Genomic DNA, 72089 nt, shown 5'->3' on the forward strand with positions numbered 1-72089 from the left:
AGACCTCTGCCATCTTCGAAACAGATGTGCTGCTGGCACACTGGACTGCTCTGAGTGGCCAGGGCCAGCAGGTGACGTCAGAGACTCCTTCTGATAGGCACCTTCAGGTGTTGCTAGCCTATCCTCTCTCCTCAATAGCCAAACCCTCTTTTCTGGCTATTTAGGGTCTCTGCTTTGGGAAATTCCTTAGATAACGAATGCAAGAGCTCATCAGAGTTCCTCTGTATCTCTCTCTTCACCTTCTGCCAAGGAATCGACTGCTGACCGCGCTGGAAGCCTGCAAAACTGCAACAAAGTAGCAAAGACGACTACTGCGACCTTGTAACGCTGACCCTGCCGCCTTCTAGAATGTTTTCCTGGTGGTGCATGCTGTGGGGGTAGTCTGCCTCCTCTCTGCACTAGAAGCTCTGAAGAAATCTCCAGTGGGTCGACGGAATCTTCCCCCTGCAACCGCAGGCACCAAAGAACTGCTTCACCCGTCCTCTGGGTCTCCTCTCAGCACAACGAGCGAGGTCCCTTGAACTCAGCAACTCTGTCCAAGTGACTCCCATAGGCCAGTGACTCTTCAGTCTAAGTTTGGTGGAGGTAAGTCCTTGCCTTCCCACGCTAGACTGCATTGCTAGGAACCGCGTGTTTTGCAGCTACTCCGGCTCCTGTGCACTTTTCCAGGATTTCCTTTTTGCACAGCCAAGCCTGGGTCCACGGCACTCTAACCTGCATTGCACGACCTCCTGAGTTGTCCTCCGGCGGCGTGGGACTCTCTTGTGCAACTTCGGGTGAGTACCGTTTCACTCCACTTTGTAGTGCCTGTTCCGGCACTTCTGCGGGTGCTGCTTGCTTCTGAGCGGGCCCCTTGTCTTGCTGGGCGCCCCCTCTGTCCCCTCATGCAATTGGCGACATCCTGGTCCCTCCTGGGCCACAGCAGCATCCAAAAACCCTAACTGCGAGTTTTGCAGCTAGCAAGGCTTGTTTGCGGTCTTTCTGCCGGAAAATACTTCTGTACGACTCTTCACGACGTGGGACATCCATCCTCCAAAGGGGAAGTTTCTAGTCCTTGTCGTTCTTGCAGAATCCTCAGCTTCTACCATCCGGTGGCAGCTTCTTTGCACCAACAGCTGGTATTTCCTGGGCATATGCCCACTCTCGACTTGATTGTGACTTTTGGACTTGGTCCCCTTGTTCCACACGTTCTCTCGTCTGGAAATCCATTGTTGTTGCATTGCTGGTGTTGGTCTTTCCTGCAGAATTCCCCTATCACGACTTCTGTGCTCATTGGGGAACTTCAGTGCACTTTGCACTCACTTTTCAGGGTCTTGGGGTGGGCTATTTTTCTAACCCTCACTGTTTCCTTACAGTCCCAGCGACCCTCTACAAGGTCACATAGGGTTTGGGTCCATTCGTGGTTCGCATTCCACTTCTAGAGTATATGGTTTGTGTTGCCCCTATCCCTATGTGTCCCCATTGCATTCTATTGTGACTATACATTGTTTGTACTGTTTTCTATTGCTATTGCTGCCTATGTTGGTATTGTGTACATATATCTTGTGTATATTTTCTATCCTCATACTGAGGGTACTCACTGAGATACTTTGGCATATTGTCATAAAAATAAAGTACCTTTATTTTTAGTATATCTGTGTATTGTGTTTTCTTATGATATTGTGCAAGTGACACTAGTGGTACTGTAGGAGCTTCACTCGTCTCCTAGTTCAGCCTAAGCTGCTCTGCTAAGCTACCATTATCTATCAGCCTAAGCTGCTAGATACCCTATACACTAATAAGGAATACTTGGGCCTGGTGCAAGGTGTAAGTACCCCCTGGTACTCACTACAAGCCAGTCCAGCCTCCTAGAGGGACCCACATCTGTGAAATCGTAAGGGAAAGTGATAACTCAGCGACCATGCATTGGGTGAAAACGACAGACAGTAGAGAGGTAGTAGTGTTAAAGTACATGTAGTAGGTAGGTTTGTATTCTTACCTGTGTCTCACTGGAAATATTTCAGGATCACAGAGTTCCTGTTGTCGATGTCCTCTTCTTCGGCTGCCTCGTCTTCACTGTCCACAGGCTCCACAGCTGCAACAACACCGCCATCTGGACCATCCTCCTGCAGAAAAGCACCTGTCATCGCAAAGCCAAGTTGTGAGGCATACAGCAGGCCACGATTATTTGGCACACCTTCTTTGGTGAGTAGAATAGGGATCCACCTGTCATATGGAGGCACCTGAACCTGGCCTTCAGGAGGCCGAAGGTCCGCTCTATTATCTGCTGAGTTCACCCATGGGCCTCATTGTAGCGTTCCTCTGCCCTTGTCCTGGGATTCCTCACTGGGGTCAGTAGCCATGACAGGTTGGGGTAACCAGAGTCACCTGCAAATGGCGAGGGACAACTGTTAGACACACACTAAACTGCAGGGATATCCCCAGACCCAGACAACCGTTCCCACTGACTTGCTTCCAGGTACTCACCTAATAGCCACACACAGTGCCTCTGGAATTGACCCATCACATAAGGGATGCTGCTATTCTGCAGAATGTAAGCATCATGCACTGAGCCAGGGAATTTGTCATTAAAATGGGAGATGTACTGGTCTGCCAAACACACCATCCACACATTCATGGAATGATTACTCTTCTGGTTTCTGTACACCTGTTCACTCCTGCGGGGGAGGGTACCAAAAACACGTGTCCCATCAATGGCACATATGATGTTGGTGATATGTCCCAGCGCAGAGAAGTCACCTTTCACTGTAAGCAAATCCTCCACCTGAGGGAAAACGATGTAGCTCCGCATGTGTTTCAGCAGGGCAGACAACACTCTGGACAACACGTTGGAAAACATAGGCTGGGACATCCCTGATGCTATGGCCACAGTTGTTTGAAATGACCCACTTGCAAGGAAATGGAGTACTGACAGCACCTGAACTTGAGGAGGTATTCGTGTGGGATGGCGGACAGCTGACATCAGATCTGGCTCCACCTGGGCTCACAGTTCCAGGATTGTGGCACGATCAAGCCTGTAGGTGATGATCACATGTCTTTCTCCATTGTCGACAGGTCCACCAGCGGTCTGTACACCAGAGGATGCCGCCATCTCCTCACATGTCCCAGCGGACGGTGCCTATGAAGGACAACAGCGAGCACAGAGTCAACCAACCAGAGGTACGTAACCACAGCTTACACAGAACACAAATCCTAATCTGAAATTTGGCCTGTATGAGTGTTGAGGCTAGGCCTAGGTATGTGTGACGTAGTTAAAAATAAAGCCATGTGGGCCCCTGAAATGGCGGCAGCCTGACATGTAAAGTGGGACAATGGGATGTGAGGTAACTGCGCTGATGTTGTACACCGTCGCGGTAGGCGGTCGAAAACCGCAGCGCAATTCTGCATTGGTTAACATTGGACCCTATGGGTCCCAGGAGCCAATGATGATGTACGCCAGCATTGATGGTACGCACCGCCGCGGACGTGACCGCCATTTTCTATCTGTTCAATCACTCGATACCTGATCTTTGACAGGAGAGGACCTACACTGCAATTGCTGCTGTGACCTCGGTCTGAAAGAGACAATGGCTCATGCGTCTGGGGAAAGTGCCCCTGCCTTAACATCGGAGGAGTTGGAGAAACTCGTGGATGGGGTCCTCCCCCAGTACATGCTACTTTACGGTCCTGCAGACAAACAGGTAGGTACAATGGGAGCATGCTCTATGGGCTATACCTGTGTGGAGTGGGGTGGATGAAAGATTGGGGGGGAGGAGATTGAGGTGTGCATGAAACGACGGTGAGTGCATGTGCCACATGGCAAGGGTAGGGATGGGGGCCAATGACTGTGACGGTGCAGTTGGTAAAAACTTTTCTTTCCCCCCTGTACAAATCATGTAGGTCAGCGCCCACCAGAAAAAAGATATTTGGCGTGCCATCGCCAAGGACGTCAGGACCCTGGGGGTCTACCACAGACAGAGCACCCACTGCCCTAAGAGATGGGAGGACATTCACCGCTGGAGCAAGAAGATGGCGGAGGCCCATCTGGGGATGGCCTCCCAACGTGGGAGGGGTGCCTGTCGCACCATGACCCCCCTGATGTTCAGGATCCTGGCGGTGGGGTACCCGGAGTTGGATGGGCGCTTGAGGGCATCACAGCAGCCACAAGGGGGTGAGTACACTCTCATTCTGCTGATTTTGCGAGGAGTGGAGGTGTCTGGGTGGGGGAGGTGGGCTGTGGGTTTCCCTAGGCCAGGGTCAGTGTGCTAGTTTGGTCCCCTTGTTCTGGCAGACCCTGTGGCACCCCACCCCACCTGTGTACAGTCCCAAGTACACCTAGTCAGGCTCCTGTGTCATCCATGTGTGCAGATGTCAGCAATAGCCTTGTAGGCCATGTCCCAGGGATTGAACAGTGGACCCCAAGTGCGCGGTGTAGTGCAGGGGGCTTCTGTGTCTGTCGTGTCCGCCAACGGTAGTGGTAATGCATGCACTCAACATGTCTTTCTTCTGTCGTCCCCCCCCCCTTTTGTGGTCTCCCTGTTCTTGTGTGCATCAGCATCATCAGGCGGAGGAGCAGTGGCACCGGAGCAGGAGGGACCTGCATCCCACATGGCCCTGGAGGGCGAGACAATGGACTCGGAGTTCACCAGTGGGACAGAGGGCGAGGGGAGCTTCACGGCAGGGACAGGAGCTGACACCAGTGACACGGACTCGTCCTCTGATGGGAGCTCCCTTTTGGTGGCGGCAACATCTGTGCCCCCCACTTCTGCAGGTAGAGCCGCCACCCCCTCTACCAGCACCTCAGCCTTTGCCCTGTGCCCGCTCACCCAGGAGGGTGGGCATCACCTGCGCCCCAGGCACCTCAGCCCCTGTCGCAGTCACCCCTGCTGGTGGAGGCCATTGACCTCCTCAGGTCCCTCACTGTTGGGCAGTCTACCATTTTGAATGCCATCCAAGGTGTAGAAAGGCAGTTGCAACAAACAAATGCATTCCTGGAGGGAATTCATTCTGGTCAGACGGACCTTCACCGAGCCTTTCAGACTCTGGCCTAAGCACTGATGGCAGCCATTGTCCCTGTCTCTAGCCTCCCCCCTCCAACTTCCTCCACCCAGACCCAATCCCCTGTACCTCAGCCTATCCCAAGCACACCTTCAGACCAGCATGCACACATGTCAATACACAAGGGAAGCTCTGCCAAACATAAGCACCACACATCCCACAGGCACTCACACAAGCATCACACATATGCAGACACACCAACATCCACTGCCTGCACTGTGTCCCCCTCCTCCTCGTCTCCCTCCTCCCTCCCAGTCTCGTCTACACTCACACCTGCATGCACTACATCTACAGCCACTACTTCCATCACCAGCACACACACCACCACACCCCGCTCACGTGCAGTCACCACCCCCACTTCCATTCACACGTCCCCTGTGTCCTCTCCCAGTGTGGCTGTTACGCCACCTCCCAAGATACACAAACGCAGGCACACACCCACCCAACAGCCATCCACCTCCAGCGCATGCACCTTCACCCAAAGTCCCCAAACGAACGTCTGCTACAACCACAACCTCTTCCTCCACTCCCAAACCCCCTCCAGCTACCCGTCCCAGTGTTCCCAAGAAACTTTTCCTGTCCAACCTTGACCTCTTTCCCTCACCTCCCCCACCCCGTTCATCTCCTAGGGCCCGACTCTCCAGGTCCCTACCTAGCACCTCAGCCACAACATCTCTGGGACCAGTGGTGCCTGTAGTCACCGGAATCTGGAGTGCACCGGCCACCAGGGCAGCCAGTGTGGCATGGACCCACAGCACGGATAGCCCCCCACCTGTCAAGCATCAAAAGTTGGCCAGTATCCGGCGGGAGAGGGGGAAGACTCCAGCCACCAAAGCCGCTCCCAGGGGTACAGGTGGGAGTGTTAAGTCTGCTGCGACACCGTCCAAGGTGGTGAAGGGTCGCAAGAAAGTCAGCAAGTCTGGGAAGTGCAGCACGGCAGAGAAGACCGCCATCATCCCCACTGCCCAGGAGGCCACCGTCATCATCCCCGCTGCCCAGGAGGCCACTGCAAGCACCAGCCCCGCTGGGCCAGACAGAACCGCCAGCACCAGCCCCGCTGGGCCAGACAGGACCGCCAGCACCAGGACTGCCAGCACCAGCCCTGCTGGGCCAGACAGGACCGCCAGCACCAGCCCCGCTGGGCCAGACAGGACCACCAGCACCAGCCCCGCTGGGCCAGACAGGACCGCCAGCACCAGCCACGCTGGGGCATGAAGGACCACCAGCACCAGCCCCGCTGCCCATGAAGGACTGAATCACTGCAAAAGGCCCTGCCGCCACACGCACCGCTGAACAGGGCACCACCGCCACAAGCACCGCTGAACAGGACACCGCCACAACAAGCACCGCTGAACAGTTCACCGCCGCAACAAGCACCATTGGCCCCTGAGCGCCAAGGGCACTGACGCTACTGAGTCCGTCACGAGCAGGATGAAGCACTCTGGGCACCAAGCTCCCTCCAGAACCAGTGGAGAAAGGCATCCACTACCTCAGTCCTTAGCAGGATGAAGCACTCTGGGCACAAAGCCCCCTCCAGAACCAGTGGAGAAAGGCATCCACTACCTCAGTCCTTGGCAGGATGAAGCACTCTGGGCACAAAGCCCCCTCCAGAACCAGTGGAGACTGTTATCCACTTGAGAGACTGTAGCTTTGCACTCCCCAGGATGGAACAGTGGGCAAACCACCCACTGTAGAGACTTGAGAGACTGTGGCTTTGCACTCCCCAGGAGGGAACAGTGGGTAAACCACCCGCTGTAGAGACTTGAGAGACTGTGGCTTTGCACTCCCAGGATGGAACAGTGGGCATGTGGCCCCCTTCGTGGATTTGGCGTCATGTACTCAACCGGCTAAGGTGCCCCCCTTTCCCTTCCCCCTGAGGTGCCTGTTTTATTGCTATCTGATGCTCCTGCAGTGTTCTCTCCGTCATGTTCGGGGATTGAGTTTGGGCCTCGCCCATACCGTGTGGGCCCAGTGTTCCACGGACTTCAATGGAGCACTACCTGGACTACTATTCTTGGTGTATATTTTGTTTATAGTGTATATATATATTTTTGCGTACTGGATGTTAATATATTACAATGGTTACACTCATTTCCTTTTGTCCTTGAATTCTTCCGGGGGGGTGTAACTGTAATGTATCATGCTGTATTAGTGTGTGTGTTGTCGTGGGTGAGGGTGGGGGTGGGGGTGTTGCGTATTGCATGTGTGTGTCCCTGTTTTTTTCCTCCCCTCTCCTCTGTGTCGTAGGTGCAGTACTCACGTGGGCTTCGCCACCGGCGTTCGTGCTCCTGGTAGAGGAGCAAGAAGATAAGGGCTGGCAGGATCTGGAGTTCGGGTTCCATGGCATCCGGATCCCTCGTGGGGTGTGTAGAGGTGAGCATTTTCCCTTCGAAGTCCTGTTTACGCCGTGTTTTTGTTTGCGGTGAATCCGCCCTGGAAAAAGTGGCGGATTGGCAGGTTGTGATACTGTGGGCGGTACATTGTCCTCCGCCTGTCTGTTGGTGGTGACCGCCAAGCTGTTTGTTTGGACCGCCGTGGCGGTCGGAGTGTTAAAGTGGCTGTCTTTGTTGGTGGAAATGCTTCAGCCCATAGGGATCTCCTGGAAACCCAATACCCTGGGTACCTCAGTACCATATACTAGGGAATTATATGGGTGTGCCAGTATGCCAATGTGAATTGGTAAATTTAGTCACTAGCCTGTTAGTGATAAATTTAGAAAGCAGAGAGAGCATAACCACTGAGGTTCTAGTTTAGCCGAGTCTCAGTGAGACAGTTAGGCATCACACAGGGAACACATACAGGGCACATACTTAAGAGCACTGCGGCCCTGCCTGGCAGGGTCCCAGTGACACATAAACTAAAACAACATATATACAGTGAAATATGAGGGTAACATGCCAGGCAAGATGGTACTTTCCTACAGGTCGTAATTCCAATTTATTTTCAGCCGCCCTGTTGGCGGTCTTACCGCCGCTTTAACACCAACCGCCAGGGTTGTAATGACCACCTATGTCCCAAATTGGACCTCTTAACTTCAACCTACACCTATGGAATTCATCATCCGATACAGCACCACCACAGCCACACAAACCACAGACTGACCACCTGGAAACTCCTCTCCACCCAGGACACCACCTCCACCATGAAATCTATCCATTCAGGAGCCCCCACAGAACCTTGCCCTCACAACAATTTAAATCTCGGAAACCAAAGGATAGACCAGGAGCTCAACTCCCTGCTCAACACCTCCAACATTTATGCAACATTTCCCAACACCCGTAAACACGGCAAAATCAATGCATATATGACCCAACTAGCCAGCATCATCTGATCCCAAGGTCTCATCATAATTTCATATGCAGACAACACCTAGCTCAACCTCTCACTCACCGATGAAACCCACCATCACCAAAACCAACTTCCACATATTTATGACAGACGTCACAGACTTCATGAAGGACAACTGCCTGGACAACTCATTAGAGTAAGTAATGGGAGGAGGAAGGAAGAATCGAAGTAATGAAGATTACCAGTAAGTAATTCACACGTTACTGCCAGCAGGACACCCAACCCAATTATCATCATTTTGGAATCCAAGTAGGAACGGTGAGGGTGAGTCAGGCCTAATGACCTATAAGCAAACAAAGGCTTTACTAGAAGGAGTCAATGAAGAGACTTGAAGGTATGAGTTGCATTATCATACTTTTGGGTTCCAGCAACCCATCGGCTGCAGACTGACATACGTCTTTAGGGGCAAAAAGTCACAGTCTTAGAGGCCCCAATATAGAATTTACTGCATGTCCAATGCAATTAATGGACAACCACTAAGCAGGGTACTCCTGGGCAGAAACACTGAACTTTTGCCAAAACTTTAAACTGATCCATTTCAGCTTTTGTGCAACATGTAAACATAGGGAAAAAGCCCAAAAGAAAGCCAATCATTTTATGGAATCCTCCAAGGTCTGTAACAAAGGCAAGCTTTGACTCAGGGACAGATCAAGATTTTCTTGGAGAAATAAGTAGAAATTGAGTTTAGCATAGATACACTCTAATCAATCATCATATCTACTTGGCTTGGGTTTGGAGAGGCAAATCTTCAGCTGATGGTTGAAGTAAACTCAGCACACTTATGGGGTGCTTAAGAGGTTCCCCTGGGAATATGGCCCTCTTGGGTGACAACATTCTCCCTGTACCAGTGGCCCTTGAGGCAGGGAGACAGGAGACCATCAATTTCACACCCCATAGTGGGTCATCTGCACTTACTACTGCTGTATCATCTCATAAGGGGCCTCCTGCTGTGATCCACTAAATATGCAAATCTGCCCAGCTTTGTAACACAGCAAGAGCCTATAGGATATAGAAAAAACACACACTGCTGGTACTTGCTTCAGTTCACGCAAGAGTATAATGCCAGCTGTTGCATTTCATTTCAGGTGATTCCTTTGGCACCCAACTATATCTCTGCATAGGACTATATTTGATAGAGGGACACAGTATCCTCATGAATATAATGATAAAGTAGGAAAACTTGTTCAAACTCCCTCAGTGCCAGTTCTATTTCTTCTGCTCCCACTACACGTGAGGATGACTTGTTGGGCTCCAACTTTTCTTTGATTTGCAGGCCTACATGGTGTGTTCTAGGATTTATGCCTTTTACACCAGTGATGGATTCATAGGGCTGTGAGATACACTGCCAACCTATCTAAAACCTGCAGTAACATTTTAGGGTTTTCCAGGTCCAGACCTATCACTGAAACCACCTTTAGGAATAAAAGCTCAAACTGGTCTTTTCCGTTCTATGTTTCATTTCACTCCTGCAGTACACTCTGTCGCTTGAGTAGCAGTGGACCCTGAAGTTTTGAACATGCTCTTTTTTCATCCATGATGTCGGCTTCACCCAGACTTGCACTGATTATAGAAACTTACTTCTAAAGTTGTGCACCATGAAAGAAAATACTCATAGGCAACAATTCCGGATTCATTTTTTATTGATTTCAGTATATTTGAATATGATACAAAGCTTAATGACAGAGTAAACATGCCTTTAGACCTCTGCATAACCTGCTAGAAGCTTGTGGAATGGGATATTAGGTGGGCTGACTCAGGGAGGTTGTAAACCTCAGCAAGGCCCTGAAGTAGTGATTGGCAGTAGTGACTCTCTGTGAGTCTGTGGTCCATACCTCCTTGATAGGTGCTGATTTCAGTGAAACTATGCAAAGCTGATGTGAATAAGAACAGAAGAGAGTTCAGCAGATGTCAGTCCATCTCTGGTGTCTCATCCTTGGTGCAGCCTTAAGGATCCACTCAGAGCACTCGAGTAAAAACATTTGTCCCAACCCTGCAGGGCATAAATAAAACATACACATTAGGATTTCAGCAAAGACACTCTTAACATATTCATCATCTTGAGCAAAATTCAATCCACCATTTTCAAAATCTAATTACCTCCTCTTGTAACCACTCAGTCCGTATTCTCAATGATCAAACAATGAATGAACCTTATACCTATTACTCAGCCAAGGTCACATTCAGGTATTCATCTTCTCGAAAAACTCTCCCAGATAAAGACGGACATTGCTGAGTGTGAGTCCCTGCATTCCCTTTCATCTCATTCAGAAAACAAATCTCTACTCTTAATGTCAATCAATAAATAAATTATTTGTATTACAAGGATTTGTCCCTCCCTCTATCAAGTGTGGCCTATTGACCCCTGCCACAGGCCATTAAACAAGCACTGACAATGCCAAAACCTGTGGCTTATGAACAAAAGTGTATTTTGCGTCACTGATAGGTGTAGACACTCAGTAAATCATCAGGCACACGCTATGTCACTCCTCTTATTTCACACATGCATCCATTCATCAATTCATTGATTGATCCTTTGATACATGCTCTGACACAACCACATTAAAATACACACTAACTCTGCAACATATGCAAGATAAATGAAAAGGATTCATTTTTATAACAAAACTAAACATAGCAGTGTGTGTCCATCTTCCAAAGCGATTGTAAATAGTTGTTTTAAAGTTCAAGAATGGCGCCACATTCATAACCAATGTGTGGGTTATCTTTGAATGGTAAAACAATGATGCACTAAACAGCAGCATTCCATAATGCTCTTCTGGTTTAGAAGAAGTAGCCACGTGGGATGGAGTGACTGCACATGAAATGAGAGGTAGGCAAGTCACTTGTTAGCATTTCCTAGAAAGTTGTAGCATCCTCTTGAGAAATATTAAAATAAAAAGAGGAGAAGCAAAGAAATGAAAGGGGAACTATAAAAGGTGGACACTGAAAACTAAACAGCCAACCACCCTGGACACTGAAGCACACTCATTTTCAGGTGGATGTACACATGTAATCAGCAAGCGCTGTCATTCACAGCAAGAGAGCCAATGACTGAGGTAGGCTGAACCAAGACCCCTTGCAGGATGCTGCCATGGATAGAAGTAAGGTGTAAATGACACTCAGGTAGACCAATGGCAGAACAAAGCTGATTTAAAGGCCCTCTATGTTTCCTTGTGGATATATATTTATAAATATGAATGTTTGTGTTATTTCATAATTTCAAAGCTTAGAAAATGTTCTGCTTTTGTGCGTAATTACGCACCATAGGAATAAATGGGAACATTTTTAAAAATCCATACAAAATCAGGCAATGCTTTCACCTATTTTTAGGTCAAGGTTGTCAAGATTTCCTGTGGGCCAGCTGGAGAAGTTCGGGCAGTTCCCGGCTCAAGCTAGAGCAGTGGCTGAAAGTCTTGGAGTTGGTGCAAAACAGAGAGGGGGGCCGCTTGGAAACACAATGCACAGATGAACTTAAAGGTATGACCGGTGGATCCTCTTGGAAGGTGGAGGTCAATAGGGGTTAGGAACCTCTATAGCACAGCTGGTTTGCCAATGAAGGGGCCAGGGAGGCCGGGAACAATGCAGATTGGTCAGCCAGGAGTTGTGCATTTTGGGGTCCTTGGAGCCAGGTGCAGGTCACTTGGAGGGTAAATTGATTGTCAGCAGGGCTATTCTATGGGGTGGTTCTTGTGTGTCCTGAAGCCTCTCAACTGGTCTTTGCTTCTGAGCTTTTGAGAGTCAGGAGTGGACTTTCCTTCTTGGTGTCCAACACTGGGGGTCCAGTACTCTGGGCAATGGTATGTCTCAGGCCCTGAAAGTTGCAGTGCCACCAAACTTGGGACACTGGTAGGTTTTGTTGTTTGGGTCCATCGTGATGAGTTTGGTCAAGCTGCTGGATCTGCTTCATTGGTCAGCAGCTGGTCAGTGAACTGGACTTCAGGGTGCACAAGAGTGATACCTTCACAATGAGTGAGGTATTTGGTGATTTTCTGAAGGATTGATGTGCTTTGGGATTTTGTAGAGTCCTTCAGTTTTCCAGTTAGCACCTCAGTGGCGTTGGTCGAGTCAGGGTTTGGTGCCTTTTTCTTTGTACAGCAGGATTTTTGTTCTTGTGTCTTGTGTCTTCTTTTCTCCTGGTCTTCTTGTGTCCATCAAATCTGATCTGTTGGTCTAGGGAGACCCACTAAATACATCTAAGGGTCATTAGGGGGAGTAACTGGTGGTGGCCATTGGGTCACCTATTTTAGGGTGGCTTCACCCACTAAGTGACCACTTCCTGTGGGGAGGGCTCACATCCAACACTGGCATCAGTGTGGGTTAATTATTCTGAGTTGTTTGACACCAAACAGCCCAGGGTTCAGAGAGGACATCATGTAGCTAAAGAAATCATAATGATCTGTGTCCAGCACATGCATTTGCTATGGCTCCCCTGTACACTTACCACATCTTAAGGTTTAGCGATGTCCATAGTAGAGGCATTTTTTCTCATGCACACATATGCCCTGACATGCATTATAGTGCACCCTGCCTTAGAGCTGTAAGGCATGCCAGAGTGGTGACCTACCTATATTGCATGCAGTGTTATTGGGCATGGCACTCTGGGTGAGTGTCATGTTGAGTTTGCAATTTTAGATGCACCTTGTCATGCACTTGCAATGGGAGTCTGCATGAGGCTCGTGTGGGGCATCCCAGAGTGACACAATTGGTGCTGTAACTCTGAGGGGCCCTCTTCAGTACTCATGCCCCAGGTATTCGAGGTACCATTTACTAGGGACTTTCAAGGGTGTCTGAAGTGCCAAACATAGTACAGTTTTTGTGAAAGAGATCTGGCCCTAGGAACCTGTTTAGCAGGGGCCCAGGGCACTTACAGTTTGAAACTGCATCATTTTCCAAGCAAAGAGTGGGTGGGGCTACCATGTCAACAGAGTCCCTTTCTCACACTTGCGCCTTAAGGTAATTAAAACTCGCATCGCGCCATGCACTGCTAATTATCCCAGATATTACAGCACCCATGAAAACCTTTAATAAAATAAAAAAGCAATGAAACAGTAACAGTCAAATTATTGAACAAAAAACTGTGCATGGTGGGGGCACAATTTATAGTTACCTTACGGTACCAGTTATAGTTACTTGAAATAACTCTAACTATAACTGCTGAATTTCTATGGCTTTTTGTGAGTAAATTCAGAAACGAACTATAACGTCCCTGCAACCGTTGGGTTTTTAATTGAGTCTATATATCCCTTTTTTCCAACCCCTGCTTGATGAATCATCCTAAAACTAGGTAGTTATAGTTAGCAGACCACTACACAAGCATGGCACTGAAGATCAATGAAAGGCATGAACCAATACAACGGCTGTTGCTCACGTATAGTGGAAGAGACACGACTGCACGACTTATTAAGGTCGTAGCACAACACTTGATTTGGAGCGCATTTTACGCTTTTTGCATACATGACAGACATTGGACTTGGTGGGATGTCCAGAACACAGGATCCTCGATACAGTCTTTACAGTATTGGTTCATGCCTTTCATTGATGCCTTGAAAAAGTCTTTTAGACAAACCACGTGTCGGCTGTTAGGCTGTTGTTGCCATTGAACTTACCGTTGCCTTGATTTGAATCTCTTGCCAACGGATGAATAAAATCCTTTTGATGCACCATATACTCGTTTCACGCACTGAATTGCAAACATAGAAAAGTTTGGACTTCTTGGACTTTTTGGGTGTGCCCGGTGCATATTTGTAGGAGGCTGAACTGGCTTGTAGTCAGTACCAAGGGGTACTTGCACCTTGCACCAGGCCCAGTTATCCCTTATTAGTGTATAGGGTGTCTAGCAGCATAGGCTGATAGATAATGGTAGCTTAGCAGAGCAGCTTAGGCTGAACTAGGAGACGAGTGAAGCTCCTACAGTACCACTAGTGTCATTTGCACAATATCATAAGAAAACACAATACACGGTTATACTAAAAATAAAGGTACTTTATTTTTATGACAATTGCCAAAGTATCTCAGAGTGTACCCTCAGTATGAGGATAGCAAATATACACAAGTTATATGTACACAATACCAAAAAAATGCAGTATAGTCTTAGAAAACAGTGCAAACAATGTATAGTTACAATAGGATGCAATGGGGACACATAGGGATAGGGGCAACACAAACCATATACTCCAAAAGTGGAATGCGAACCACGAATGGACCCCAAACCTATGTGACCTTGTAGAGGGTCGCTGGGACTATTAGAAAATAGTGAGAGTTAGAAAAATAGCCCTCCCCAAGACCCTGAAAAGTGAGTGCAAAGTGCACTGAAGTTTGCCAAAGGACAAAGAAGTCGTGATAGGGGAATAATGCAGGAAAGACACAAACCAGCAATGCAACAACGATGGATTTCCAATCTAGGGTACCTGTGGAACAAGGGGACCAAGTCCAAAAGTCACAAGCAAGTCGGAGATGGGCAGATGCCCAGGAAATGCCAGCTGTGGGTGCAAAGAAGCTTCTACTGGACAGAAGAAGCTGAGGATTCTGCAGGAACGACAAGGGCTAGAGACTTTCCCTTTGGAGGACGGATTACCCACGCCGTGGAGAGTTGTGCAGAAGTGTTTTCCCGCCGAAAGACCACCAACAAGCCTTGCTAGCTGCAAATCGTGCGGTAAGGGTTTTTGGATGCTGCTGTGGCCCAGGAAGGACCAGGATGTCGCAAATTGCATCAGGAGAGATAGGGGACATAGAGCAAGACAAGGAGCCCTCTCAGCAGCAGGTAGCACCCAAAGAAGTGCCAGAAACAGGCACTACGAGGATGCATGAAACAGTGCTCACCCGAAGTTACACAAAGGAGTCCTACGTCGCCGGAGACCAACTTAGAAAGTCATGCAATGCAGGTTAGAGTGCCGTGGACCCAGGCTTGGCTGTGCACAAAGGATTTCCGCCGGAAGTGCACAGGAGCCGGAGTAGTTGCAAAAGACGCGGTTTACAACAATGCAGTCTGGCGTGGGGAGGCAAAGACATACCTCCACCAAACTTGGACTGAAGAGTCACTGGACTGTGTGAGTCACTTGGACAGAGTTGCTGGATTCAAGGGACCTCGCTCGTCGTGCTGAGAGTTGACCCAAGGACTGGTAATGCAGCTTTTTTGGTGCCTGCGGTAGCAGGGGGAAGATTCCGTCGACCCACGGGAGATTTCTTCGGAGCTTCTAGTGCAGAGAGGAGGCAGACTACCCCCACAGCATGCACCACCAGGAAAACAGTTGAGAAGGCGGCAGGATCAGCGTTACAGAGTTGCAGTAGTCGTCTTTGCTACTATATTGCAGGTTTGCAGGCTTCCAGCGCGGTCAGCGGTCGATTCCTTATCAGAAGGTGAAGAGAGAGATGCAGAGGAACTCGGCTGAGCTCATGCATTCGTTATCTAAAGTTTCCCCAGAGACAGAGACCCTAAATAGCCAGAAAAGAGGGTTTGGCTACCTAGGAGAGAGGACAGGCTACTAACACCTGAAGGAGCCTATCAGCAGGAGTCTCTGACGTCACCTGGTGGCACTGGCCACTCAGAGCAGTCCAGTGTGCCAGCAGCACCTCTGTTTCCAAGATGGCAGAGGTCTGGAGCACACTGGAGGAGCTCTGGACACCTCCCAGGGGAGGTGCAGGTCAGGGGAGTGGTCACTCCCCTTTCCTTTGTCCAGTTTCGCGCCAGAGCAGGGCTAAGGGGTCCCCTGAACCGGTGTAGACTGGCTTATGCAGAATTGGGCACCTCTGTGCCCAACAAAGCATTTCCAGAGGCTGGGGGAGGCTACTCCTCCCCTGCCTTCACACCATTTTCCAAAGGGAGAGGGTGTCACACCCTCTCTCAGAGGAAGTTCTTTGTTCTGCCATCCTGGGCCAGGCCTGGCTGGACCCCAGGAGGGCAGCTGCCTGTCTGAGGGGTTGGCAGCAGCAGCAGCTGCAGTGAAACCCCAGGAAGGGCAGTTTGGCAGTACCAGGGTCTGTGCTACAGACCACTGGGATCATGGGATTGTGCCAACTATGCCAGGATGGCATAGAGGGGGCAATTCCATGATCATAGACATGTTACATGGCCATATTCGGAGTTACCATTGTGAAGCTACATATAGATAGTGACCTATATGTAGTGCACACGTGTAATGGTGTCCCCGCACTCACAAAGTTCAGGGAATTGGCTACTTTGTTGCAGTTTTGCTGGCTTCCAGCGCGGTCAGCAGTCGATTCCTTGGCAGAAGGTGAAGAGAGAGATGCAGAGGAACTCTGATGAGCTCTTGCATTCGTTATCTAAAGTTTCCCCAGAGACAGAGACCCTAAATAACCAGAAAAGAGGGTTTGGCTACTTAGGAGAGAGGATAGGCTAGCAACACCTGGAGGAGCCTATCAGAAGGAGTCTCTGACGTCACCTGGTGGCACTGGCCACTCAGAGCAGTCCAGTGTGCTGGCAGCACCTCTGTTTCCAAGATGGCAGAGGTCTGGGAGGCCAGGGGAGGTGCAGGTCAGGGGAGTGGTCACTCCCCTTTCCTTTGTCCAGTTTCGCGCCAGAGCAGGGCTAAGGGGGGCAGAAACCTGTCTGAGGGGTTGGCAGCAGCAGCAGCTGCAGCTGCAGTGAAACCCCTGAAGAGGCAGTTTGGCAGTGCCAGGGTCTGTGCTACAGACCACTGGGATCATGGGATTGTGCCAACTATGCCAGGATTGCATAGAGGAGGCAATTCCATGATCTTAGACATGTTACATGGCCATATTCGGAGTTACCATTGTGAAGCTACATATAGGTATTGACCTATATGTAGTGCACGCGTGTAATGGTGTCCCCGCACTCACAAAGTCCGGGGAATTGGCCCTGAACAATGTGGGGGCACCTTGGCTAGTGCCAGGGTGCCCTCACACTAAGTAACTTTGCACCTAACCTTTACCAGGTAAAGGTTAGACATATAGGTGACTTATAAGTTACTTAAGTGCAGTGTAAAATGGCTGTGAAATAACGTGGACGTTATTTCACTCAGGCTGCAGTGGCAGGCCTGTGTAAGAATTGTCAGAGATCCCTATGAGTGGCAAAAGAAATGCTGCAGCCCATAGGGATCTCCTGGAACCCCAATACCCTGGGTACCTCAGTACCATATACTAGGGAATTATAAGGGTGTTCCAGTATGTAGGAAAGTACCATCTTGCCTGGCAGTTTACCCCCATTTTTCACTGTATATATGTTGTTTTAGTTGTATGTGTCACTGGGACCCTGTTCTCCAGGGCCCCAGTGCTCATAAGTGTGCCTGGATGTGTTACCTGTGTAGTGACTAACTGTCTCACTGAGGCTCTGCTAATCAGAACCTCAGTGGTTATGCTCTCTCATTTCTTTCAAATTGTCACTAACAGGCTAGTGACCAATTTTACCAATTTACATTGGCTTACTGGAACACCCTTATAATTCCCTAGTATATTCCCAGGAGGGCCTTTGCCACTGCAGGTGCTGTAGTGGTCCTTAAAGGAATTGCTTCAGGATATATTGTGGCATGGTCCACTACCACTAAGATAAACCTATTGCCTGAAGCAGTAGGAGGGTCAAGGGGGCCAACTATGTCAACCCCTACCCTTTCAAAGGGAACCCCAACCACAGGCAGTGGAATAAGGGGTGCCACCTGTCTTGCCACTGGCTTGACAGGTTTCACAGGACTTACAAAATTCCTTTGTGTCCTCAGACATTCTAGGCCAATGAAACAGGGGAACAAGCCTGTCCCAAGTTTTAATTTGTCCGAGATGCCCAGCTAGGGGAATGTCGTGGGCTAGAGTTAGGAGGAACTTTCTGTACTCCGGAGGAATCACTAATCTCCTGGCAGCTCCAGGTTTAGGATCCCTTGCCTCAGTGTACAAGAGGTTGTCCTCCCAGTAAACTCTGTGAGAGTCACTGACATCCCCATTAGCCTGTTTGACAGCTTGCTCTCTTAGACCCTCTAATGAGGGACAGGTTTGCTGTGCCACACTCAGCTCCTCCCTGGCAGGCCCCCCTTCACCCAAAAGCTCAGCAGTGTCTGCTTCCAGCACCTCTGGTGAAGGTTTTACACAGGGTGGGAATTCTTCTTCCTCTGAAGTTGAATCCACTGTAGAGGGAGGGATAACAGGTAGTGCTTTACTTCTACTAGCCCTAGCTTTAGGGAGCACTTGGTCCATTGTTCCAGGATCCAAGCTTCCCTGTCCTTTTTGCTTTTTGGCCTGAGCCCTGGTTAAAGCAAAAATATGCCCTGGGATGCCCAGCATTGCTGCATGGGCCTCCAACTCCACATCTGACCAAGCTGATGTCTCCAAATCATTTCCTAGTAGACAGTCTACAGGTAAATCTGTGGCTACCACAACTTTCTTTGGACCAGTAACCCCCCCCCAGTTGAGATTTACAACAGCCATGGGGTGGCTAAGTGTGTTGTTGTGAGCATCGGTTACTTGGTACTGGTGACCAAGTAGGTGTTGTTCAGGGTGGACCAGTTTATCAATCACCATTGTGACACTGGCACCAGTGTCCCTGTAGGCCTGAACCTCAACACCATTTATTAGGGGTAGCTGCTTGTACTTATCCATATTAAGGGGACAAGCAACTAAGGTGGCTAAATCAATAGCCCCCTCAGAGACTAACACAGCCTCTGTGGTCTCCCTAACAAGACCAACCCCAACTAAGTTACCAAAAGTGAGCCCAGCTACTCCCTTGGATTGGCTATTAGTAGGTTTGCTCCCACCACCACTGCTATTAGTAGGGACACTAGGTGTAGCAGTAGGGGTTGTAGTGGTAGGAGGCTTGGTGCTTTTCTTTGGACAACTGGGAACTGTTGTCCAATGGCCTTTTACTTTACATAAATAGCACCATGATTTATTTTCTTTGTTTTGATTAAAAGAGGATTTGGGCCCACCACCCCCACCAGAGTGTTTTTGTGGGCCTGATGAAGACTCATTTTTAGATTTGTCCCCACCCTTGTCAGAAGACTTACCATCCTTCTTTTTGCCATCTTTGTCACCCCCTGTATGAACTTTTCTGTTCACCCTTGTTCTGACCCATTTGTCTGCCTTCTTTCCCAATTCTTGGGGAGAGGTCAGATCAGAGTCCACCAAGTACTGGTGCAACAAATCAGACACACAATTATTAGGAATATGCTCTCTCAGGATCAAGTTATACAGGCTTTCAAAATCAGTAACTTTACTGCCATGTAACCACCCCTCCAAGGCCTTCACTGAATGGTCAACAAAATCAACCCAGTCTTGTGAAGACTCCTTTTTGGTCTCTCTCAACTTCATCCTGTACTGTTCAGTGGTTAAGCCATAACCATCCAGGAGTGCATTCTTAAGAACTGTAAAATTATTGGCATCACTTTCTTTCACAGTAAGGAGCCTATCCCTACCCTTTCCACTAAATGATAGCCATAGGATAGCAGCCCACTGCCTTTGAGGGACATCCTGTACAACACAGGCCCTCTCAAGTGCAGCAAACCACTTGTTAATGTCATCCCCCTCCTTATAAGGGGGAACTATCTTGTGCAGTTTCCTAGAATCATGCTCTTTTGCAGGATGACTATTGGGAATACTGCTGCTGCCACCATGGGTTTCTAAACCTAGTTTCTGTCTTTCCTTCTCTACTTCTAAAGACTGTCTATCCAAATCCAGCTGTTGCTTCTTGAGCTTCAGTCTGGTTTGTTCCACCCTCAACTTATTGAGTTCCCTTTCTAACAATCTGTCATCAGGGTTGGTGGGAGGGACATTCCTAGACACAGAGGTGTGATGGGAATGAACAGAAGGAGACCTGTTACTTACAGAGTGAACCCTAGCAGCTTGGCTAACAGAAACATCACTTCTACTGTGGTGAGAATGAATGCTCTTGCCATGATGTGAGACAACACTATCTGTATGGTGTGACTCAACCTCAGTACCAACTATGCTAGACTGTCTAGTGATGTGCAGGCTAAGAAGTTTCTTTCCTGAATCTTTTCCTGGGGGAGTCCCTGGATCAGATTGGGAACCATTAGCTACTTTTTCAACAGATGGGGCACTTTTAGCCTTATCTTGTTCTCTAAGCATATTAAGTAATAATTCCAAGGAAGGATTCTTCCCTACACTCAAACCTCTCTCTATGCAGAGACTCCTTGCTCCTTTCCAGCTAAGGTGATCATATGCAATCTTGGACAGGTCAACATTTTGGCCTGTGCCAGACATTTTTAGAGAGAGTTAAAGTGATAGAAAAAGAGAAAAAAGTTTTCAGAACTTTTAGAAAGACAGAAAAAAACTTTTAAAACTTTTTAGAACTTTTTAGAAAGTTTAGAAGTACTTATCAGCACTTTGAAAAGAGTGAAAAGAGGAAATGTAAAACTTTTTAGTTATGTGTACACACACTGAACTTGTTTTGTATATTTTTCTCTTATGAAAAGTACAATGACAAGAGTGGTAAGTAGTCTCAAAACACTTATCCCACCGCTGCACAACCAATGTAGGAGGCTGGACTGGCTTGTAGTGAGTACCAAGGGGTACTTGCACCTTGCACCAGGCCCAGTTATCCCTTATTAGTGTAGAGGGTGTTTAGCAGCATAGGCTGATAGATAATGGTAGCTTAGCAGAGCAGCTTAGGCTGAACTAGGAGACGAGTGAAGCTCCTACAGTACCACTAGTGTCATTTGCACAATATCATAAGAAAACACAATACACAGTTATACTAAAAATAAAGGTACTTTATTTTTATGACAATATGCGAAAGTATCTCAGAGTGTACCCTCAGTATGAGGATAGCAAATATACACAAGTTATATGTACACAATACCAAAAATATGCAGTATAGTCTTAGAAAACAGTGCAAACAATGTATAGTTACAATAGGATGCAATGGGGACACATAGGGATAGGGGCAACACAAACCATATACTCCAAAAGTGGAATGCGAACCACGAATGGACCCCAAACCTATGTGACCTTGTAGAGGGTCGCTGGGACTATTAGAAAATAGTGAGAGTTAGAAAAATAGCCCTCCCCAAGACCCTGAAAAGTGAGTGCAAAGTGCACTGAAGTTCCCCAAAGGACAAAGAAGTCGTGATAGGGGAATAATGCAGGAAAGACACAAACCAGCAATGCAACAACGATGTATTTCCAATCTAGGGTACCTGTGGAACAAGGGGACCAAGTCCAAAAGTCACAAGCAAGTCGGAGATGGGCAGATGCCCAGGAAATGCCAGCTGTGGGTGCAAAGAAGCTTCTACTGGACAGAGGAATCTGCGGTTTCTGCAGGAACGCATAGGGCTAGAGACTTCCCCTTTGGAAGACGGATCCCTCTTGCCGTCGAGAGTCGTGCAAAAGTGTTTCCCGCCGAAAGACCGCCAACAAGCCTTGCTAGCTGCAAATCATGTGGTAAGCATTTTTGGATGCTGCTGTGGCCCAGGAAGGACCAGGATGTCGCATATTGCGTCAGGAGAGAGAGGGGACATCGAGCAAGACAAAGAACCCTCTCAGCAGCAGGTAGCACCCAGAGAAGTGCCAGAAACAGGCACTACGAGGATGCGTGAAATGGTGCTCACCCGAAGTTACACAAAGGAGTCCCACGTTGCCGGAGACCAACTTAGAAAGTCGTGCAATGCAGGTTAGAGTGCCGTGGACCCAGGCTTGGCTGTGCACAAAGGATTTCCACCGGAAGTGCACAGGAGCCAGAGTAGTTGCAAAAGATGCAGTTTCCAACAATGCAGTCTGGCGTGGGGAGGCAAGGACTTACCTCCACCAAACTTGGACTGAAGAGTCACTGGACTGTGGGAGTCACTTGGACAGAGTTGCTGGATTCAAGGGACCTCGCTCGTCGTGCTGAGAGGAGACCCAAGGGACCGGTAATGCAGCTTTTTGGTGCCTGCGGTAGCAGGGGGAAGATTCCGTCGACCCACGGGAGATTTCTTCGGAGCTTCTAGTGCAGAGAGGAGGCAGACTACCCCCACAGCATGCACCACCAGGAAAACAGTCGAGAAGGCGGCAGGATCAGCGTTACAGAGTTGCAGTAGTCGTCTTAGCTACTTTGTTGCAGTTTTGCAGGCTTCCAGCGCGGTCAGCAGTCGATTCCTTGGCAGAAGGTGAAGAGAGAGATGCAGAGGAACTCTGATGAGCTCTTGCATTCGTTATCTGAAGTTTCCCCAGAGACAGAGACCCTAAATAGCCAGAAAAGAGGTTTGGCTACTTAGGAGAGAGGATAGGCTAGCAACACCTGGAGGAGCCTATCAGAAGGAGTCTCTGACTTCACCTGGTGGCACTGGCCACTCAGAGCAGTCCAGTGTGCTGGCAGCACCTCTGTTTCCAAGATGGCAGAGGTCTGGAGCACACTGGAGGAGCTCTGGACACCTCCCAGGGGAGGTGCAGGTCAGGGGAGTGGTCACTCCCCTTTCCTTTGTCCAGTTTCGCGCCAGAGCAGGGCTAAGGGGTCCCCTGAACCAGTGTAGACTGGCTTATATAGAATTGGGCACATCTGTGCCCATGAAAGCATTTCCAGAGGCTGGGGGAGGCTACTCCTCCCCTGCCTTCACACCATTTTCTAAAGGGAGAGGGTGTAACACCCTCTCTCAGAGGAAGTCCTTTGTTCTGCCATCCTGGGACAAGCCTGGCTTGACCCCAGGGGGGCAGAAACCTGTCTGAGGGGTTGGCAGCAGCAGCAGCTGCAGTGAAACCCCAGGAAAGGCAGTTTGGCAGTGCCAGGGTCTGTGCTACAGACCACTGGGATCATGGGATTGTGCCAACAATGCCAGGATGGCATAGAGGGGGCAATTCCATGATCTTAGACATGTTACATGGCCATATTCGGAGTTACCATTGTGAAGCTACATATAGGTATTGACCTATATGTAGTGCACGCGTGTAATGGTGTCCCCGCACTCACAAAGTCCGGGGAATTCGCCCTGAACAATGTGGGGGCACCTTGGCTAGTGACAGGGTGCCCTCACACTAAGTAACTTTCCACCTAACCTTTACCAGGTAAAGGTTAGACATATAGGTGACTTATAAGTTACTTAAGTGCAGTGTAAAATGGCTGTGAAATAACGTGGACGTTATTTCACTCAGGCTGCAGTGGCAGGCCTGTGTAAGAATTGTCAGAGCTCCCTATGGGTGGCAAAAGAAATGCTGCAGCCCATAGGGATCTCCTGGAACCCCAATACCCTGGGTACCTCAGTACCATATACTAGGGAATTATAAGGGTGTTCCAGTAAGCCAATGTAAATTGGTAAAAATGGTCACTAGCCTGTTAGTGACAATTTGGAAAGAAATGAGAGAGCATAACCGCTGAGGTTCCGGTTAGCAGAGCCTCAGTGAGACAGTTAGGCACCACACAGGGAACACATACATATAGGCCACAACCTATGAGCACTGGGGTCCTGACTAGCAGGGTCCAAGTGACACATAACAAACATACTGAAAACATAGGGTCTTCACTATGAGCACTGGGCCCTGGCTAGCAGGATCCTAGTGAGACAGTGAAAACACCCTGACATACACTCACAAACAGGCCAAAAGTGGGGGTAACAAGGCTAGAAAGAGGCTACTTTCTCACACTGTCTGATACTACTTCCTTTGGGAAGCCCACCCTGGAAATTATTCCCAGGAGGGCCTTTGCCACTGCAGGAGCTGTAGTGGTCCTTAAAGGAATAGCTTCAGGATATCTTGTGGCATGGCCCACTACCACCAAGATGAATCTATTGCCTGAAGCAGTAGGAGGGTCAAGGGGGCCAACTATGTCAACCCCTGCCCTTTCAAAGGGAACCCCAACCACAGGCAGTGGAATAAGGGGTGCCTTTGGAGTGCCACCTGTCTTGCCACTGGCTTGACAGGTTTCACAGGACTTACAAAATTCCTTTGTGTCCTCAGACATCCTAGGCCAATGAAACAAGGGAACAAGTCTGTCCCAAGTTTTCATTTGTCCTAGATGCCCAGCTAGGGGAATGTCGTGTGCCAGAGTTAGGAGGAACTTTCTGTACTCCTGAGGAATCACCAATCTCCTGGCAGCTCCAGGTTTAGGATCCCTTGCCTCAGTGTACAAGAGGTTGTCCTCCCAGTAAACTCTGTGAGAGTCACTGACATCCCCATTAGCCTGTTTGACAGCTTGCTGTCTTAGACCCTCTAATGTGGGACAGGTTTGCTGTGCCACACTCAGCTCCTCTCTGGCAGGCCCCCCTTCACCCAAAAGCTCAGCAGTGTCTGCTTCAAGCTCCTCTGGTGTAGGTTCTGCTCAGGGAGGGAATTCTTCTTCCTCTGAAGTTGAATCCACTGTAGAGGGAGGGATAGTAGGAAGTGGTTTGCTTCTACTAGCCCTAGCTTTATGGAGCACTTGGTCCATTGTTCCAGGATCCAAGCTTCCCTGTCCTTTTTGCTTTTTGGCCTGAGCCCTGGTTAAAGCAAAAATATGCCCTGGGATGGCCAGCATTGCTGCATGGGCCTCCAACTCCACATCTGACCAAGCTGATGTCTCCAAATCATTTCCTAGTAGACAGTCTACAGGTAAATCTGTGGCTACCACAACTTTCTTTGGACCAGTAACCCCCCCAGTTGAGATTTACAACAGCCATGGGGTGGCTAAGTGTGTTGTTGTGGGCATCGGTTGCTTGGTACTGGTGACCAAGTAGGTGTTGTTCAGGGTGGAACAGTTTCTCTATGACCATAGTCACACTGGCGCGTATTAACGAACACCGTAGCAACATTAGATGCTCGAGAATCACTACAAAACTGAGCATACATTTCTTAGAAGCGAATCACGGTCCTAATGACCTTTGGTGGGTTGTTCTACAAGTACCCAGACGTAACAATGGTGTGAGAAGGTAGCCTCTTTCTAGCCTTGTTACCCCCACTTTTGGCCTGTTTGTGAGTGTATGTCAGGGTGTTTGTCACTGTTTTCACTGTCTCACTGGGATCCTGATAGCCAGGCCTCAGTGCTCATAGTGAAAACACCATGTTTTCAGTATGGTTGTTATGTGTCACTGGGATCCTGCTGGTCAGGACCCCAGTGCTCATAGGTTTGTGGCCTATATGTATGTGTCACTGGGACCCTGTCACACAGGGCCCCAGTGCTCATAGGTGTGCATGTATATGTTCCCTGTGTGGTGCCTAACTGTCTCACTGAGGCTCTGCTAACCAGAACCTCAGTGGTTATGCTCTCTCATTACTTTCAAATTGTCACTAACAGGCTAGTGACCAATTTTACCAATTTACATTGGCTTACTGGAACACCCTTATAATTCCCTAGTATATGGTACTGAGGTACCCAGGGTATTGGGGTTCCAGGAGATCCCTATGGGCTGCAGCATTTCTTTTGCCACCCATAGGGAGCTCTGACAATTCTTACACAGGCCTGCCACTGCAGCCTGAGTGAAATAACGTCCACGTTATTTCACAGCCATTTTACACTGCACTTAAGTAACTTATAAGTCACCTATATGTCTAACCTTTACCTGGTAAAGGTTAGGTGCAAAGTTACTTAGTGTGAGGGCACCCTGGCACTAGCCAAGGTGCCCCCACATTGTTCAGAGACAATTCACTGAACTTTGTGAGTGCGGGGACACCATTACACGCGTGCACTACATATAGGTCACTACCTATATGTAGCTTCACCATGGTAACTCCGAATATGGCCATGTAACATGTCTATGATCATGGAATTGCCCCCTCTATGCCATCCTGGCATTGTTGGTACAATTCCATGATCCCAGTGGTCTGTAGCACAGACCCTGGTACTGCCAGACTGCCCTTCCTGTGGTTCACTGCAGCTGATGCTGCTGCCAACCCTTCAGACAGGCAGCTGCCCTCCTGGGGTCCAGCCAGGCCTGGCCCAGGATGGCAGAACAAAGAACTTCCTCTGAGAGAGGGTGTGACACCCTCTCCCTTTGGAAAATGGTGTGAAGGCAGGGGAGGAGTAGCCTCCCCCAGCCTCTGGAAATGCTTTGTTGGGCACAGATGTGCCCAATTCTGCATAAGCCAGTCTACACCGGTTCAGGGACCCCTTAGCCCCTGCTCTGGCGCGAAACTGGACAAAGGAAAGGGGAGTGACCACTCCCCTGACCTGCACCTCCCCTGGGAGGTGTCCAGAGCTCCTCCAGTGTGCTCCAGACCTCTGCCATCTTGGAAACAGAGGTGCTGCTGGCACACTGGACTGCTCTGAGTGGCCAGTGCCACCAGGTGACGTCAGAGACTCCTGCTGATAGGCTCCTTCAGGTGTTAGTAGCCTTTCCTCTCCTCTCTCCTAGGTAGCCAAACCCTCTTTTCTGGCTATTTAGGGTCTCTGTCTCTGGGGAAACTTCAGATAACGAATGCATGAGCTCAGCCGAGTTCCTCTGCATCTCCCTCTTCACCTTCTGATAAGGAATCGACCGCTGACCGCGCTGGAAGCCTGCAACCCTGCAACATAGTAGCAAAGACGACTACTGCAACTCTGTAACGCTGATCCTGCCGCCTTCTCGACTGTTTTCCTGCTTGTGCATGCTGTGGGGGTAGTCTGCCTCCTCTCTGCACCAGAAGCTCCGAAGAAATCTCCCGTGGGTCGACGGAATCTTCCCCCTGCAACCGCAGGCACCAAAAAGCTGCATTACCGGTCCCTTGGGTCTCCTCTCAGCACGACGAGCGAGGTCCCTCGAATCCAGCGACGCTGTCCAAGTGACCCCCACAGTCCAGTGACTCTTCAGCCCAAGTTTGGTGGAGGTAAGTCCTTGCCTCACCTCGCTGGGCTGCATTGCTGGGAACCGCGACTTTGCAAGCTACTCCGGCCCCTGTGCACTTCCGGCGGAAATCCTTCGTGCACAGCCAAGCCTGGGTCCACGGCACTCTAACCTGCATTGCACGACTTTCTAAGTTGGTCTCCGGCGACGTGGGACTCCTTTGTGCAACTTCGGCGAGCACCGTTTCACGCATCCTCGTAGTGCCTGTTTCTGGCACTTCTCCGGGAGCTACCTGCTTCAGTGAGGGCTCTTTGTCTTGCTCGACGTCCCCTCTCTCTTCAGGTCCAATTTGCGACCTCCTGGTCCCTCCTGGGCTCCAGCAGCGTCCAAAAACGCCAAACGCATGATTTGCATGTAGCAAGGCTTGTTGGCGTCCATCCGGCGGGAAAATACTTCTGCACGACTCTGCAAGGCGTGGGGGATCCATCCTCCAAAGGGGAAGTCTCTAGCCCTTGTCGTTCCTGCAGTATTCACAGTTCTTCAGCCTAGTAAGAGCTTCTTTGCACCAACCGCTGGCATTTCTTGGGCATCTGCCCATCTCCGAGCTGCTTGTGACTTTTGGACTTGGTCCCCTTGTTCCACAGGTACCCTCAGTCAGGAATCCATCGTTGTTGCATTGCTGATTTGTGTTTTCCTTGCATTTTCCCTCTAACACGACTATTTTGTCCTTAGGGGAACTTTAGTGCACTTTGCACTCACTTTTCAGGGTCTTGGGGAGGGTTATTTTTCTAACTCTCACTATTTTCTAATAGTCCCAGCGACCCTCTACAAGGTCACATAGGTTTGGGGTCCATTCGTGGTTCGCATTCCACTTTTGGAGTATATGGTTTGTGTTGCCCCTATCCCTATGTTTCCCCATTGCATCCTATTGTAACTATACATTGTTTGCACTGTTTTCTAAGACTATACTGCATATTTTTGCTATTGTGTATATATATCTTGTGTATATTTCCTATCCTCTCACTGAGGGTACACTCTAAGATACTTTGGCATATTGTCATAAAAATAAAGTACCTTTATTTTTAGTATAACTGTGTATTGTGTTTTCTTATGATATTGTGCATATGACACTAAGTGGTACTGTAGTAGCTTCACACGTCTCCTAGTTCAGCCTAAGCTGCTCTGCTAAGCTACCATTATCTATCAGCCTAAGCTGCTAGACACCCTATACACTAATAAGGGATAACTGGGCCTGGTGCAAGGTGCAAGTACCCCTTGGTACTCACTACAAGCCAGTCCAGCCTCCTATGTTGGTTGTGCAGCAGTGGGATAAGTGCTTTGAGACTACTTACCACTCTTGTCATTGTACTTTTCATAAGAGAAAAATATACAAAACAAGGTCAGTGTATATACACATAGCCAAAAAGTTTTGCATTTCCTCTTTTCACTCTTTTCTAAGTGCTGAAAAGTACTTCTAAACTTTCAAAAAGTTCTTAAAAGTTTAAAAAGTTTTTTCTGTCTTTCCAAAAAGTTCTGAAAACTTTTTTCTCTTTGGCTATCACTTTAACTCTCTCTAAAAAATGTCTGGCACAGGAAAAAAAGTTGAACTGTCCAAACTTGCATATGATCACCTTAGCTGGAAAGGAGCAAGGAGTCTCTGCATAGAGAGAGGTTTGAGTGTAGGGAAGAATCCTTCCTTAGAACTGTTAATTAATATGCTTAGAGTACAGGATAAGGCCATAAGTGCCCAATCTGTAGAAAAAGTAGCTAATGGTTCTCAATCTGATCCAGGGACTCCCCCAGGAAAAGGTTCAGGAAAGAAACTTCTCAGCCTGCCCATTACTAGACAGTCTAGCAGAGTTGGTACAGAGGTTGAATCACATCATACTGATGATGTGCTCTCACATTATGCTGGTAGCCAAGCTGTTAGGGTGCCCTTTGTAAGGGACAGGTCTCCTTCTGTTCATTCCCATCATACCTCTGTATCTAGAAATGTCCCTCCCACCCACCCTGATGACAGATTGTTAGAAAGGGAGCTCAATAGATTGAGAGTGGAGCAAACCAGACTGAAGCTCAAGAAGCAACAGCTGGATTTGGATAGACAGTCTTTAGAAATAGAGAGTTAAAGACAGAAGATGGGTTTAGATACCCATGGTGGCAGCAGCAGTATTCCCCATAGTCATCCTGCAAAAGAGCATGATTCCAGGAATCTGCACAAGATAGTTCCCCCTTATAAGGAGGGGGATGACATTAACAAGTGGTTTGCTGCACTTGAGAAGGCCTGTGCTGTACAGGATGTCCCTCAAAAGCAGTGGTCTGCTATCCTATGGCTATCATTTAGTGGAAAAGGTAGGGATAGGCTCCTTACAGTGAAAGAAAATGATGCCAATAATTTCCAAGTTCTTAAGAATGCACTCCTGGATGGTTATGGCTTAACCACTGAACAGTACAGGATAAAGTTCAGAGATACCAAAAAGGAGTCTTCACAAGACTGGGTTGATTTCATTGACCAGGCAGTGAAGGCCTTGGAGGGGTGGTTACATGGCAGTAAAGTTACTGATTATGACAGCCTGTATAACTTGATCCTGAGAGAGCATATTCTTAATAATTGTGTGTCTGATTTGTTGCACCAGTACCTGGTAGACTCTGATCTGACCTCTCCCCAAGAATTGGGAAAGAAGGCAGACAAATGGGTCAGAACAAGGGTGAACAGAAAAGTTCATACAGGGGGTGACAAAGATGGCAATAAGAAGAAAGATGGTGAAAAATCTCAAGATAAGCATGGGGATAAGGGTAAAACCAAAGATCCCACTTCAAATCTTAAACACTCTTCAGAGGGTGGGGATAAAAAGAAATTCTTCCTCTTCTTCCCAACCTGCACACATTAAAAAGCCTTGGTGCGTTGTGTGTAAAAATAGAGGCCATAGGCCAGGGGATAAGTCCTGTCCAGGTAAACCCCCTGAGCCTACCACCACTAATACATCAAGCTCTAGTGCCCCTAGCAGTAGTGGTACTAGTGGTGGGACTGCTGGCAACAGTCAAGCAAAGGGTGTAGTTGGGTTCACTTATGGGTCCATAGTGGAAACTGATGTCATCAGTCCCAAGACAGTTTCTGTCACACCTAGTGGCATTGGCCTTGCCACACTGGCTGCTTGTCCCCTTACAATGGATAAGTACAGGCAGACAGTTTCAATAAATGGTGTTGAGGCCTTGGCCTACAGGGACACAGGTGCCAGTTTCACTTTGGTGACTGAAAACCTAGTGCCTCCTGAACAACACATCATTGGACAACAGTATAAGATTATTGATGTCCATAACTCCACTAAGTTTCTTCCCTTAGCTATAATTCAGTTTAGTTGGGGTGGAGTTACTGGCCCTAAGCAGGTGGTGGTATCACCTAGCTTACCTGTAGACTGTCTCTTAGGTAATGACCTAGAGGCCTCAGGTTGGGCTGATGTAGAGTTTTATGCCCATGCAGCCATGCTGGGCATCCCTGAGGAATGGTTCCCTCTCATTTCTACTGAAATGAAAAAGCAAAGGAGAGAAGGCCTGAAAACTCAGGAACCCTCTCCATCAACAAGTAAAAAGGGTATCACAGTATCCCCTAACCACACTACCATTCAGGATACCATTCCTGTGGTGGGAAAAACCTCTCCTGGGGTGGCACCTGTTCCAAGGGAATCATCAGCTGGCAAAGCTGGACTCCCTGAGGTGGAAGTACCTCTCTGTGGGATAACTAACATTGGTGAGAAAAAGAGCACCATTTTAGTTAACATGGAGCATCCCTCCAACCCTCCCAGAGAAACTTTAGTGCAGAAACCCTGCACTACCTCACAACACTTAGGACAGCATCCCTGCCCTAGTGTGGAGCTCATAGGACAGCATCCCTGCCCTGCTCCAACTCAAGAGAAACAGCATCCCTGTTCTCTCTTCCAGCCAGATGGACAAAGTTTTTGCCCAGCTATGGCTTTTCTGAGACAGCATCCCTGTCTGGCATTTCCATCACTACAAATAGGTTCAGTGGACAATTCCCACTGCTCTAAACTAAAACTTACTGATAGAAACTCTGAAAATACATCTTCACATTGTTGCTTAGCTAAAAAACTTCAAACAGGGTGGTTTACACCCCCACAGGGAAGTAACCATATAGTGGATGATAAAGGGAGTAACCAGTCTATTGCAGAGCTGCTCTCTACTTATCACCACTTAGACAATAAAGTCTCAACTGGCCAAGGTTAGCCTTATTGTCCTTCGTTTGGGGGGGGGGGTGTGTGAGAAGGTAGCCTCTTTCTAGCCTTGTTACCCCCACTTTTGGCCTGTTTGTGAGTGTATGTCAGGGTGTTTGTCACTGTTTTCACTGTCTCACTGGGATCCTGATAGCCAGGCCTCAGTGCTCACAGTGAAAACACCATGTTTTCAGTATGGTTGTTATGTGTCACTGGGATCCTGCTGGTCAGGACCCCAGTGCTCATAGGTTTGTGGCCTATATGTATGTGTCACTGGGACCCTGTCACACAGGGCCCCAGTGCTCATAGGTGTGCATGTATATGTTCCCTGTGTGGTGCCTAACTGTCTCACTGAGGCTCTGCTAACCAGAACCTCAGTGGTTATGCTCTCTCATTACTTTCAAATTGTCACTAACAGGCTAGTGACCAATTTTACCAATTTACATTGGCTTACTGGAACACCCTTATAATTCCCTAGTATATGGTACTGAGGTACCCAGGGGATTGGGGTTCCAGGAGATCCCTATGGGCTGCAGCATTTCTTTTGCCACCCATAGGGAGCTCTGACAATTCTTACACAGGCCTGCCACTGCAGCCTGAGTGAAATAACGTCCACGTTATTTCACAGCCATTTTACACTGCACTTAAGTAACTTATAAGTCACCTATATGTCTAACCTTTACCTGGTAAAGGTTAGGTGCAAAGTTACTTAGTGTGAGGGCACCCTGGCACTAGCCAAGGTGCCCCCACATTGTTCAGAGACAATTCACTGAACTTTGTGAGTGCGGGGACACCATTACACGCGTGCACTACATATAGGTCACTACCTATATGTAGCTTCACCATGGTAACTCCGAATATGGCCATGTAACATGTCTATGATCATAGAATTGCCCCCTCTATGCCATCCTGGCATTGTTGGTACAATTCCATGATCCCAGTGGTCTGTAGCACAGACCCTGGTACTGCCAGACTGCCCTTCCTGGGGTTCACTGCAGCTGATGCTGCTGCCAACCCCTCAGACAGGCAGCTGCCCTCCTGGGGTCCAGCCAGGCCTGGCCCAGGATGGCAGAACAAAGAACTTCCTCTGAGAGAGGGTGTGACACCCTCTCCCTTTGGAAAATGGTGTGAAGGCAGGGGAGGAGTAGCCTCCCCCAGCCTCTGGAAATGCTTTGTTGGGCACAGATGTGCCCAATTCTGCATAAGCCAGTCTACACCGGTTCAGGGACCCCTTAGCCCCTGCTCTGGCGCGAAACTGGACAAAGGAAAGGGGAGTGACCACTCCCCTGACCTGCACCTCCCCTGGGAGGTGTCCAGAGCTCCTCCAGTGTGCTCCAGACCTCTGCCATCTTGGAAACAGAGGTGCTGCTGGCACACTGGACTGCTCTGAGTGGCCAGTGCCACCAGGTGACGTCAGAGACTCCTGCTGATAGGCTCCTTCAGGTGTTAGTAGCCTTTCCTCTCTCCTAGGTAGCCAAACCCTCTTTTCTGGCTATTTAGGGTCTCTGTCTCTGGGGAAACTTCAGATAACGAATGCATGAGCTCAGCCGAGTTCCTCTGCATCTCCCTCTTCACCTTCTGATAAGGAATCGACTGCTGACCGCGCTGGAAGCCTGCAACCCTGCAACATAGTAGCAAAGACGACTACTGCAACTCTGTAACGCTGATCCTGCCGCCTTCTCGACTGTTTTCCTGCTTGTGCATGCTGTGGGGGTAGTCTGCCTCCTCTCTGCACCAGAAGCTCCGAAGAAATCTCCCGTGGGTCGACGGAATCTTCCCCCTGCAACCGCAGGCACCAAAAAGCTGCATTACCGGTCCCTTGGGTCTCCTCTCAGCACGACGAGCGAGGTCCCTCGAATCCAGCGACGCTGTCCAAGTGACCCCCACAGTCCAGTGACTCTTCAGCCCAAGTTTGGTGGAGGTAAGTCCTTGCCTCACCTCGCTGGGCTGCATTGCTGGGAACCGCGACTTTGCAAGCTACTCCGGCCCCTGTGCACTTCCGGCGGAAATCCTTCGTGCACAGCCAAGCCTGGGTCCACGGCACTCTAACCTGCATTGCACGACTTTCTAAGTTGGTCTCCGGCGACGTGGGACTCCTTTGTGCAACTTCGGCGAGCACCGTTTCACGCATCCTCGTAGTGCCTGTTTCTGGCACTTCTCCGGGAGCTACCTGCTTCAGTGAGGGCTCTTTGTCTTGCTCGACGTCCCCTCTCTCTTCAGGTCCAATTTGCGACCTCCTGGTCCCTCCTGGGCCCCAGCAGCGATCAAAAATGCCAAACGCACGATTTGCGTGTAGCAAGGCTTGTTGGCGTCCATCCGGCGGGAAAACACTTCTGCACGACTCTCCAAGGCGTGGAAATCTATCCTCCAAAGGGAAAGTCTCTAGCCCTTGTCGTTCCTGCAGTATTCACAGTTCTTCAGCCTAGTAAGAGCTTCTTTGCACCAACTGCTGGCATTTCTTGGGCATCTGCCCATCTCCGAGCTGCTTGTGACTTTTGGACTTGGTCCCCTTGTTCCACAGGTACCCTCAGTCAGGAATCCATCGTTGTTGCATTGCTGATTTGTGTTTTCCTTGCATTTTCCCTCTAACACGACTATTTTGTCCTTAGGGGAACTTTAGTGCACTTTGCACTCACTTTTCAGGGTCTTGGGGAGGGTTATTTTTCCAACTCTCACTATTTTCTAATAGTCCCAGCGACCCTCTACAAGGTCACATAGGTTTGGGGTCCATTCGTGGTTCGCATTCCACTTTTGGAGTATATGGTTTGTGTTGCCCCTATCCCTATGTTTCCCCATTGCATCCTATTGTAACTATACATTGTTTGCACTGTTTTCTAAGACTATACTGCATATTTTTGCTATTGTGTATATATATCTTGTGTATATTTCCTATCCTCTCACTGAGGGTACACTCTAAGATACTTTGGCATATTGTCATAAAAATAAAGTACCTTTATTTTTAGTATAACTGTGTATTGTGTTTTCTTATGATATTGTGCATATGACACTAAGTGGTACTGTAGTAGCTTCACACGTCTCCTAGTTCAGCCTAAGCTGCTCTGCTAAGCTACCATTATCTATCAGCCTAAGCTGCTAGACACCCTATACACTAATAAGGGATAACTGGGCCTGGTGCAAGGTGCAAGTACCCCTTGGTACTCACTACAAGCCAGTCCAGCCTCCTACAGATGGTGATCCCAGATTTCTATTGAGGACTGAACAACGCTGGATTTACAAATTAAAAACAGCTGACACAGGTCTAAATGACGAGATCCCGTGGTGCACCCTTTCATCGTAACTGCCTTATGACTGACACTGAAGTTCGGTACAGAAACTCAGTTCTGTACATGCTCTTTCTGAACTGACCTATTATTTAAGAGACAACTTTAGGATGTTCTGCTAGTGGGACAGTTAAATTCCTTTTTTGAGAGATCGTTTACCATTTGATATGACGTACAGTTTTGTTCCCACGACCTGTCCGTCTCTTCAGTTCATAACTGTTTGCCATTGTCTCAGTAATTCTGATCCAAACAATATGGTATCACTTCTAATGGGGTACAGGATAATAATAAGTACGAATCACTTTGACAACCTAGAACGAATGTTCAGAATTTTTGTTCAAATTTTTTTTTCTGTTGGAACCTTATTTAGTACTGTCACAGTAATCCTGAGACACTCAATTTGGTACTATTTATTAATGGGTTCTAGAACAATTATTAGTAAGAGCTAGTTGTTACCTCCAGACCGAATACAACAATTTTATGGTTTGAGCCATATGTGTTTTTGTGTTTTTTTGAGTCGAGTGAAATAGACTCCACTCTAGAGCGTGGCTCGAGACGTTAACTGTGAACGTTTAGAAACCACTCCAATATGGCGGCCGCCATCTTTCATGAGACTTGCTCATATTATTTTGTGTCCCTCTTCAGTGTCGTTCGTGAGAGACACTGCCGATTGAACTAACGGAACTTTAAAACACACCGGCTTCACGTCTCTCCTGTCTTCGGGGACGCGCCCCAGGGTAGGTGCAGTGCTGACCAGTGACCATTCTCAAGTAAGTCATTGACGAAGAGGTAGCTGCAGCGGTTACCTCTTGACTGTTTTTCTTTTCCACTCATTCGCGGATTCGCGAACAAGCGGTCTCGTTAATAGTAGATGGCTAACTTCTTTACTTACATAAACACGCGACACAGCATATTCCACGATTCGCTTAGCGGCAAAATAAGATCGACACTGTTCTCTCACTCCCCGGGCATTGGACATTTGAGATAGACGGGACTTTCTGTCTATGGCTGTATGCTTGCATGTCGACTATCTGTTTCTATAGACTAGTGTGGGCCATGAGCTCACTTGTAGTTCAAGGTTGGGGTGATGTACCGAGCTCCACCTTCCTACTAAATTTTTTATAAAGTGGTTATGGACTATGTGACAAGATTAAATGTATGATCATATTTGTTCAACAATACTTTTGACTTAATTGGTCCCTTGTCTATACTTTGTACTATTTTTACTTACCTTTGATAGAGCGGTTCCGTCTCTGGTCGGGATTTTAGCGTCCTCATGAGGCCCTTTCTCAAAATGGGATGGTAAGCCCCTCTATGCCATGCTGAATGAATTTGATCACGGTTTTTGAGCGATGATGGATTTATTGAATTCTTATTGTATTGATACTGGGCTTTTTGACTCACCTGTATATATCAATGCATATTTTGCTGTTCTCTATGTCTGTCTGTGTGTCTTCTTTATTTCAGGGCGACCTAATAGACGACTGACAGCGACTATTTAATGCATACACTGTAAGTGACCTTCCAGCACTTATTGTTATTTGTTTTTAAGGAGAAGTTATCTTTTCTAAGGTCCTGAAGAAACGCCGCTGGATCTTTGACAGACCATTTAGGCGTGAAACATGTCGACCCCTTAATGTTAGGATCGAGTAGTTCTCCTCCTTTCCTCACTTTATGTTAAGGAGTGTGGGGCACATTACTCCCCTTTAGACTCCTTGATTTAATTTTTTAATCTTGGCCTGACTCCTACATATAGTATTAAAGACATTTGGTGTTCAGAGCCAATTTTAATACACCGTTTACTCTCCTTTCTTATCACCATACATTATCACATTTCACTGACTCTACTTGATCAGTAACATCATTTTCGGTCATAGAGCCTACCACCTTCGAGTGGTGGCCCGTCGGATATTGCAGTGCCGGTCCGGCGAGGAGTCAACCCGATGATGATGCTCAGCATCGTAATTGATGCTTGAGGGTACTCCTGATGACACTAATTGCCCATGACGATTAACATAGGCAGACACTCTTGGAACAGTATACTTTTTGTTTTATAGGCACCTTGGCTAGTGCCAGAGTGCCCTCACACTAAGTAACTTTGCACCTAACCTTTACCAGGTAAAGGGTAGACATATAGGTGACTTTTAAGTTACTTAAGTGCAGTGTAAAATGGCTGTGAAATAACGTGGACGTTATTTCACTCAGGCTGCAGTGGCAGGCCTGTGTAAGAATTGTCAGAGCTCCCTATGGGTGGCAAAAGAAATGCTGCAGCCCATAGGGATCTCCTGGAACCCCAATACCCTGGGTACCTCAGTACCATATACTAGGGAATTATAAGGGTGTTCCAGTAAGCCAATGTAAATTGGTAAAATTGGTCACTAGCCTGATAGTGACAATTTGAAAGAAATGAGAGAGCATAACCACTGAGGTTCTGAGTAGCAGAGCCTCAGTGAGACAGTTAGTCACTACACAGGTAACACATTCAGGCACACTTATAAGCACTGGGGCCCTGTATGACAGGGTCCCAGTGACACATACAACTAAAACAACATATATACAGTGAAAAATGGGGGTAACATGCCAGGCAAGATGGTACTTTCCTACAATATTCTTCACATGTTGTTGGGTGGTGTTTTGACCAACTAATTTTGTACCTGTAGTGGCTAGGTGCTAGTACTGATGGGGACCCTTGACTTGAACAAGCTCATTATATAAATAATACATCGATGTGTACACATAAGGAGGTGCGAACCATATGCAGAGCCACTACCTTGTTTGTTTTGGAATCTTCCCCCTGCTTCAGCAGGCACCAAACTTCAGCTTCACCGGTACTCTGGGTCACCTCACATCCTGACCAGCGTGGCCCCTGGAACACAGGTGGTAAACCCCAGTGACCCAGACTGTCCAGGGGTTCAACTGTCCGAATTTGGAGGAGGTAAGTCCTTGCCTCCCCTCCCCAGACAGTAATCCTGTGCACTGCATGTTCTGCAGCTACAAGGGCTTCTGTGCACATGTCCAAGAAATCCTGCATGCACAGCCGAGCCTAGGTCCCCAGCACTCTGTCCTTCGATGCTCAGCTCCCTGAGTTGATCTCCGGTGTCGTGGGACCTTCTTTTGCAGTGTTGAGACAACCGATGTGTTCAGTCTTATTGAACCTGTGTTCAAGGACTTCTGTGGGTGCTTCCTGCTTGTGCATGGGCTCTCTACTTTGCTAAGGCACCACTCTCTCTCCTCTCCCAAGTGGCAACATCCTGGTCCTTCCTGGGCCCGGGCAGCACCCTTTTTCTTTAACCGCAACTCTTGAAGCTAGCAAGGTTTGTTTGTGGTATTTTTCCAAGGAAATAACTCTGCATCCTCCAGTACGCCGTGGGACATCTTCTGCATGAAAAATAACTTCTTACCACCTTTCGTTCTTGCAGAATCTTCAGCTTCTTCCAACTGGAGGCAGCCATTTTGCACCTTCATCCGGGGTTTAGTGGGCTCCTGCCACTTTAGCGACTTTTGAAGTTGATCCCATTCCTTTGCAGGTCTTCAGGTCCTTGAATCCGTATTCAGTACTTTGCAGTCTGTTGTGGTCTTCGCAAAATCCTTTATCAGGACATTAGTGTGTTTCTGGGGAAATAGTAGTACTTTACTCCTACTTTCTAGGGTCTTGGGGTGGAGTATCTTTGACACACTTAGTATTTTCTTACACTCCCAGCGACCCTCTACACATTACACTAGCCTAGGGGTCCATTTGTGGTTCGCATTCCACTTTCTTATTATATGGTTTGTGTTGCCCCTAGGCCTATTGCATCCTATTGTATTCTACAGTGTTTGCAATACTTTTCTAACTGTTTACTTACCTGATTTTGGTTTGTGTGTATATTTTGTGTATTTTTTTCTTACCTCCTAAGGGAGTATATCCTCTGAGATATTTTTGGCATATTGTCACTAAAATAAAGTACCTTTATTTTTAGTAACACTGAGTATTGTCTTTCTTATGATATAGTATCTATATGATATAAGTGATATTGCATGAGCTTTGAATTTCTCCTAGTTCAGCCTAAGCTGCTCTGCTATAGCTTTCTCTGTCGGCCTAAGCTGCTAGAACACTACTACACTCTACTAATAAGGGATAGCTGGACCTGGCACAAGGTGTAAGTACCATTTGTACCCCCTATAAGCCAGGCCAGCCTCCTACACTAGACACTCTATTATTATTGTACCTTATAAAATAACAAACGCAAGTAAACCCCCTCAACCCCAAAAGTTATTGAAGTGTGGAAGTATGCTAGCCACTCCCAAAAGCTTGAATTTAAATACCACCTCTGTAGGCCCCTGGGTATAGCGGAAGCTACTCCTGATAAGCTTGATGGAATACTTCAAATGAAAACCACCTAACTCAAGGTCCAGAAAGGACTGCCTCAGAGAGCACAGAAAAAATAATAATAGATATGCATATTAACCTGCCAGAAGGCAACACAAACATACACAGCTCCCCTCAACTTCCCCATCTTTACAATCTTTCTCCTCAGTCATGAGGCATAGCCCACAGTACCTCCCCGTAGACCGTGTTCAATATGTTGCTCACCGTTTGCCGCCTCCATCCCTGTGCCATCATTGCTCATGTCAAGTATGCTTCTGCCTACAGATGTTGTTCATTTTGTCAACTAACCAATGTTTTTTTAATCAATAAAACATTAGTCTTAAAAATCTTTAAATACGTCTTGTTGAAGGAGAGTGAGGCCTTTGAAAGCTTGGAGCCTGTGGCATGATGCCCTCTGTTCTTGATGGTGCTGTCTTATTGGTTAATCCTCTTGATAGTTTTCTGTTGATTCGTTTTAGTCTCTCCACAGACGGGAATCTCAAGTTATTCCCTACCAGGTGTGTACATTTTACACCACCCAATTCGTTCTTTATATTCTGGTGCTCAGCATTTTCCTTTTTTGTTTTCAAACGTAGCACCGCATAAGTCAGAATGCCAAGTAAAGCCGAGTATCTGACGAGCTTCTTACAAATGACTTGGAGTAATGTAACATCGTCCACAAAAGTGTAACTGGCCATTGATGACCGGGTGGTCACAGCGAATTCTAATAAGGAGAATTTTCTAGCCCTCTCTAAGAACAGCTGAGTAAATGAAAAGCATGCAGTTGAAGTGAGTTTCATGAACTCTGCACCCTCAGAAACAGTGTGAATGTATTTATTCGGTCCGACTTGACAGAGCTTCAACTCTCCCCCAGAGCTCTTGTACGGTAGGAAAACAAGCAATGCTTGTCTTGCAAAATGCAGATTTGCAGGAGGTTTGATTGGCTGCTGGGCTACTTCTTGTATTTCTCTGGCATCATGTGATTGAATCTTGTACTATCTCCATTGTATTGCATCATACTGCAGAATTAGCGCAGCGTTTGAAACTCGTTCCTAGGCTGCAAGTCACTCCCGGATGAACAGGTAAGAGCCCACCGCGTTTGTTGTGGTGGAATATGGGTTTGTACGGCGGTCCGTGTCGGAAGCGTTGGGTGTAATATGTGAGATCTGGAGGTATGCTCCAATCGTGTCATGGTGAACCTATGGCTGCCCTCAAACATGGAGTGGACAGAGAGATGTACAACACAGAGGTGCGCTTGATGGGCCACTACAGATGCATACAGTAAACGTTTGACAATGCATATAAGTAATTGGAAGCAGAACCTGTTAGTGCAGTTGTTTGGCTTTTGTGGCTGTCAGGTGTGAGCTGCATCTGAGCAGCATTCACAGTTTCAGAGAGAAGTTTATGGTAGCCGGGCTTTGCTAGGGAGATGCCAGCAAGTAACGTACATGACTCCAGCCCCCCATATACCACAATGTGGCTAACTTTTAAAGAGGCCCTTAGAATCAGGTGCTGCAGATCACACCTGTCCACAAAGAAGAAGCATCCAGAGGGTCCTGCAATGCGCATTAACTTCTGCCAAGCCTGCATGCAGGGCCAACATGTGGACACAGTGGTGACCAAGGTTTCTCTCAAATCCTAGAAGGAGACCCAGAAAACTACTTTTCTTTACTCTTAAAATAAGAAAAACATTAAGGAAGTCAGTTAGAATCTGGCATGCCAGCTGGCAAACACCTGGGGTTAGGGGGGGCACCGGCTCTGCCATCCTAGCCACAGAATGCCCAACATAATGTGAGAAACTCACTGTGTCAAAAGGGTTTCTCCATCAAAAGTGCTTCTGCCAACATGGCCGCATCACTTCTGGCGCAACAATCAGCAGCAAGGCTGCATGCTTGAGCATTTGGCATTTTTTACATTTTCAAAAGACAAACCCCAAAATAAGCATTATTTTTTGGAAAACGTAAAGCCATTCCTCATAATAGCTGGAAGGTATTTTTTAGGGTCGAGCCTGAGTCGCATGCGCTTGCGCATGTGTATCGCTAGCGAGACGCTTTAGGAATTAGAAAAGGGCTTGGAGCCCCGCCCACGTCACGTCAGTGTCTTTCATTGGTTCGTGGTCTTGCCTGTTAGAATCTGCTTGCTTTCATTAGTGGAAGACACGCGTACATCATGCCTTTTCCAGGGGCTAGCCCTCCTCGAGCACAGAAACCAAGTACTGAAAACATGCGAGGCTCGCTGTTTCCCGTCAGGTTTGTGGACTACTTTTTCTCTATTTTTGCAGCGTGATCTTGCTTGGCAGAAGTCGAGCGCTTTGCATAACATCGACCCTGTTACACAGTTAATTGCAGTTTTGCCGGTTACGTAGATAATTGCACTTTTGCCGATAGGTTTCATTGTGAGTGAACTGTAGCAGCGCGATCGCGCTGTTTTTTTCTTTGAACGTGGCAAGAAAAATCCGGTTGGGAGTTTACAACTGGTAATAGCCATAACTCGGATAAATGCAAGACTCTAGTGCACAGCGTCGCCTGTGGCTAAGGCTATAGGCCTGGCTCCTGGTGTTCAGGGCCTGTCGCTTCTGACGTGGAGAGGTCTGAGGCTGAGCTCCAAGACACACATGCCTGCTCACACGTCTCTCATCCCTCTCTCTCCCTCTACAGACAGCCCAGCCCGCTTCAGCATCAAGGAACTCAAAGGGATGCTGGTTTGGTCTCCCACCCCCTGCGTCTCTGATACAAAGCGTGAGAATGCACTCATACCGCCCTCCCTCTCCCTTCATCTTCTTCCGTCAGTGTGTGACTGATAGTGTGCCTGCTCTCCTGCCGGCCTTCTCACCTGATATCTCTCATGTTACCTTCATCTCTCACCTGGCGATCTCACGTCCTGGTTTTGTGTCTCTCGTTTCCTCCCCCCGTATCTTCGCCATGGGTACCTCCGCTGGTTTGTACTTTCCAGACACTCGCATCTCACCAGCTGCTCTTCTTCTCCAACTCCCCTTTATTCTTCTCTTGTCCCCTTATTCCCCGTATCCTGGGCGCCCTCGCGTTTCTTACTTAACTGGTGACGTATTGAAAAGGGGGTCGGGTTTCAGGGGGCGCCTTCTTTCACTCCATGGATGCCGACTGAGGTAACGGTCTCTACCTCCTTTCTTCTACTAAAACAAGGCAACATTTGTGCATCGGGAGTTGAAGCCCTGGCAAGCGTCCCATGTCTATGCGTGACTAGCTGCTTCAGTCCAAGTTTTTTTTCTTCCAGTTCTGGGCCTTGTAGTCATATTTGTTCATTTATAAAACAAGGACTACAACTTACAGAATTTAAAATAAAAATAAATAAAAAAATTGGCCTGGGGTACCTCAACACGTATGGACCGTGTAAAGTTTGTAAAGAAGTATTTTGCTGTAGAGATTCTTAAGACTAAGGGACAGACGTATCAAAGGGTTTTACCCATTCTGTGTCTATGGGAAAATGCGTTGGTACATATGGCCCTAAGTCCATGCATGCCCCTATCCAGCACTTTCTTTTCTCCCAAACCATCCTACTTCTTGTAGCTCCACAGTGGCAATGGGCTGGTACACTCCGTGCCATTACAAGCGATAAGATAAAATGGCAAGGGGCAGTGCATCTTGAGTCTTAATTGCCCAATAACACCATTTTCTTTCAGGCCTGGTTTTCCGTCTGCTTGGCAGATGTGCGACGGGCTGGTGCCTTTCAGACTAGACTCAGGCAGGCTCCAGGTCTGGTAATCACGTACAATTATATAAAGTAAATTTGATTTCCAGGGACCCAGCAGGTCCGTGCCATTTGACAGGTGCACGACACCACTGATCTCGCTAAGGCCTTAGACTGGAGTAACATGCCCTGGATTCATGCCATTCTGGATGCCCTAAACCTGCCTTTTTCTGCCAGGTTTGTGGATTGACTCTTCCTTGCATTTAAACAAGAGGGCCTGTTTCATGCAAGGCCTCAGTCATCTCTTTTTAGAACGTCTGCATGCCGGGATATTTGAGTCCATATTTAAAATGTTAACATCGAAACTACACGTCATCGCAAACAATGTACAATTTGGTAAACGCCAGGGCCCGTTGAATGTCACTCAAGGGGAGTGGTAACTGTCCAGCTATAGATTGTCTTTTGTCTATTGCCGATGTGCGCGTGTAATAACCCTACAATCCTACTGTCTGGTTTTGAGGTGCATGGAGTTGGCTCCCTCAAGCTGACATTGACACCTTGTGTCTTTTTAGGGTTGAGCGCAAACGATCCGTCCATGCTGTAATCTCTCTTTGGGCTTCTAACCACGCTCTTGTCATGTCAGTCACTTTCATTGGTTCATGGACTTGCCTTTTAAAATCCGCTTGCTTCCATTTGTGAAAGGCATGCATACGTCATGCCTTTTCCGGTGTTTACCCACCTACACAGCACCGGACAACTACTGAAACCATTTGAGGCTCGATGTTTTCAGCATGGATTCCGGACTACTTTATCTTTTTATTTTCCACGCAGAGTGATCGCGCTGTGGTTTACATAACGCGATTCCGCTGCATTTTACATAACGCGATCGCGCTGTTTTTTTCCTTGTAATTTGTGTGGCAAGAAAAGTCTGGTTAGGAGTTTACAACACTAATAGCTCTAAGTCGAGCAAATGCGAGACCTGTTGCATTGTAAATGCTTGTTTCAGCTTGTTAGGAACTTCTTCCAGAGTAAAAACCTGGCTCTGCCGATCCACACAGCAGACTGGCTCAGGCCACAAAGGGTTACTGTGTTGTGGTTCATGGTTCAACTTCCACCCAGACTGCTGACCTGCACAGTGAGTGTTCTGGAACTGAAAAGAATATGAAGTAATAGCATGTACGCTTAGCACACCATGTACCAGATGAGTGATGCAACGCACTGTCTGGCCTTAAAAAAAACTATGATTTTCACCAACACAGCTATTGATATTTTAATAGCAAGGAGCTCCTACTGGTTTGAGATTTTAAAGAGCTGTGTGGTTTTAGTCAGAGATTATTAACATGGTTCCGGAGGTGGTGGCTGGCTCCGGTGGTGTGTCACGGGCCCTCCGGTGGTGTGTCACGGTGCCCTCCGGTGGTGTGTCACGGTGCCCTCCGGTGGTGTGTCACTGTGCCCTCCGGTGGTGTGTCACGGGGCCCTCCGGTGGTGTGTCACGGTGCCCTCCGGTGGTGTGTCACGGGGCCCTCCGGTGGTGTGTCACGGTGTTGTGTCACGGTGCCCTCCGGTGGTGTGTCACGGGGCCCTCCGGTGGTGTGTCACGGTGTTGTGTCACGGTGCCCTCCGGTGGTGTGTCACGGGGCCCTCCGGTGGTGTGTCACGGGGCCCTCCGGTGGTGTGTCATGGTGCCCTCCGGTGGTGTGTCACTGTGCCCTCCGGTGGTGTGTCATGGTGCCCTCCGGTGGTGTGTCACGGGGCCCTCCGGTGGTGTGTCACGGGGCCCTCCGGTGGTGTGTCATGGTGCCCTCCGGTGGTGTGTCACTGTGCCCTCCGGTGGTGTGTCACTGTGCCCTCCGGTGGTGTGTCACGGTGCCCTCCGGTGGTGTGTCACGGGGCCCTCCGGTGGTGTGTCACGGTGCCCTCCGGTGGTGTGTCACTGTGCCCTCCGGTGGTGTGTCACGGGGCCCTCCGGTGGTGTGTCACGGGGCCCTCCGGTGGTGTGTCACGGTGCCCTCCGGTGGTGTGTCATGGTGCCCTCCGGTGGTGTGTCACGGGGCCCTCCAGTGGTGTGTCACGGGGCCCTCCGGTGGTGTGTCACGGTGCCCTCCGGTGGTGTGTCACGGGGCCCTCCGGTGGTGTGTCACGGTGGTGTGTCACGGTGCCCTCCGGTGGTGTGTCACGGTGCCCTCCGGTGGTGTGGTACGGTGTTGTGTCACGGTGCCCTCCGGTGGTGTGTCACTGTGCCCTCCGGTGGTGTGTCATGGTGCCCTCCGGTGGTGTGTCACGGGGCCCTGCGGTGGTGTGTCACGGGGCCCTCCGGTGGTGTGTCACGGTGCCCTCCGGTGGTGTGTCACTGTGCCCTCCGGTGGTGTGTCATGGTGCCCTCCGGTGGTGTGGTACGGTGTTGTGTCACGGTGCCCTCCGGTGGTGTGTCACTGTGCCCTCCGGTGGTGTGTCATGGTGCCCTCCGGTGGTGTGTCACGGGGCCCTCCGGTGGTGTGTCACGGGGCCCTCCGGTGGTGTGTCACTGTGCCCTCCGGTGGTGTGTCACGGTGCCCTCCGGTGGTGTGTCACGGGGCCCTCCGGTGGTGTGTCACGGGGCCCTCCGGTGGTGTGTCACTGTGCCCTCCGGTGGTGTGTCACGGGGCCCTCCGGTGGTGTGTCATGGTGCCCTCCGGTGGTGTGTCACTGTGCCCTCCGGTGGTGTGTCACGGGGCCCTCCGGTGGTGTGTCATGGGGCCCTCCGGTGGTGTGTCACGGGGCCCTCCAGTGGTGTGTCACGGTGCCCTCCGGTGGTGTGTCATGGTGCCCTCCGGTGGTGTGTCACGGGGCCCTCCGGTGGTGTGTCACGGTGCCCTCCGGTGGTGTGTCACGGGGCCCTCCGGTGGTGTGTCACGGTGCCCTCCGGTGGTGTGTCACGGTGCCCTCCGGTGGTGTGGTACGGTGTTGTGTCACGGTGCCCTCCGGTGGTGTGTCACTGTGCCCTCCGGTGGTGTGTCATGGTGCCCTCCGGTGGTGTGTCACGGGGCCCTCCGGTGGTGTGTCACGGGGCCCTCCGGTGGTGTGTCACGGTGCCCTCCGGTGGTGTGTCACTGTGCCCTCCGGTGGTGTGTCATGGTGCCCTCCGGTGGTGTGGTACGGTGTTGTGTCACGGTGCCCTCCGGTGGTGTGTCACTGTGCCCTCCGGTGGTGTGTCACGGTGCCCTCCGGTGGTGTGTCACGGTGCCCTCCGGTGGTGTGTCACGGGGCCCTCCGGTGGTGTGTCACGGTGCCCTCCGGTGGTGTGTCACGGTGCCCTCCGGTGGTGTGTCATGGTGCCCTCCGGTGGTGTGTCACGGGGCCCTCCGGTGGTGTGTCACGGTGCCCTCCGGTGGTGTGTCACGGGGCCCTCCGGTGGTGTGTCACGGTGCCCTCCGGTGGTGTGTCACGGTGCCCTCCGGTGGTGTGGTACGGTGTTGTGTCACGGTGCCCTCCGGTGGTGTGTCACTGTGCCCTCCGGTGGTGTGTCATGGTGCCCTCCGGTGGTGTGTCACGGGGCCCTCCGGTGGTGTGTCACGGGGCCCTCCGGTGGTGTGTCACGGTGCCCTCCGGTGGTGTGTCACTGTGCCCTCCGGTGGTGTGTCATGGTGCCCTCCGGTGGTGTGGTACGGTGTTGTGTCACGGTGCCCTCCGGTGGTGTGTCACTGTGCCCTCCGGTGGTGTGTCACGGTGCCCTCCGGTGGTGTGTCACGGGGCCCTCCGGTGGTGTGTCACGGTGCCCTCCGGTGGTGTGTCACTGTGCCCTCGGTGGTGTGTCATGGTGCCCTCCGGTGGTGTGTCACGGGGCCCTCCGGTGGTGTGTCACGGTGCCCTCCGGTGGTGTGTCACTGTGCCCTCCGGTGGTGTGTCACGGGGCCCTCCGGTGGTGTGTCACGGGGCCCTCCGGTGGTGTGTCACTGTGCCCTCCGGTGGTGTGTCACGGGGCCCTCCGGTGGTGTGTCACGGTGCCCTCCGGTGGTGTGTCACGGGGCCCTCCGGTGGTGTGTCACGGTGCCCTCCGGTGGTGTGTCACTGTGCCCTCCGGTGGTGTGTCACGGGGCCCTCCGGTGGTGTGTCACGGTGCCCTCCGGTGGTGTGTCACGGGGCCCTCCGGTGGTGTGTCACGGTGTTGTGTCATGGTGCCCTCCGGTGGTGTGTCACGGGGCCCTCCGGTGGTGTGTCACGGGGCCCTCCGGTGGTGTGTCACGGTGGTGTGTCACGGTGCCCTCCGGTGGTGTGTCACGGTGCCCTCCGGTGGTGTGTCACGGTGTTGTGTCACGGTGCCCTCCGGTGGTGTGTCACTGTGCCCTCCGGTGGTGTGTCATGGTGCCCTCCGGTGGTGTGTCACGGGGCCCTCCGGTGGTGTGTCACGGTGCCCTCCGGTGGTGTGTCACTGTGCCCTCCGGTGGTGTGTCATGGTGCCCTCCGGTGGTGTGGTACGGTGTTGTGTCACGGTGCCCTCCGGTGGTGTGTCACTGTGCCCTCCGGTGGTGTGTCACGGTGCCCTCCGGTGGTGTGTCACGGGGCCCTCCGGTGGTGTGTCACGGTGCCCTCCGGTGGTGTGTCACTGTGCCCTCCGGTGGTGTGTCACGGTGCCCTCCGGTGGTGTGTCACGGGGCCCTCCGGTGGTGTGTCACTGTGCCCTCCGGTGGTGTGTCACTGTGCCCTCCGGTGGTGTGTCACGGGGCCCTCCGGTGGTGTGTCACGGGGCCCTCCGGTGGTGTGTCACGGGGCCCTCCGGTGGTGTGTCACTGTGCCCTCCGGTGGTGTGTCACGGTGCCCTCCGGTGGTGTGTCACGGGGCCCTCCGGTGGTGTGTCACGGTGCCCTCCGGTGGTGTGTCACTGTGCCCTCCGGTGGTGTGTCACGGGGCCCTCCGGTGGTGTGTCACGGTGCCCTCCGGTGGTGTGTCACGGGGCCCTCCGGTGGTGTGTCACGGTGTTGTGTCATGGTGCCCTCCGGTGGTGTGTCACGGGGCCCTCCGGTGGTGTGTCACGGGGCCCTCCGGTGGTGTGTCACGGTGGTGTGTCACGGTGCCCTCCGGTGGTGTGTCACGGTGCCCTCCGGTGGTGTGTCACGGTGTTGTGTCACGGTGCCCTCCGGTGGTGTGTCACTGTGCCCTCCGGTGGTGTGTCATGGTGCCCTCCGGTGGTGTGTCACGGGGCCCTCCGGTGGTGTGTCACGGGGCCCTCCGGTGGTGTGTCATGGTGCCCTCCGGTGGTGTGTTACGGGGCCCTCCGGTGGTGTGTCACGGGGCCCTCCGGTGGTGTGTCACGGTGCCCTCCGGTGGTGTGTCACGGGTCCCTCCGGTGGTGTATCACGGTGCCCTCCCCACTGATCCAAGGCTGTCGGTACTCCTTGCACAGTGGCACTCCATGCACTGCAGGAAGAGGTCGTGAGCTACAGCACTTGCCCCCTCCGCCTCCCCTGCCTCACACGGTTTAGCGTGCAGCAGGTTTGCATTGCATAGTGAAGTCCAAAGAAAGGAAAAGCAACATGCTCTTGTCTGTATCCTGAGTTCATCTGCAGCGGAGTGTCAGTAGCAAGGCATTCGCGAGTCACGCTGGCGCAGTACTTCATAACACAGAAATTGACAAGAGAAAGCATTTTACCTACTTTTTGCATTTGCATACTCATTTTCTGATACAGCCCAATAAAATACATTTTGAAACCCTGGAAGTTATTAAAAAGGAACATTATCTCGTTTTCCGCTGAATATGTCTCAGTGAGGAAGGCTTGAAAAAGTAAAAATGATGCTCACCTCCAAATTCATATATTCCATCACTACGTTCCCTATCTCATTGACCCAATCATTCTTCATCGAAATTAACAAAGCGTGACTGAAGTTCTGGGGAAAGGTAACACTCAAGAACATCAGTACACCAACTACAAAAAAGAATCAAGCTGGACAAGACACTTTCCCGAACTTTTATCTTTCTCAAGACGCCATGAGAATGACATCGGTCTTAAAACAGCAAAAGAATCCTACAGACTATGACACGCCACCTTGGGGTAAACTTAAAGCCCCCTTAACTGAAGCTATAGCTCTAACAGTCTTCTCTTCCGCAGCAACTAGAAACTACCGCTTTCCCCATATTTTGTCACAAACACAAAAAGAATCGTAATGAAATATACAAAAATGCAATCTTTAATGAAAGAAGAATATCTTAGCAGCAGCATTGTGTTTAGCAAAGAGTTGAACACAGAAATGCGGGAACTCCGGGTGTCATAATGGCGGTTCTGTCACTGGAAGAACAATCAGACACCGTGCTCATCTCGCTACTGCAAACCATAAAAAAGATAAAAAGTAGTCCACAAACCGGACGGAAAACAGCGAGCCTCGCATGTTTTCAGTACTTGGTCACTGCGCTGGAGGAGGGCTAACCACCGGAACAGGCATGACGTATGCGTGCCTTCCACTAATGAAAGCAAGCAGATTTTAACAGGCAAGCCCACGAACCAATGAAAGACACTGACGTGACGTGGATGGGGCTCCGAGCCCTTTTCTAACTACTAAAGCGTCTCACAAGCGAAACGCATGCGCAAGCGCATGCAAGGCAGGCTCAACCCTAAAAATTTATCAAAAGTTGCAATATTGAATCATTATAAACAAGCTTTGGCATATTTACTTATCCTCTTTAGAACAAGCACAATTCATTAGAGTATCAAAAGTGTATATGCACATTTTTATGTTGAACCACACTTCCTAAGCTTTGGGAAAGACATCAGAAGCAGTTGCATCTTACTTATAATGGAGATCTACTAACATCTTAGGGCACTTCATAAGGGACATTTAATAAAATCTTGAAGGACTGCAGCCTTGTTAAAGACTGCAAGCTGCTATTTCTGCCTCGAGAGGGACGTGTAGTAATGACATGAAGCACTGCAACCAGGAGAAAGGCTAGGCCTTTTGGTTTTGCCAATGCTTGTCTCCCTTTTCTGTTCTTTTACCAACATGTTGTTCTTTCTTTTTTCTCTACGTTTCTATCTCTTTTTCTAAGTCTAAATTTGATAATGGAAAACACACTTGAGTTTCTTATTGAAAATGAATCCCCATCAAAACTTACCTTGTTGCTTTCCAGTTGTCTTTTCTCTTTTCAGTGTAACTTCTAAGCAGCCACATTGTCTCCAAAACGTCACTTCCATTGTCATCCTTAAAGCACTGCCCAGTGAAGACTGTCACTGATTCTGAAGAAGAGAGAGGATACACATTGTGTAGAATTTCAGTGGGAACGTGATGTAAATTCTAGTTACATTTCAAAGTTTGAGGCTCTGAATTTGAGGCAGAGTTTCAGCAAGGCCCGATATGCCTTGTGGGCATGTACCCTTAGAAGCATGGGCATCCACGGGGCATTTTGTAAGACCAGGTTGATGCAATGTAGGAACATACTCAGAACTGTTGATATCCTGTGGGACTTTCCTGTGGATATATTGTGCATTATGATGCTGTGGATATACCTTCCTGCCACAGGAGAGAGGCTGTGGCAGGGCTGGATTTAGGGCAGTGCGACTGGTGCAGATGCACTAGGTGCTGACCTGAAGGGGGTGGGCACTGACCTTGGGTGGAGGGACACTGTGTTTAGGAAGAACTTACAATTTATAAGCATCTGATGCAGAGTTCATTGTGCATCCAGCTATAAGGCAGCAATTAAAATGTCTATAGGCAGTTTTGACTCGCCATAAAGTGGTGCAGAGGGTTAATATGCCTGCTGCAAAGAACAGATCTGTATTTTATGTAGACAGCTGAGTGGATTAGTAAAGCCAGTTTATTCCAGCATCTTAAAACAGGAGAAATATCTGTGTGAAAGGGGCTATGGGGAGATGAGGAGTAGTTTTGCCGGGTGGTAGTGAGGGAATCTGAGGAGGAGGTCATGGTGGGAACCAAAAAAGATAGTCACACCAGGAGTCCCGAGCTCTAAAGCCAGCTCTGGGTGGCGGCATGATCATGGAGCCTCTATGAGGCATATTTATAAGAGCCGTGCTTCACGTTTGTACCATGCAAATGGTACATGAGTGACGTAAGGCTCTGAGTCAGCTTTATGAAGCCATGCAAAGCCGCTTTGAATGGCCTAAAAAATCTTGAGTAAGGCTATGCAGAATAAATTGCTGCTTCACCTTACTTATACATTCATCCAGCTGTCCATCTATTCACCTTTCCAACATCCCCCCCCGTCATCATCCAACCATACTTTTTTATATTCCTCCATCCTCCTGTACACTCTTTTATCTATACTTTCATCAATCTTTAACACATCTGTCTATGAAGATATTATTGTATTCATTCATCCTGTTATGCATCCACCCATTAACTCTTCTCTATCTGTCCATTCTTCCATCCTCCCTTTTACTTGAGGACCCTTTCCCTCCAAACCTTCATCCATTAACCCATACATCCTTTCACTCTTCCCTCCCTCCATATTTTCCCCCTTTAGCCTTTTCTTTCACATTTCCTTCCTTGCTGTCACTGTTCCTTCCTCCTCCTGTTCTTTGCCCTTTCTCTCCATCATTGTTCCCTCATCCTTACTGCTTCTTTCTCTCTCATCCTCTTTGTTTTCTAATAATTTCTCTCTCTGTGTTTTCCTCTACCCTGATAATGCCTCCTTCTTTCTATCTGTCCCTGTGCATGTGGCCCGCCCCCTGCGGCGCGGTGCTACCTAAAGGCCTTATTACCATTTATCTGCAGACAGAAGAGACAATGACCAGCTCATTACAGTTTGTGTTGGATTCACTTCACCAGCCCTTGGGTCCAGTGCCAGCCCCCCTTAAGCTGTTAGAGCGGAGGGGGGATCCCTATGCCACTGGGCGGGGTGTCATTTAGGAGTCACCAGGGGTCGCATCTGTGACCCCTGGAATGCCCCCCATAGCCCCTGACGCTGTCTTTGCGACCCCCTGGCCTCTAAAGTGGCAAAATCAGTGCCAGGAAAACAGTGGCTTCTGGAAATCAATTGGGGCTCCAATCTCTTGGGTTTTTTCTCATTTTTATTACACTAATAGTTAATAATGTTTCATCACTCACTGTCAGTGTAATAAAACAGTACAATTTGCTGGAATATGACTTTCACTGGCAGCTGAGGTAAGAAAAAGTGCATTTAAATGTATGTTGTCTGCATGCTTCCAAGTGAGTGTGCACTTACATGAGAGAGAGAGAGAGAGAGAGAGAGAGAGAGAGAGAGAGAGAGGCAGAGAGAGGGAGAGAAGGAGAGCGGGAGAGAGATTGTGAGTTAGAACGGGTGTATTTGTAGGAGTGACTTCACACCAGAGAGTGCAGCAGGGAGCACACCCCTCTCAAAAATCTGAAAAAGCAAGGAGAAGACAAGAGCTAGAGCTATGCATCAGCACATGAGAGCTGGGCCTCGGACCTATCAGGAGATCCCTGTGGGGCACGTGCCTTCTTGGGACAGTCTGTACATCACTCAGCACTATATAAGAGTGATGGAGCAGCACGGGAGAGCTGGGCCTGGGACCTATCAGGAGATCCCTGTGGGGCACGTGCCTTCTTGGGACAGTCTGTACATCACTCAGCACTCTATAAGAGTGATGGAGCAGCACGGGAGAGCTGGGCCTCAGACCTATCAGGAGATCCCTGTGGGGCACGTGCCTTCTTGGGACAGTCTGTACATCACTCAGCACTATATAAGAGTGATGGAGCAGCACGGGAGAGCTGGGCCTGGGACCTATCAGGAGATCCCTGTGGGGCACGTGCCTTCTTGGGACAGTCTGTACATCACTCAGCACTATATAAGAGTGATGGAGCAGCACGGGAGAGCTGGGACCGGGACCTATCAGGAGATCCCTGTGGGGTACCTGCCTTCTTGGGACAGTCTGTACATCACTCAGCACTATATAAGAGTGATGGAGCGGCACGGGGAGAGCTGGGCCTGGGACCTATCAGGAGATCCCTGTGGGGTACGCGCCTTCTTGGGACACTCCGTACATCACTCAGCACTATATAAGAGTGATGGAGCATCACGGGGAAAGCTGGGCCCTGGGACCTATCAGGAGATCCCTGTGGGGTACGTGCCTTCTTGGGACAGTCGGTACATCACTCAGCACTCTATAAGAGTGATGCAGCAGTACAGGAGAGCTGGGCCTGGGACATATCAGGAGATCCCTGTGGGGTACGTGCCTTCTTGGGACAGTCTGTACATTACTCAGCACTATATAAGAGTGATGGAGCAGCACGGGAGAGCTGGGACCGGGACCTATCAGGAGATCACTGTGGGGTACGTGCCTTCTTGGGACAGTCTGTACATCACTCAGCACTATATAAGAGTGACGGAGCAGCAGCACGGGTCTTCTTGGGACAGTCTGTACATCACTCAGCACTATATAAGAGTGACGGAGCAGCAGCACGGGAGAGCTGAGCCTGGGACCTATCAGGAGATCCCTGTGGGGTACGTGCCTTCTTGGGACAGTCTGTACATCACTCAGCACTATATAAGAGTGATGGAGCAGCATGGGAGAGCTGGGCCTGGGACCTATCAGGAGATCCCTGTGGGACACGTGCCTTCTTGGGACAGTCTGTACATCACTCAGCACTATATAATAGTGATGGAGCAGCACAGGAGAGCTGGGACCGGGACCTATCAGGAGATCCCTGTGGGGTACGTGCCTTCTTGGGACAGTCTGTACATCACTCAGCACTATATAAGAGTGATGGAGCAGCAGCACGGGAGAGCTGAGCCTGGGACCTATCAGGAGATCCCTGTGGGGTACGTGCCTTCTTGGGACAGTCTGTACATCACTCATCACTATATAAGAGTGACGGAGCAGCAGCACGGGAGAGCTGAGCCTGGGACCTATCAGGAGATCCCTGTGGGGTACGTGCCTTCTTGGGACAGTCTGTACATCACTCAGCACTATATAAGAGTGATGGAGCAGCACGGGGAGAGCTGGGCCTGGGACCTATCAGGAGATCCCTGTGGGGCACGTGCCTTCTTGGGACAGTCTGTACATCACTCAGCACTATATAAGAGTGATGGAGCAGCAGCACGGGAGAGCTGGGACCGGGACCTATCAGGAGATCCCTGTGGGGTACGCGCCTTCTTGGGACACTCCGTACATCACTCAGCACTATATAAGAGTGATGGAGCATCACGGGGAAAGCTGGGCCCTGGGACCTATCAGGAGATCCCTGTGGGGTACGTGCCTTCTTGGGACAGTCGGTACATCACTCAGCACTCTATAAGAGTGATGCAGCAGCACGGGAGAGCTGGGCCTGGGACCTATCAGGAGATCCCTGTGGGGTACGTGCCTTCTTGGGACAGTCTGTACATTACTCAGCACTATATAAGAGTGATGGAGCAGCAGCACGGGAGAGCTGGGACCGGGACCTATCAGGAGATCACTGTGGGGTACATGCCTTCTTGGGACAGTCTGTACATCACTCAGCACTATATAAGAGTGACGGAGCAGCAGCATGGGAGAGCTGGGCCTGGGACCTATCAGGAGATCCCTGTGGGGTAGGTGCCTTCTTGGGACAGTCTGTACATCACTCAGCACTATATAAGAGTGACGGAGCAGCAGCACGGGAGAGCTGGGCCTGGGACCTATCAGGAGATCCCTGTGGGGTACGTGCCTTCTTGGGACAGTCTGTACATCACTCAGCACTATATAAGAGTGATGGAGCAGCACGGGGAGAGCTGGGACCGGGACCAATCAGGAGATCCCTGTGGGGTACCTGCCTTCTTGGGACAGTCTGTACATCACTCAGCACTATATAAGAGTGATGGAGCATTACGGGGAAAGCTGGGCCCTGGGACCTATCAGGAGATCCCTGTGGGGTACGTGCCTTCTTGGGACAGTCGGTACATCACTCAGCACTATATAAGAGTGATGGAGCAGCAGCACGGGAGAGCTGGGCCTGGGACCTATCAGGAGATCCCTGTGGGGCACGTGCCTTCTTGGGACAGTCTGTACATCACTCAGCACTATATAAGAGTGATGGAGCAGCACGGAAGAGCTGAGCCTGGGACCTATCTGGAGATCCCTGTGGGGTACGTGCCTTCTTGGGACAGTCTGTACATCACTCAGCACTATATAAGAGTGATGGAGCAGCACGGGAGAGCTGGGACTGGGACCTATCAGGAGATCCCTGTGGGGCACGTGCCTTCTTGGGACAGTCTGTGCATCACTCAGCACTATATAAGAGTGATGGAGCAGCACGGGAGAGCTGGGCCTGGGACCTATCAGGAGATCCCTGTGGGGCACGTGCCTTCTTGGGACAGTCTGTACATCACTCAGCACTATATAAGAGTGATGGAGCAGCACAGGAGAGCTGGGCCTGGGACCTCTAGATGGAATGCCTTACCTGATAAAATTCAATGGCACAGGACCTTGGGACCTTTCGTGGAAAGCTGAAACATGGTTATTTAAATAGGTTCATGATATCAAGTAAATTCCAATCAGGCCTCAACAGCTCCTGCTATTTTTAAGCACCAAGAAACTTTGGTGAATGAGCACTCTATAACCATTAATAGCATAACATGACATGACCTGACATGTACACAGAACTGAGTGAGTTAGGCTCACCGCTACATATAATCCTCCAAAAACACCCTAAAAGCCACAATGAGCAGAGGATCTTACTGAATACAGGCAAGTCAGACATGTAGAAATGGCAACTCAGTCATGCAACTCACTCAAGAGTTCCTACACAGGTCCACACAAGCAGAGCATCAGCCGAGTCTACATCATGCTGGGCTCGACAAAAGTTTACATCTTCCTGGCAGGTGCAGAGCTTAGTCAGTGAGATTCAGGGGTGTGAATCGCAAATTTCCCAACAAAAATCAGTATGCAGAACGGCGGAGGGATGAAATGACCAAGGCTTGTGATAAACAGATCCCAGGAGGAACCGGTTCAATACTGATTTCTATTAGTTGGGCCTCTGTCTAAGCTCCTGGTAAAAAATTAACAAGTTAAAACCTTTAAGTCAATAAGGACAAAGAGAAAAACCAACAAAGGCATAGATAGGACACCCGACTCAGGCCCCCAGGCCTAACTCTCAGGCCAAGAATGCAATCACTTTACGCGGTGTCACACCCCATCCACTCCTCCCCTCCCAGGAAGCTGCACTCAAACAAGATTCAACATTGTTGATTGTGCAATTACTAAAGTGAGCCAATGACACATTCTCTGCTGCGCCCTGAGCTGAAGGCTGAAATAAAAAAACGTCCAAAATAAACTTTTTTAATGCAATGGAATATGGTGAGCAGTGACGCTTTAAAGCTATGTCCCCTCAGTAATCAGTAATGAATGACCCATCTTTAAAGAAATACCTTTATCTTTTGCGTATTGTCAAGATTGCTGAAATGGTTTATCTAATGCTGCCTGAGTAATACATTAAGTTTTTTAAATAAATCATTTTAGTAGCTCTGAAATTTGGAAGAGGACAGGAAGCTGTGGGATGCACAGGAAGGAGAGCAAACAATGGCTGAACATTTCATTTCAATAAATAAACTTATCGTTGAAAGCCATACTGGAGAAGTTCCACTTCACGATGAAGCCCACGATGGGCTCGTCGTCGAGCTCTTGGGCACCTGCCAGAAGGGACTCTGTGATGGTGTTGTTTGTTGAAGAAACAGCCGTTAGATAGGACCCCTTGAAGCCCCCTCTGGAGTTGACACTTCCGATGGACATGGTGGAGCCAAGATCGTTCTTCCACATCCCGGAGAGATGACACTGCGGAGAGACAGACAGGAGCCATGTTCAGGTCCACAAGCGTGCAGGACATCATCCTGGTGGGTGGAGTCAGTGGCAGCCGCTCCACAAGGGCTGAAGGCACCACAGCTTGTGATGCGCCACAGCATCTGTGGATGCAGCTCCTCACCGCTTGAGCATGGGCGTAACAGAGGCCCCTGCAGCCCCTGCAGTGCGGGTGGTCCACAGGCTTACCCACACTGGAGGGGCCCCTTAGCCCCTACTGATTAGGGTGTAGGAGGTCCCTTCAGCTTATCTTGCAGGGGGACCCCTCACATTTTGTTATGCCACTGGGCTTGGTTGATGTAGCACTACACATAAATCCACTTTTTATTGACACTAAAGTATTGTCATACATGGTGGTTCTTCTCCAGAGAGGAAGTGAGCTATATTCACAGTGCATAATGCTTCACATTACATTGACACTGCACCCTCATTGTAGACTCAACACACTGCTGTGTTTCACAGATCTCAACAGTTGATGGGAGTTTGTTTGAGTGGCTTAACTTCGTTGTGTGACTCGTGTCCCAAAATGCATGACCCTGGGGTGGTAAGGCACGTCTCTCCCTTGGCTTTAGCAAAGGTGTTGTGGTATGTGCCTTAACACAGTCCATTTACTGTTGAAGTGTAACACGTGCACTAGGGTCTCCCTGCCCGACATATAAAGGCAAATATTTACAAGCCACTTGTGCCACCAGTGTGTCACTTTTTATGACGCACCGGCAGCTCTGAGTGCAGACACATATCTCTGTGCATTTCCATGGCCTCGTAGATATGGTGTAAGGCAATGCAGCGCAAGTCACTGAATTGTCTTACACTGTGTCAGGGGGGCGTTCCAGGGCCTTGCGGGGGGGTTTCCCACACAACACCCATAGTTTTTGACTCATTTCCAGCTTGCAAAGACGTGTACACCTGGGAATGCGTCAAAACTGTGTGCCTCCCCAGGGGAGGCCTAGCAAGGAGAAAATTCTGCAGCACACATAGAAAGAGAAAAAATACTTGATGGATTGTGTTTGTGCAGGAAGGTGAGCCTTTTTGCACAAAATCAGTCCTGCTAAGAATGCTGACACTCTTGAATCATGGTGCAAGGGTGTCTGCGTTGGAGCTAGGCACCAAATTGTGCATCAGTGCTGGCTCATAGATGCGGTGCATTCCTGCCCTTTCAAATTGGCGTAAGGCAGCACAGAAAATATACTTGTGGCACTGCCCTACACAAACTCTTTTTAAATATGCCCCCACGTATACATTTAGGGGCATTTTTGTGAGCCCCTTGCACCACCAGTGCATCACTTTTTAAGACACACCGGCAGTGCAGCGTGCAGAGCCATATGTATGAGACCACACAAAGCGACTTTATGTGGCTTTTCATGGCCTTGTAGATATGGTGTAAGGCAACGGAGCATAAGTCACTGCGATGCTCACACTGCATCAGGGGGCGTTCCACGGGTGTTGCTGTGTATTTCCACACAACATCCACAGATTTGTATGCATTACCAGATTTCCAAGGATGTGTAAATCTGGGAACGACTCAAAATTGTACACCTGCCCAGGGAGGGGTAACGAGGATAAATGTGTTTATTTCTCCTTGTTTTTTCCTCTTTGTGTGCTGCATTCTGGGCATATTTAAAATTCCCTAGCTCCACCGAACCGTCACTTTTTGTGAAGCTCTGGTGGTGCAATGCCCTGCACCGTATATACAAGGTGACATTAAGCCACGTGGCTTACCCCCACCTTGTAAATACGGCCCCTTCACAGGCAGCACTTTCCGTGAAGGGGCGTGCAATGGGTGTTGATGTGGGCGTGCCACAGCAACACCCATTGCATTTTGACACTTCCCCAGAGTTATGAGATTCCGTAAACCTGAGGCAGCGCCAAAATCTAATGCAACCCCAAGGGTAGCGTTAGCTTGGCGCAAAGAGGAGAAATGCTTTAATTTCTCCTCTTTTTTTGCTCTTTCTAGGTGTGCTACATTCTGCAGCACACACAGAAAGAGCAAATTGCCATTTGAAATTGTTTTTGTGAAGAAATGTGTTCCTTCCTTCACAAAAACAATCTCCCCCGCAATGCAGTCATCCTTGCATTATGGTGCAAGAGTTGCTGCGTTGGCGCACAGCAGCAAATTTAGTGCCAGCACTGGGGAAAACACAGGGGTGCGCCGTATTCTAGTAAACACAGAGCATCCGTCCGTTTTGAAAATGACAGTGCACGACGTTGCCAAATTTGGCGCAGCAACGCGCACCATCATTTTCTGTTAACTCTGGCCCTTACTGTTTAAACCTCCTTACCATGCTTCTGACACAGGTGGTGAGGGTCTGTCTCACAGGGAGGATGGTGGGGGGGGGGGCTGGAGAGATTTACAGGTTACACCTCCTAACCATGCTGCAGACAGTGGTGGCGAGAGCCAGACCCACATGCAGAAGGACTGGGAAGTGGAGACATTTACAGGTTACACCTCCTTACCTTGCTGCAGTAGAGATGGTGAGAGCCAAGCCCACAGGGAGAAGAATTGGGGCCTGGGGAGATTTACAGGATACACCTCCTTACCTTTCTGCACAGAGAGCCAATCCCACATGGAAAAAGATTATGGCCTGGAGAGATTTACAGGTTACCCCCCCAACCTTGCTGCAGACAAAGGTGATTATGGCCAGTCACACAGGGAGAAGGGCTGAGGCCTTGAGAAATGTATAGGTTACAACTCCTTACCGTGCTGCTCACAGTGGTGGTGAGGGCCATTAGGGAGAAGGACTGGGGGCCTGGGGAGATTTACAGGTTACACCTGCTTACCTTGCTGCATTGAGAAGTGATGAGAGCCAATCCTACAGGGAAGAAGAGTGAGGCCTGGAGAGAGTTACTGCTTACACCTCTTTACGCTGCTGCAGACAGTGGTGATGGACTTCAGACCCACAGGAGGAAGGCAGAGGGCCTGGATAGATTTACAAGTTTCACCCCCTTACCTTCTGCAGAGAGAGGTGGTGATGGCCAGTCCCAAAGGGAGGAGGACTGAGGACCCAGAACAAATTACTGGTTCCCCTCCCTACCTTGCTGCTGACAGGTGGTGAGAGCCAGGCCCACAGGTATAAGGACTGGGGCCCTGGAGAGATGTTACAGGTTACACCGCCTTATCTTCCTGCAGACAGAGTTGATAAAAGCCAATCCCAAAGGAGGCTGGAGAGATTTACAGGTTTACACCTCCTTACCTTGCTGCACACAGTGGTGGTGAGAACCAAGCCAAGAAGGAGCTGGAAGGGAGTCCTTGTGCCGTACCTAGGTGCCATGGTACCTTCTCGTGGGTGCTACCAGTCCTATCCTTTGGTTAGACGTGGTTTCTATTTATATTCTAGAGGACAAGCCACCTATCTCCCCCCCACTGTTAAAAAACTCCCCCTGAGCTGGTGGAATGATGTAACCATGTAATAGGATATATTTGTTTTCCCACACATGAATCAGCCAGATTCCCAGCAGGGGAGGGTAAAGAAAAGGTCAGGAGATCTTGTGTTTCAGAGAAGGTGGCAGCAAAATGCCAGCACACACTGTACTGGGTATGTGTGTGCCCTCTGTCGGTGCCAAGGAGAGGCACTTAGGCCCTATAGGGAAGGGTGGGTGTTAGAAATGGGGTTTCCGGTTGTAGGAAAATACTCTTTTTTGCCATGGTTACCCCATTTTCTGCCTGATGTCAGAGTACTTGACTGTGTTCACTGGGATCCTGCTAACTAGGACCCCAGTGATTATGCTCTTACTCCTCTAAATTTTGTTACTGCATACTGTTAACTCAGGATTTCTCCCAAAATTGGCATACTGGTGCCCCCTTATAAGTCCCTAGTATATGGTACCTATGTACCCAGGGCATTGGGGTTCCAGGGGATCACTATGGGCTGTAGCATATCTTTTTCCACCCATAGGGAGCCCATGCAAAGACTCCTACAGTTCTGTGATTGCAGCCTGTGTGAACAGGTGCATGCACACTGTCATTTACGCTGCACCATGTCACTTATAAGTTACCCCTAAAGCAGGCCCTCCAGCCCAGAGGGCAGGGTGCAGAGTACCTGTGTGTGTGAGGGCACCCCTGCACTAGCAGAGGTGCCTCCACGACCTCCAGGACCATTTTCCTGGACTTCGTGAGTGTGGGGATACCATTTTATGTGTGTATTGGACATAGGTCACTACCTATGTCCAGCTTCATAATGATAACTCCAAACATAGGCATGTTTGGTATCAAACATGTTGGAATTATACCCCAATGCTTTTGCAAGCATTGGTTGTATGATTCCATGCACTCTGGGGGCTCCTTAGAGGACCCCTAGTAAGGCCATTCCAGCCTTCTGAGATTTTCCAGGCAGCCCCAGCTGCTGCCACCTCTTAGATAGGGTTCTGCCCTCCTGTTACTTGAGCAGCTCAAGCCCAGGAAAACAGAACAAAGAGTGTTACTCCCTCTCCCTTTGGAAATAGGTGCTACAGCCATAGGAGGGATGGCCTTCGCAAGCCCCTGGAAATGCTTGGAAGGTCACATTTGGTGCCCTCCTTGCATAATCCAGTATACACCAGTTCAGGGACCCCCTGTCCCTGCTCTGGCGCAAAACTGGACAAAGGAAAGGGGAGTGACCACTCCCCTGTCCATCACCACCCCAGGGGTGGTGCTCAGTGCTCCTTCAGATGGTCCATTGGTTTTTCCATCTTTGATTACCAGTTGGCAGGGAAATCGGAGAGCATCTGAGAACCCTCCCCTGATAGGTGCTTACCTATTTAGCTGACCAATCCCCCTTTCAGGGCTATTTAGGGTCTCTCTCTTAGGTGGTTCTTCAGATTCGTATTGCAAGACAACAGCAGGAATCCTCTGCATCCCTTACTTCACCTTCTCACAGAAGAAACTGTATCTGGACCCTAAAGGAACTCTACAAACTGCAACCCAGAAGCAAAGATGATTTCTGCCACATTGTGTCTTCAGCTCCTGCCAGCAACTGCAACTGTTTCCCGGTTGTGCATCCTCAGAGGACAGCCTGTCTTCAGCCTGCATCAGAAGAACAAAGTAATCTCCCTTGGAGTGAAGGAATCACTCCCCTGCTTCAGCAGGCACCTCTCTGCAATGACGACAGGCGGCGTGGGTCCCCTCTCCTGATGGGCTGCGTGTATCCTGACTCAGGGTGGTGGACTGAAGTGGTTCCGACAGTCCTGACATCCTTCTGCCCATCTTTGGTGGAAGTAAGAGCTTGCCTCCCCACGTAAGACAGCACCCCCAAGCACTGTGTGTTTTGTAGTTGCCAAGGCTTGTTGGCATCCTTCCCCAAAATTCTTCATGCACTGTGCAGCTCTGGCCCCCAGCACACTATCCTGTGATGTACAGCTTCCTGTGTGGTTCTCTGGCAGCGTAGGACCCTTGGTTGTAGAGCTGCTTTGGCCTCCTTTTGCACCTGCTTTGTCCCTGTGCTGAGCGACTCCTGTGCATGCTGCCTGGTCTTCTGTTTTCTGAGATGCTGAGAGACCCCTCAGAGTACCCATCCTGGGTAGAGTCCACCAGGTCCCTCCTGGACCGAGGCAGCACCATTTTCCACTAACCACAAGCTTTGCGTGGACCAAGGCTTGTTGGCAGAATCCAGCAACGCAAACCAGACTGCAATCTTCCATCCAGTGTGGGACATAATCTGCACCAACCAGGAACCCGCATCCATCTTCTTGGATGCAGTACTGACTGTTCTTCACCAGTGGTTCTTCTTTTGCACCTTCATCTGGGTCAGCAGGGGCTCCTGTTCTCCCTGGACCCTTCTGTGTTTCTATGACATGGTCCCCTTCTTCCACAGGTCTTCAGGTCCAGGAATTCACTGTTGGTCTCTTGTAGTCTCTTCTGGTTCTTGCATTATCTTCTTTCTCATGTTCTTGTGTGTTCTAGGAAACTTACTGTGATTTACTCCTGTTTTCCTGGGCTCTGGGGTGGGTTCTATTACTTACCTTTGGTGTTTTCTAATACTCCCAGCACCCCTCTACACACTACACTTGCCTAGGTGGGAAACTGACATTCACATTCCACTTCCTTAGTATATGGTTTATGTTCCCCCAGGCCCATTTCTAACCATTGTGATTTTCACTATTTGTACTGTTTCTAACTGTTTTTATTGCTATTTCTGCATGCTAGTGTATATAATTTGTGCATTACTTACCTCCTAAGGGAATATAGTCTCCATGTTTTTTTTGGCATTTGTGTCACCAAAATAAAATACATTTATTTTTGTAACACTGAGTATTTTCTTTCATGTGAGAGAGTACTGTGTGACTGTAATGGCATTGCATGAGATTTGCATGTCTCCTACAGTTACCCCTTGAGAACCTGGCTTCTAGACACTGACTACATTTCACTAATAAGGGATAACTGGATCTGGTATATGGTGTAAGCACCATAGGTACCGACTACAAACCAGGGCAGCCTCCTGCACACAACGTAATTATTAGACCAAACATAACATGTCAGTTATACCCTGCTACTCAAGCAGTTTTCAGAACATTACACAATAACTCGGCAGAACCAGCAGTAGTCACATATAACACACAGGTTACTTACTATTCTGCAACATAAGCAGTAGTCAGGAATTATCACATTACTAAAGAAATGCACTTGTCATAGAAATATCATAAATGCCCATATCAGGAACATTATAAAACATATTGCAAGTCATGAAAACATATCAGCGTAGAATTTCCATAAAAAGAACAACAGCAAACATAAATGGCACATCATCAGAAGAGACAGGAAAACGTATTAATCTATAATGTCCATATTTCAGGATCATTCAGAAATCATATGTCCCCAAAAAGATTACCTGATTACTGATGCTTCACTGCTCCGAACGAGAGTCTTGTTGTAATTAGGGGGAAGGGGTGACACACACCCTCCTCTGACTTTTATATCAGGCCCCTCCTGGGGCCCGCGATCTCTGGGGGCTCCCCTGGGCCGCAACTGGACCTCCAGAGGGGCGGGGGCAGCCCGCGCAACAATGGCCGCAACACAGGGGACCTGGCCGCATGGGGGGCCTCTGGCGAAGCTTCCACCCTGCCCGCAGTCTACAGGGGCAATATCAGGACTCTGTTGGAGCAGGGGGAGGCTCCGATGAGACTTTTTTCCCCCTGCCCATCCACACAGCAGCAAAGGGGGCCATGGGGCGGGGAGCCTCCAATGAGGCTTCCTTCCCCGCCTGGATTCAACAACCAGGGAAAGCCTGTCTCGGCAATGGCAGAGGCCAGGCACCAGATTGGGTGCATGCTTGTGCCCCAGGGGTGCTCCTCGGAGCATGCTCCACCCCGGGGGGAACAGTAGGAGCGCGCTCGCTCCTTTCCTCACTTTTAGCAGTGCCCTGGGGGGCACTTCCAGAAGAGTGCCTTCGACGTGCTCGTAGACACACAAATGTCCGGGTTGCAGCAGTGAACTCCTCACTGTGACAATGTGCTTTCCAAAGCTCTGAGGGCAATAAAATGGGAAAAGCGCTTTTCAAATTGCTGGAAGATTTATGGCCACAGCGCTCCCAAGCACACAAAAAGGCTACAGCCCTACCAAGTGCACAAAAAAGCTGAAAGAAAGTGCTCTCAAGGCACTACGTGATGAGAGCAAGCACTCCTTGTGCTTTAGGCAGTTGCAGGGGTCAGGGGCCACAGTACCCTGCTCCTGGGGGACAAAGTACAATGGAGCACAGGGCGGCAGGTCCCAGCAGCTGGCCAGCACAAGGGGAATGCAGGCAAGTGGCAGTTCCTCACAGTGACTAGGCAAGTCACAGATCAGCACAGCAGCAGCAGTCCATGGCGGTTCCTGGGGGGGTCCCTCCAGCAGCATTCTGTGTCCAGTTCCAAGATGTTTCACAAATTGTGGGGAAAAATCCCCTGTACTTATACTCAGTTTTTGCAGTGGATAACACAGAAGGGGAGAGGAGGTTCCAACCAGTTACAACTTGTTCTGGGAGTGCCTCCTCTCTCATCCAGCACAGGCTCCAAACATCAGTTGGGGTAAACAACCCTTTTGTGTGAGGCCAGAGAACAGCTTTTACAAATGCAAGTGTGCCCCGCCTCCCCTTTCTCTCAGTCCAGGAAGACTAATCAAAATGCAGATGCACCTCTGTGACACCTCCACCCTCCCTGTGTACAGGCTGTATGAAACGTATGCACAAAGTCCAATTGTCACTCTGCACAGACGTGGATTGGAGTCAAGCTGCAAAACACCAGTCATAAGCACACAGAAATGCTCATTTTCTAGAAGTGGCATTTCTGTAATAGTAATAAAAAATCCACTTGCACCAGTAAGCAGCATGTCTTACTACCATTACAACCATACCAAACATGCCTATGCTACCCCCCATATATCAGACAATAACCCCTAGATATGAGGCTGGGTATTTCCAATGAATTCTATGGGAAGGCAGCACTCACAGCATTGAGGTTTGTCACTACCAGGACAGGCCACGCAACCAGGCACATGTCCTGCCTTCTGCATACATAGCACCCTGCCCATAGGGCTCTCTAGGGCCTACCTTAGGAGTGACTTACATGACATTCTACTATACTACCTCAATGCAAGGTCCCTCCTGGTTCACACCTGCACACTGTGTCCTACCTCAATGCAAGGTCCCTCCTGGTGCACACCCGCACACTGTCTACTACCTCAATGCAAGGTCCCTCCTAATGCCACCTGCACACTGTGTCCTACCTCAATGCAAGGTCCCTCCTGGTGCACACCTGCACACTGTCTACTACCTCAATGCAAGGTCCCTCCTAATGCCACCTGTACACTGTCTACTACCTCGATGCAAGGTCCCTCCTGGTGCACACCTGCGCACTGTCTACTAGCATTGCTGCAAGGTCCCTCCTGGTGCACACCTGCACACTGTCTACTGCCTCGGTGCAAGGTCCCTCCTAGTACACACCCGCACACTGTCTACTAGCAGTGGTGCAAGGTCCCTCCTGGTGCACACCTGCACACTGTCTACTACCTCGATGCAAAGTCCCTCCTGGTGCATACCTACACACTGTCTAATACCTCAATGCAAGGTCCCTCCTAGTGCACACCTGCACACTGTCTACTACCTCAGTGCAAGGTCCTGCCTGGTGCACACCTGCACACTGTCTACTACCTCGATGGAAGGGCCCTTCTGGTGCACACCTACACACTAATACCTCAATGCAAGGTTCCTCCTAGTGCACACCTGCACACTGTCTACTACCTCAGTGCAAGGTCCTGCCTGGTGCACACCTGCACACTGTCTACTACCACGATGAAAGATCCCTGGCGCACACCTGCACACTGTCTTCTAACATTGTGCATTATTCCTCCTGGTGCATACCTGCACACTGTCTACTACATCAATACAAAGTCCTCTTGGTGCATACCTGCACATTGTTTACTAGCATCAGTGTAAGGTCCCTCCTGGTGCACACCTGCACACTGTCTACTGCCACAATGCAAGATCCCTGGCACACACCTGCACACTGTCTACTACCTCAATGCAAGGTCCCCTTGGTGCACACTTGACTACCTAATGCTGGACCCCATTAACGGCCATTATGAACCCATATTCAACCAGTGCCAGGTACATTACCAGTCTCCACGAATCACTATCTTCCCCAAGCTGATTGGCTTTTCCCATACACCTTGAAATCCTACGTTTCCTAGGTCAGACTAATTTCCTTTGCAGCCTTTTTGCCCAACTCTGCTGCAGTCTTAGCCTCACATCACCAGGTTCATGAAAACCTTCCAGTCTTAGTAGCAACCTGTAGGAGGCTGGCCTGGCTTATAGTGGGTACCTTATGGTACTTACACCCTGTGCCAGGTCCATTTATCTCTTATTAGTAAAATAGAGGTGTTTCTAGCAGCTTAGGCTAATAGAAGGTAGCTATGGCAAAGCAGCTTAGGCTGAACTAGGAGACATGCAAAGCTCCTACTATACCACTTATATCATATAGCACAATATCATAGGAAAACACAATACTCAGAGTTACTAAAAATTAAGGTACTTTGTTTTTATGATAATATGCCACAAGTATCTCAGTGAGTACCCTCAGTAAGAAGGTAAGTAATATACACAAGTTATATGTACACAAACCCAAAACAGGTAAGTAAGAGTAAGAAAACTAATGCAAACAGTGTAGAATTAGAATAGGATGCAATAGGCAAACATAGGTCTAGGGGCAACACAAACCATATATTCCAAGAGTGGAATGAGAATCACGAATGAATCCCAGACCTATGGGAGCTTGTAGAGGGTCACTGGGACTGTAAGAAAACAGTCAGGGTGTCCAAGATACCCCACCCCAAGACCCTGAATAGTAGGAGTAAAGTACCCCTACTACCCCAATAGGACAAAATAGTCGTGATAGGGGGATTCTGCAAGAACAACAAACACCAGCAAAGCACTGAAGACGGATTCCTGGACCTGAGGACCTGCAAGGGGACCAAGTCCAAGAGTCGCAATAATGTCCAGAGTGGTCAGGAGCCCAGGAAACCCCGGATGAAGGTGCAAGAAGGCTGCCTCTGGGTGGAAGAAGCCAAGGATTCTGCAACAACGAAAAGGGATAGGGACTTCTCCTTTGGATGGAAGATGTCCCACAGCGTGCTGAAGGTTGCAGAAGTATTTCGCAGAAATACCGCAAACAAGCCTTGCTAGCTGCAAGGGTCGCGGTAGAGGTTTTTGGGTGCTGAAGAGGACCAGGAAGGACCAGGATGTCGCTCCTTGGAGGAGGAGACAGAGGGGGCACTCAACAACTAAGGGAGCCCCCAAAGAAGCAGGCAGCACACGCAAAAGTACCTGAACAGGCACTTGGAAGGAAAGTGAACCGGAGTCCATGCAAAGTCACAAAAGGGAGTCCCACGACGCCGGAGGACAACTCAGAAGGTTGTGCACTGAACGAAGGAGTGTCGGGGACGCAAGCTTGGATATGCACGAAGGAAATCCTGGAAGAGTGCACAGGAGCCAGAGCAGCTGCAAATCACGCAGTACCCAGCAATGCAGTCTAGCATGGGGAGGCAAAGACTTACCTCCACCTAACTTGGACTGAAGAGTCACTGGACTGTGGTAGTCACTTGGACAGAGTTGCTGAGTTCCACGAACCACGCTCGTCAGGATGAGAGGGGACCCAGAGAACCAGTGTTGCAGTCTTTTGGTGCCTGCGTTAGCAGGGGGAAGATTCCGTCGACCCACAGGAGATTACTTCAGAGCTTCTGGTGCAGGGTGAAGGCAGGCTGCCCCCAGAGCATGCATCACCTGTAAACAGTTGACAAAGCCGGCAGGATGAGGCGATACAAGGTTGCTAGTGGTCATCTTGCTAATTTGTTGCGGTTTTGCAGGCGTCCTGAGCAGTCAGCGGTCGATCCTTTGGTAGAAGGTGAAGAGGGAGATGCAGAGGAACTCTGATGAGCTCTTGCATTCGTTATCTGAAGAATTCCCCAAAGCAGAGACCCTAAATAGCCAGAAAATGAGGTTTGGCTACCAAGGAAGGAGGATTGGCTACCAAGAGAGGTAAGAACCTATCAGAAGGAGTCTCTGACGTCACCTGCTGGCACTGGCCACTCAGAGCAGTCCAGTGTGCCCCCAACACCTCTGTTTCCAAGATGGCAGAGGTCTGGGACACACTGGAGGAGCTCTGGGCACCTCCCCTGGGAGGTACTGGTAAGGGGAGTGGTCACTTACCTTTCCTTTGTCCAGTTTCATGCCAGAGCAGGGCTGGGGGATCCATGAACTGGTGTAGACTGGATATGCAGAGATGGGCAGCATCTGTGCCCATCAAAGCATTTCCAGAGGCTGAGGGAGGCTACTCCTCCCCAGCCTTCACACCTATTTCCAAAGGGAGAGGGCGTCACAACCTCTCTCAGAGGAAGTCCTTTGTTCTGCCTTCCTGGGCCAGGGCTGCCTGGACCCCAGGAGGGCAGAAACCTGTCTGAGAGGTTGGCAGCAGCAGCTGCAGTGGAGACCCCGGAAAGGCAGTTTGGCAGTACCCGGGTACTGTGCTAGAGACCCGGGGGATCATGTTACATGGCCATGTTCGGAGTTACCATTGTGACGCTATACATAGGTAGTGACCTATGTATAGTGCACGCGTGTAATGGTGTCCCCGCACTCACAAAGGCCGGGGAATTTGCCCTGAACGATGTGGGGGCACCTTGGCTAGTGCCAGGGTGCCCACACACTAAGTAACTTTGCACCCAACCTTCACCAAGTGAAGGGTAGACATATAGGTGACTTATAAGTTACTTAAGTGCAGTGGTAAATGGCTGTGAAATAACGTGGACGTTATTTCACTCAGGCTGCACTGGCAGGCCTGTGTAAGAAGTGTCAGAGCTCCCTATGGGTGGCAAAAGAAATGCTGCAGCCCATAGGGATCTCCTGGAACCCCAATACCCTGAGTACCTCAGTACCATATATTAGGGAATTATATGGGTGTACCAGGATGCCAATGTGAATTGGTAAATTTAGTCACTAGCCTGTTATTGACAAATTTGGAAAGCAGAGATAGCATAACCACTGAGGTTCTGGTTAGCAGAGCCTCAGTGAGACAGTTAGGCATCACACAGGGAACACATACATATAGGTCACAAACTTATGAGCACTGGGGTCCTTGCTAGCAGGGTCCCAGTGACACATAACAAACATACTTACAACATAGGGTCTTCACTATGAGCACTGGGCCCTGGCTAGCAGGATCCCAGTGAGACAGTCAACACACCCTGACATACACTCACAAACAGGCCAAAATTTGGGGTAACAAGGCTAGAAAGAGGCTACTTTCCTACACAACCCCCTCCCAAATGAAGGACAATAAGGCTAACCTTGGCCAGTTGAGTCTTTATTGTCTAAGTGATGATAAGTGGAGAGTAGCTCTGCAATAGACTGGTTACTCCCTTTATCATCCACTATATGGTTATTTCCCTGTGGGGATGTAAACCACCCTGTTTGAAGTTTTTTAGTTAGCCAACAATGTGAAGATATATTCTCAGAGTTCCTATCAGTAAGTTTTAGTTAGGAGCAGTGGGAATTGCCCACTGGACCTATTTCAAGTGATGACAATGCCAGACAGGGATGCTGTCTCAGTAAAGCCATAGCTGGGCAAAAACCTTGCCCATATGGCTGTAAGAGAGAACAGGGATGATGTTTCTCTTGAGTTGGAGCAGGGCAGGGATGCTGTCCTATGAGCTCCACACTAGGGCAGGGCGGCTGTCCTAAGTGTTGTGAGGTAGTGCAGGGTTTCTGCAATAAAGGTTCTCTGGGAGGGTTGGAGGGATGCTCCATGTTAACTACAATGGTGTACCTGTTCTCACCAATATTAGTTGTCCCTCAGAGAGGTACTTCCACCTCACGTAGTACAGCTGTGCCAACTGATGGTTCCCTTGGTACAGGTGCCACTCCAGGAGAGGTTTCTCCTACCACAGGAATGGTATCCTGAATGGCAGGATGGGTAGGGGATACTGTGATGCCCTTTTTACCTGTTGCTGGAGAAGGATCCTGAGTTTTCAGGCCTGTTCATCTCCTTTGCTTTTTCATTTCAGTAGAAATGAGAGGAAGCAATTCCTCAGGGATACCCAGCATGGCTGCATGGGTATAAAACTCTACCTCAGCCCAACCTGAGGTCTCTAGGTCATTACCTAAGAGACAGTCTACAGTTACACTAGGTGACACTACCACCTGCTTAGGGTCAGTAACTCCACCCCAACTAAGCTGAACTATAGCTAAGGGAAGAAACTTAGTGGAGTTATAGACATCAATAATCATGTACTGTTGTCTTATGATGTGTTGCTGTGAGAAAGTAGCCTCTTTCTAGCCTTGTTACCCCCACTTTTGGCCTGTTTGTGAGTGTATGTCAGGGTGTTTTCACTGTCTCACTGGGATCCTGCTAGCCAGGGCCCAGTGCTCATAGTGAAAACCCTATGTTTTCAGTATGTTTGTTATGTGTCACTGGGACCCTGCTAGTCAGGACCCCAGTGCTCATAAGTTTGTGGCCTATATGTATGTGTTCCCTGTGTGGTACCTAACTGTCTCACTGAGGCTCTGCTAACCAGAACCTCAGTGGTTATGCTCTCTCATTTCTTTCCAAATTGTCACTAACAGGCTAGTGACCAATTTTACCAATTTATATTGGCTTACTGGAACACCCTTATAATCCCCTAGTATATGGTACTGAGGTACCCAGGGTATTGGGGTTCCAGGAGATCCCTATGGGCTGCAGCATTTCTTTTGCCACCCATAGGGAGCTCTGACAATTCTTACACAGGCCTGCCACTGCAGCCTGAGTGAAATAACGTCCACGTTATTTCACAGCCATTTTACACTGCACTTAAGTAACTTATAAGTCACCTATATGTCTAACCTTTACCTGGTAAAGGTTAGGTGCAAAGTTACTTAGTGTGAGGGCACCCTGGCACTAGCCAAGGTGCCCCCACATTGTTCAGAGCCAATTCCCTGAACTTTGTGAGTGAGGGGACACCATTACACGCGTGCACTACATATAGGTCACTACCTATATGTAGCTTCACAATGGTAACTCCGAATATGGCCATGTAACATGTCTATGATCATGGAATTGCCCCCTCTATGCCATCCTGGCATAGTTGGCACAATCCCATGATCCCAGTGGTCTGTAGCACAGACCCTGGTACTGCCAAACTGCCCTTCCTGGGGTTTCCCTGCAGCTGCTGCTGCTGCCAACCCCTCAGACAGGTTTCTGCCCTCCTGGGGTCCAGCCAGGCCTGGCCCAGGATGGCAGAACAAAGAACTTCCTCTGAGAGAGGGTGTGACACCCTCTCCCTTTGGAAAATGGTGTGAAGGCAGGGGAGGAGTAGCCTCCCCCAGCCTCTGGAAATGCTTTGTTGGGCACAGATGTGCCCAATTCTGCATAAGCCAGTCTACATTGGTTCAGGGGACCCCTTAGCCCTGCTCTGGCGCGAAACTGGACAAAGGAAAGGGGAGTGACCACTCCCCTGACCTGCACCTCCCCTGGGAGGTGTCCAGAGCTCCTCCAGTGTGCTCCAGACCTCTGCCATCTTGGAAACAGAGGTGCTGCTGGCACACTGGACTGCTCTGAGTGGCCAGTGCCACCAGGTGACGTCAGAGAATCCATGTGATAGGCTCCTTCAGGTGTTGCTAGCCTATCCTCTCTCCTAGGTAGCCAAACCCTCTTTTCTGGCTATTTAGGGTCTCTGTCTCTGGGGAAACTTTAGATAACGAATGCAAGAGCTCATCCGAGTTCCTCTGCATCTCTCTCTTCACCTTCTGATAAGGAAACGACTGCTGACCGCGCTGGAAGCCTGCAAAACTGCAACATAGTAGCAAAGACGACTACTGCAACTCTGTAACGCTGATCCTGCCGCCTTCTCGACTGTTTTCCTGCTTGTGCATGCTGTGGGGGTAGTCTGCCTCCTCTCTGTACCAGAAGCTCCGAAGAAATCTCCCGTGGGTCGACGGAATCTTCCCCCTGCAACCGCAGGCACCAAAAAGCTGCATTACCGGTCCCTTGGGTCTCCTCTCAGCACAATGAGCGAGGTCCCTCGAATCCAGCAACTGTGTCCAAGTGGCCCCCACAGTCCAGTGACTCTTCAGTCCAAGTTTGGTGGAGGTAAGTCCTTGCCTCACCTCGCTAGACTGCATTGCTGGGAACTGCGACTTTTGCAGCTATTCCGGCCCCTGTGCACTTCCGGCGGAAATCCTTTGTGTACAGCCAAGCCTGGGTCCACGGCACTCTAACCTGCATTGCACGACTTTCTAAGTTGGTGTCCGGCGACGTGGGACTCCTTTGTGTAACTTCGGGTGAGCACCATTTCACGCATCCTCGTAGTGCCTGTTTCTGGCACTTCTCCGGGTGCTACCTGCTGCTGAGAGGGCTCCTTGTCTTGCACG

General features: G+C 49.5%; 1 protein-coding gene across 1 annotated transcript; it reads right to left on the reverse strand.

Moving 5' to 3' along the window:
• Positions 1 to 10007: 10007 nt before the first annotated feature.
• Positions 10008 to 59554, reverse strand: LOC138296341 (avidin-like). Its single transcript, XM_069235391.1, has 4 exons — positions 59436 to 59554; positions 56019 to 56220; positions 49608 to 49728; positions 10008 to 10375 (listed from the first exon to the last, which is right to left on the reverse strand). The coding sequence occupies exons 1-4, from the start codon at positions 59511 to 59513 to the stop codon at positions 10342 to 10344; spliced, it is 435 nt and encodes a 144-aa protein (XP_069091492.1). The 5' UTR covers positions 59514 to 59554; the 3' UTR covers positions 10008 to 10341.
• Between the last annotated feature and the right edge of the window lie 12535 nt (positions 59555 to 72089).

Source organism: Pleurodeles waltl, chromosome 1_2, assembly GCF_031143425.1.
Source record: "Pleurodeles waltl isolate 20211129_DDA chromosome 1_2, aPleWal1.hap1.20221129, whole genome shotgun sequence".
NCBI lineage: Eukaryota > Metazoa > Chordata > Amphibia > Caudata > Salamandridae > Pleurodeles > Pleurodeles waltl.

What these genes read in the sequence shown, in the direction of transcription:
- LOC138296341 (XM_069235391.1), bottom strand. Translation starts at nt 59,513, where the DNA reads ATGGCACCTAGGTACGGCACAAGGACTCCCTTCCAGCTCCTTCTTGGC. An exon ending in CCACCACTGTGTGCAGCAAG is followed by an intron (nt 56,221 to 59,435) that starts GTAAGGAGGTGT and finishes GTCTCTCCGCAG; the next exon opens with TGTCATCTCTCCGGGATGTG. An exon ending in CGTGAAGTGGAACTTCTCCA is followed by an intron (nt 49,729 to 56,018) that starts GTATGGCTTTCA and finishes TCTCTTCTTCAG; the next exon opens with AATCAGTGACAGTCTTCACT.